The sequence below is a fragment of the Uloborus diversus genome, chromosome 3 (assembly GCF_026930045.1).
Source record: "Uloborus diversus isolate 005 chromosome 3, Udiv.v.3.1, whole genome shotgun sequence".
Taxonomy (NCBI): Eukaryota; Metazoa; Arthropoda; class Arachnida; order Araneae; family Uloboridae; genus Uloborus; species Uloborus diversus.
The window spans coordinates 34,723,370-34,795,458 of record NC_072733.1 but is presented as its reverse complement, the minus strand read 5'-3'; the positions used below and the strand labels follow the sequence as shown (position 1 = coordinate 34,795,458).

General features: G+C 31.4%; 1 protein-coding gene across 1 annotated transcript; it reads right to left on the bottom strand.

Moving 5' to 3' along the window:
• Positions 1–61,079: 61,079 nt before the first annotated feature.
• Positions 61,080–63,875, bottom strand: LOC129219370 (uncharacterized). The gene is made up of 5 exons (XM_054853747.1): positions 62,882–63,875; positions 62,358–62,666; positions 61,801–61,892; positions 61,322–61,443; positions 61,080–61,239 (listed from the first exon to the last, which is right to left on the bottom strand). The coding sequence occupies exons 1-3, from the start codon at positions 63,072–63,074 to the stop codon at positions 61,840–61,842; spliced, it is 555 nt and encodes a 184-aa protein (XP_054709722.1). The 5' UTR covers positions 63,075–63,875; the 3' UTR covers positions 61,080–61,239; positions 61,322–61,443; positions 61,801–61,839.
• Positions 63,876–72,089: the final 8,214 nt, after the last annotated feature.

Sequence of the window (72,089 nt, the reverse complement as noted above, 5' to 3'; positions counted from 1 at the left end):
CTGTAGACACGCCAAACACCTTAGAAAATGTTAAATAAAGCCAAAATCCGAAGTCAGGCTTGTTCTGTGATGGAATCTGCACAAGCAACAAAAAATCTCTAGTTTTTTGTGGATGAGGGCCGTAAAATGAATCAAAAAGTGAACCTGAAGGACATTTTAGAAGTTATTGTACTATGGGCCTAAGAGCACTTCAGGATTGTAGACTGGACATTTTCCTTAAACTCCACACCGTTTCATATGACCATAAAGACAAGAGTGGTGTAAAGCGCATTGCTTTTGACATGATATCATCTTTTGAGTGAACACTAGGGTGGGCCGAAAAAACTTTTTTTGGAAATCTGTTTTTGGATAGTGCGGAAAAGTTGCTATATGGGACCGTTATTACCCATAAAAAATTTCACTAAATTTGTTTAATATTTAGCCGGCGCTATTTGACCTTAAAAAACTGAAAAAAAGGGCAAACATGCTTTTTTTCAAAAAAAAAAAAAAAGAAAAATGGGGGGGGGGGAGGGTTAAAATAAAAGTTTGAAGCTAGTTTCAGCAAACATTAGAAGTATCTGTCAGTGAATTAGTGGAAATCCTCAAAGACTTTTATACATTTCGTAGAATATTTAGCTACGCTCCTTTAAGACTGACACATGGGAAAAATGAAAAAAAAAAAAAAATTAAAAGTAGTTTCAAAATAAGTAAATACTGAAATGTTACGCATTACGTTACTTAAAAACAGCGAAAATTCAATCAATTTTATGCGACATTTCTACGCCAATTTAAAAAAATGCACACACTCAAATAAAAAATAGTTACATAAGATGCTAGTTTTTTAATCTTCGGTTCCAATTGTTTCTCCTGGATAATAAACGGCGCTCATCTGCTTCTATTATTCCTAAGATTATGTTATAACTATTTTATATATCTTTGACAAATAGAGCCCTTGAGTATTGAAAAAATGTGAATCCTCTGAAGTCTTTTAAACGGGAGCCGGACATTTCGAATGTCATTGCATTATAATCTTTGTTTTGGTACACAACACGACTGTTATGTAGAAACGCGCGAAAAAGAAAATAACGCGAGCAAGCAAAAGTAGTCTTCTATTTGGACCTGGAAGAGATTTATCTTCTCCCGATGCTTTATTTCTTCCAACATATGAAGACATTATCAGATGTTATCAAATCACTAAGATACAAATAAAGGGAGAAGGAAATAAGCAACCATCTTCAGCAAGTGTGGCCGCTGTAGTTGCAAAAAAAGTTATTGATATTTGGGGGCGTGCTTCCCTTCCCCTTGTTTCGATAAGAAGAGTGATTGTCATGATTTTATCTTATTATTCTAAATATAATAGCTTAACAAAAAATGCTAAAAATATAAAGACGCAACTTTTACAATCCAAGCTAGGCAAATTTAAAGCAGAGGCTACGACTTTGACGTTTGTGCCTGCAAATGCGCAGATTTATATTCGTGTAATTGCAAAAAAAAAAAAAAAGCAAAAGTCCCTGATAGAGAAAAACAATTTCTAATTGATCAAAGGACAGTAAGAAAAATGGCTATTGGAAAAGTGGATAAGGTAACAAATAATTCATATTTCTCTCATCCTGAACAGCTACTGCTGACAATGTTATTTGACTCAAGAAAATACATTCGGGAATTAGCTTTTAGGTGCAGTCTGAACTCTAGAAATAAGAAGACGAAGAGCTCGGATGGTTAAGATTTTTTTAAGCGTCCTAAACTCAATTTTGAAGTCATTGATTATGTTGATTTAGTTCATTGGGCAAACTGTGTTGCAACAGAGACACCTATTACAATGCATCTAAAAGACCAACAATTAAAAGAAATGTGCAAAGAACAGCATATAGCTGTTTCGAGAAATTTCCCTGTCACACGGAAGCTGTGAAACGTTGTGTGAAACTAATAACCGAAGCTGCAATATAAGTTCGTGGTGAAACTGCACAAGATGGATACATTCGTGCCAAACTTCAAGCTAGGAAAGAACTTCCATCATTTGATAACAAGGGACAATATTATTCCAAAAAATAATATTCATTATGCATGAGATATTATAAATCAAATTTGAAGATTTCTTTTTCAAAATTTTATTATCTTTATATGTAATTCTAAAAAATGTATGATATTATTGCGTGATAATAATTACTATGATTAATAGTGCTATTTAATTAATTAGTCTATGATTTAATTTTGAAAAATAATTTTCACAATGCTTTTTAAAAAAATTCAATATTTTTTCATTTTTCTCCAATTTTTAGATGTCTGAAAGGAGCGGTTAAATGCTCATTAAAATCAATGAAACATTTTATAGGCTCGAACTGGCTCATTATATAACATTTTCGGTGCATTCCAGCAAAATATTTGGAATTTAGTTTTTTAAAAAAAATGTCAACAAAAATTCATTTTTCTCGGTTTTTTAGTGTCAAATAGCGCCGGCTAGATATTTTTTAATATCCAAGAAATTTTTTGTGAGTGCTAACTAGCTCATCACGCAACTTTTGCGCGCTATCCAAAAATTGATTTCGAAAAAAAAATTTTTCGGCTTATTTCGGCCCACCCTAGTGAACACTCTACTCGCGAGACCTCAATCTCATTTATTACACTGTATGGCCTATTTTAGAGTGAAAGGTCTACCCTAAACTACACAAAAGTTTGGACTCTCTAAACCAATTGCTTTATAGGGAATAGAATTGATTAAAGGACTTGCGGACCTTGAATGAAATTTTGAATAAGCAGTTGCATCTCTGTATTACTGCAAAATGCTGCTAGTTTGAAACCAATTAAATTTATTGATTGCTAAAGGTCTTCTCATATTATTATTTTTTGGGTTTTATTAATTAATTTATTTTTAATAAAGTTTCATCGAAAATTGCTTGCCTCCCCCCTTTTTTTGCCGTACCCTGTATATTTGGTTCGTACAGTCAGCAGAAACATAGTTTTGAGCTTAAAGTTATGCTTGTTTGTTTTATTAAGAAGAAAAATGAATTATTCATTAAGGATATTGGTTTACGCCTTTTTGCAAAAAGTATTATCAAACATTTTTTGATCTATATGTGAATTTTATTATCATATAACAACTTACATTAAAGTAAGACAGTATTTTAACATACAAGGGGGGGGGGGGGGGACTGCATCAGAATTTAAGTGTGAGAAATTTTTAATCACTTTTTGCTGAAAATTTCAATTAAAACTTCCTGCAAAGTTGAAAAAATTCATTTTTTCAATTTTTCCGGAGTAGAAATGAACCCCCTTCGGAAAAACTTTTTTTCCGTTTTTTTGCGAAAATTTTCCGGTTTTTTTCCGACTGTTTTCATCTTTAGTTAAAACAGACTCGTTATAAGCAAGTTCGACTGTATTCATTAGGCCACTTCATTTCACATTTTTTTTTTTTTTTTAGTCTTAACGATATTTTTAAGATACATGAACTTTTTTGATGTTGTTTTTCTCTAATATTACACAAAAGTAGACTAAAAATATCTTTTCCTAAAAGGGTGCTGTGTGACATATTTAAATGTTAATCATAACATTTCCATTGAAACCGAAACATTATATGAATATACATAACGGCAACTATGAAATAGCACTCTTTGTTCAAAACATTTTGAGTTTGATTTGAGATGAATTACATCCTGTTATTACGCAGACTTAAACGGGCAACAGTTGAAAATAAACTTTTCAATTGTGTTACTAATAATTGCCCGGCTTAACAACGTCACATTTCAAATGATTTCATTTGTTAAACAATTTTTCTACTGTGAAATTGCTTAAGGTGTAGTAAAATACAAATGAAACATTTCGCAGCATGTAGAAAACGTTTTGTGAAATTTCTTTTAACAACACAATCAAAATCATTTTCATGAAAGTCTTAACTGAGTTATTTTCTTCCATTTAAAATAGAACCTAGCCTTTGCTTACTTTCATTATTTTTCTCTGAAAAATAACTTATTTCATTTATTTTAAGGTAACTGTTATTTTTAAGCACATTTGAAACTGCCAAGCTGTGAGAATGAATTTGATCTTCTACCTCTCTTGTAGCATGGGTGAATAAATTTTGATTGGATTTACTTTTGAACAAATTTATCTCTTTTAAGATTATCCCGGCAGTTGATATATATATAGTTGTTAATAATATTTTAGTTTTAAAAACACCATTATATACACTGCAGTTGATTAAAATGGTTTTGATACCCTAAGATATTTTCAATTATCAGTTCCCCGATGAGATATTTTTGTTGCTCAGAAATTGTGGAGAAAAACACGTAAAAATAGATTTTTTTAAATGTATTTTGAATTAAAATTATCAAATCCTTTTTGATTAAAGTTCAAACTAACCATGTTTTTTCTTTTTTTTCTTTTTTTTTTTTGTATTTAGAAATTGAACCTGACTATGGTTGCTTTTGTTATCCTTTTTAAATTTAATATTTAATTTATTTAAAATTTGAAGTTCACTTTTTAATTGCAAAGTGTATTGTGAAATAATTTATTACTTAATTTTTTCAAAGTAGTTAATTTTCATGCACTAGTAGAATAGCAGACATTTGGAAAAGACTGATATTACCTCTTTCTTTTATTTAGCGAAGTAAATAAAATTTTATTACATTTATTCTTTTGAACAATTTATCTGTGTTATAGTACATCAGTAAACCTATTCAGCTGTTATTAACATTATTACTTTTTCAAAAACATCATTATGTACGTTGCAGTTGATTGAAATTGTTTTCCAGATACCCCAACATATTTTCAACAGTCAGATTCATGATGAAAGATTTTTTGATGCTCAAAATATGAAGAGAAAAATGTCCGTTACGAAAATCACCCATATTCTATTGAAAACCTCTCTTTTATTTTCAAGAATCTAAATTTTCCTATCTGGAAGAACTCATATCAACATTTTTGCCTGTTATTTTCGTATCGAAAACACATTAAGATATATTACATAAATAAATCAGGAACTCTCTAAGAGGGAGCAGAGAAAAGTAAACAGATGAGAAACTTGCAGTGTGTACCAAACAAATTAAGTACGGAGCTTACCCGATGAAATAAGAAATACTCACACAATAATAAAAAAATGGATAACTACTTTTGGCGCCGTAGGCAAACATGGAACGAAAAAAAATCTCGCCATTCAAATTTTTACAAAGTAATCAGATAGTTTTAGCTTCCGTTTATGCAAAGATTTTTCATTTCAAATCTTCATATCAAGGGAATTAGTTTTCTTTTGAAAACTAAAAATGTGCCGACGAAAAAAGTTTCTCCTTTCCGTCACGACGATTTGGGCACTTGAACTAAATTTAATATTTCTTTAGGGGGATTAAATTCTGTTTCACAAAAGAAAGACGAAACTATTGAATACAAATGAAGCAACGCTTTTTTTTTAAAGAAAAATTGTTGTTCTCAATCTTGTTGTTACGCACATTGTTTTCCTGAAAAAAATTTCAACAGTTCAATTTTCGGACACGGATTTTGCTCGGATGCTTTTGTCAAGGAATAGATTTTAATAGCTGCCCAGAGGCTATAGGGAATGAAATGGATATACTTGTTGTAACTTTTTCCGTTATTATTTTGTGTCTTATGTACTGATGTTGCTCAATACATAATTGAATTTTATAAGCAAACTGATGTAAAACTGCTTTGGGTAAAACTATTTCAGTGTAAGAAGTATGAAGTGGATTTAGAGTATACGCTTCAGGTTGTGTCGACATAGTTTCAATTGCTACTTGCAAGACAGGGGTGCCACAGAGGGGGATAATGGCGTAAGTTGTGCCATCAAAAAAAGGGGGGGGGGGGATTTTCAAATTTATTTATTTTTAGTTTAAATTTATTTATTTATTTTTAATTTAATTAATTTTTATTTGTTTATATTTCATTTCATTTATTTATTTAGTTTCTGTATGCGTGTATGTCATTGGCGTAGCACAGAACTTTTCCAATAAAATAATAATAAAAATTATTATTAAAAATAAATAAATAAAGAATAAAAAATTAATAAATATAATTAATGAGCTAAGAATAAAAAAGGGGAAGAATGTTGAGAGATATTTCGGGGGGGGGGAGGAGAGAGAGTTGGTGCCATTGAACTTGGGGGGGGGGGGACCCTGTTGCAAGATATAGGATTTTATTTTATGTATTTTAATTTATTTTATGTATATTTTTTAATTTACAAAATTCGAACATTGGCGCCTAAGTTCACGAACTCTCCAATATATTTTACCACGTCCTCATATTGAGACACTACAATACAACTTTCTAAATGTTCAAAAGTCATTGGTTGTTTGGATTCACGCAAGGAACATTCTGGGGAATCCACTTTGACTTTTGAAAATAAAATAAAAATTCTAGAAAACATAAAGTATAAATTCTAATAATAAATTGTAGTATTCTCGAACTATAAGGTCTTATAAATTCGAATGTTCTAATATTCTTCTAACTTGCATTTTTATTTTGTTAATAAATAATGAAATAAAAATTCTAAAAATGATGACTTTTGATGAAAGAATTTTTCCTATTACTATATGAGTTTTGCTCGCGATACACGTTGATGTTGTTTCTGATGCTAAATGGGAGAACTTATTGCATCTTGAACAGGAGTACCGAGATTTTAAGTGTAATTATATAACATCACTAGAGAAGATTCGAGAGCAATGGGAGAGACATATTTACTAAGCTGAAAATAAAATCAAAAATTATTTCAATCTTGTTCAGTAGATGTAGTAGATTTCTATTCTTGCTTATTTTAATCTGATACATTTTCGGAGAACAAGCTAGGTGCAATTTTGTAACATTTTATTTCGGAATAAACTCTTAGTGTCTCGTTCCTCACTGCTCTCCCTTATAATATATAAAATATTATATCCATATAGTTGTAGTTTAAGTAAATGCATTCTTTATTTACTTTGATTTTTAGAAGCATTTTAACGGCAGTCAAAGTAATTAGAAGTTTCAAACCGAAATTAAGATTTTTTAGTTTCATGTATTTTTATACAATAGATTTCTTTACAGAAGCTAATTATAAACGCTAAAACAATTGACTAAAAGTGAGCTTGTGGAATCGAACAAGACTTCTTTGACAAGTTGTTACAATTAATTTCTCTAGGAAAACATGGAAGATCTACAGGTTCCATGTGGACATTTTTTAAATTTAAAACTAGGGATCTTCTGTATCGAGTTTAATCCCATAAAGAGGTCTCAAAAGCGAGAAATATAATCTTTTATGACATTTGTGAGAGTTATAAACAGTTTGTTGAACAATCAGGTCTGAAAATTTTTGTTCCTTTATTTAAATAAAAAAAAAACGCCTACCATCTTATATTTTTCGAAAGTGAGGTTTTAATATTCTTTAAAAGTACGTTCTGCAATTGATGCTCGATTTGTTAGATTCTCCATAGAGTTTTATCTCGCTCCTAACTGACGTTCATATACATGTTCATATACATGTAACATGATTCGGCTTACATACCAATTCAGGTAAAAAACGAAAATTCAAAACACAAAACCATGAAAATCAGGAATCTATATTTCGTTTAAAAGAAACGAAATTTCATGAAGTAAATTAATGAGGGTTGTGATTAAGTGACCAAGATAATTACTGTCTGTTATATCGCTCATAGAAAGTTTGCTCAAACACGTGTTCAGTTATTTAGTTAATCTAGCTAACATTGTTTTTTTTTTCTTCTAATTTTGGAATTTTCTTATCGATAAAGTCAAAATCAAGCTCTAATTTAGGAAACAGGATTCAAAAAACTCTTTGTTTTCATGTAGATAAACTTTTATTATCGCATACTTAACAACTAAAAATTTGCTAAATGCTCTTGAAGAAGCAAGCTAATGAAGCCTTCACCCTGTGTTAGGATAAAAAATATAAAAAAATGCCTCGTCGAGAAACCAGGTCACGTTTTTATTTAGACCACCTAGATAAAAGACCAACACAATTTATGCTGGAGGTCTGTATTTAAAGTTGACTGTTAAATGGGAAGACATTTGTATTCATTATCTTTTAGCTCCCGTTTGTCACGAGGAATTGTTGCCGTAGCAATTACTATGCAGAAGTACCCGAAAATAGAGAGGTGCGTTGAATTTAAAACAGTTCGCTAAAGAAATCAAAAGTAACTTTTCACGTTGGAATGCGGAAGATTTTAGCATTGGAAACTTTTAAAAAATAAATATTTTTGCGTGATTCTCAATTCGGTTTCTTTTTTTCTAATCATTAAAAAGTGTGTACGTGCAATATATTGTAGGCTATGTGTTTTTTTTTTTTTTTTTTTTTTTTTTTTTTTTTGCAGTAATGCGCTGTTAAGTCATTTTGGTTTTTGAGAAATGCAATCCTTAATCATTTAAATTTTACCAAATTATGAAACAGAAAGCATATTTTATTTCTCTAAAGCATGTTTATGAACGTGAAACTTTTTGATTCTTTTTTTTTTTTTTTTTTTTGCATTTGATAAATAAGCTAAAATATTAGGGGGAATAGAGAATAATGTCAGATCAGTGGTTTAATGCTTGCGCTTTGCGTTTCCACGCCATAACCCGGGTTACCCACGGCCGACTCAGCCATTCATCCCTTTAGTGGGTCAATAAAAAGAATCAGGTGACCTTGGGAGCGAAACACTAGGGGTTCCGCGCTCGACTGAATACCTAGCTGGAACATCTGCTTTGCACCCCTGAGCCCTTGGTCACTAATATTGATATGGAAATAGTCGGCCTTGGCCCCTAATTGCTGTTTAGTAGAACACAACGAAATGTTTCTCAAAATATTTTTTCACTACATATTCAACTTTTCGATCTCAGATCAATCAAAATCAATTGATTTCGGGACAAAATATTTGGATATAGCATTTTTTATGTCAGCCATATATCCGTCTTGAGAAAAATGCTCTTGCATAAGCATGTTTCATCACCTCACTTTTTCTGTTGACAATCCCAGGAATATACTCACCCATCTGATTTTGCTTTGTTCCCATCGCTACAGCACTTTCTCAGTGACAAAAACTTGAAAATCCAAATATTTTGCTCCAAAACCAGTTGATTTTTATTGATCAGGGATAGGAAATTTACTGAGTGGGAAAAGGATATTGATAACAAAGAGATATTACATCATTGAACTTGTATCAGGATCTTGGTAACATATTTATTTGCTTGAAAAAAAAATCAACATTACTTTTCGTTCCCTTAGCAAACGTAATATGTTTTTTTTTTTATCAACACACATTTTTTACATTGTCTTGAAATGTTGTTTTCCTTAGTCCAGCCATACAATGCGAATTTTCTACCACTGATGAAAGGGTTTGAAATATTAATTCTCAACTTCCGAAACCACAAATCAAGCAAAATGTTTTAACACATTGCTTTTAATTCAATAAACAAAGTAATTTGTGTCCAAAATTTTCTTTTGGTTTGATAACGAAGCTTAATATTTAGCTCATCTTATTTCTTAAATGATTTACATGTCCAAAAATGATATTTTGCCGTTTTCTTTTATAAATTCAAGCCGAATTTTTGAACACTCATAAAACAAGTTCGTAGGTTAAAAAAATATCATTCTGCTACTAATATGCGCCATACTACTGATAATTATAACAGACTTAAAATTATTAAATAAAATTAAAGGAGGTATTTTTAAACATGTTACTCATATACATTTCAAGGTTACAAATATTTAATTACAAAAATAGCTGGTTGCTCTTGAAAGAAAAAAAATCACAAGTGATGTCCCCACAATTACAGCCAGAAGAAAACCAATAGTTGATATCAAAATCAAAGCTTGTGCCCAAGGGAGAAATTACAGAAATATCATTTTCCCATTTATCTTTTCTATGTATAAAAGCAAGTTTTATTTTCAAACAGTAATTATTGGACAACTTTTGATTAATGATCCATCAAAACGTATCCCAATTAAAAGAACTTGAACTTTTTTCTAGAAATAATCAAATGAATTAAATGAATGAGAGAATATGTAAAACATGTTTCCTTTTTCGTTTTCGAAAAATGCTGCATCAAGAGAAACGCTCTTCAGAAATTTTTTTAAACACTTTTTAGTTTGATGTTGCATCATCTCTGAGTTTAGAATTTTTGTTTGAGTGAAAGTTTTTTTTTAATAACTATGTTAACCAAGTTTTGTTTGCACTGCTTATTCTCGCTATAAATGCAAAAAGAATAAAGTTTTGATAAGTAGGCATTTGTCTTTCTCGTTCATTGAAACAAAAATCGCTTTCAGTGAAACAGAGATCCAGAAACCAGGATTATATACAGACGTTTAGCGCTTCATTACAGGCTACAGTTACTACAACAAATTTCTGCTGCAAGTGCAGCCATTTTTTTTTTTTTTTTTTTTGCTTTATTTTCACCTGGGTTCTTTTACCTGGTGCCTAAAACCCTATTAAACTGCTTCGTTTTTACAAAACGCTCCCTTTACCTTGTGTCTTACTTTATTATTCAGTACTGTTTTTCTCAATCAGGAGAAATTAGCATCAATAGCGATGGATTTTTTTTTTTTATACATATAGTCGCGCTTAGATGGACAAACGTATGCAGGTAAACGGCAGTATCTGCAGAAATGAGTTTTCGAGATATTTGAAGAAACCCATTTTGGATTCAATACTAACAGAGAAACATTGGATTTAGACGTTTTTATTTTATTTATTTATTTATTTTTCTTTTGCGCTTTTCTTCAGCGGAAGTCAAATAACAAATAGCTTGCACGATATTGTTAACGTACTACAGATGACAAAAATGCCAAAAGAGAAAAGAAAACTAAATGAATAAAACAAAAATTGCAGTAACTGCCCTTTACCTGCCCACGGCAGTATAATGACAATGTATGAATTATATTAAGAACAAAAGAAACAGCTATAAATGAAGTGACTTTGCTCCCTGTTGTACAAAACTTAAGAATGAACGAAGTTTACTCTCTGCAAATGGATTGAGAATATTGTAAATTAAGGTTATAATATTCTCAAATCCATTTGCAGAGATTTGAGTTTGACGCATATATTTGCACTTTATTTCAGGAATTATAAACTTAGAACAAAGAGAGCCATTATGTATCATGACAGAAACTTAAAAAAAAAAATAATAATGATTTTTACGTATTGCAAATGTGATTGTGCGGTCCTACTCACAACACGAACAAATCATTGTTTATGAAGTACAAAATATTTTTTAGAAAGTTGGTATTTTATGGCATGATAGATAATGATTCCTTACATTCAAATTAATAGGAATTAATAGATAAAACTAAAAATTCCCAGAATAAAGAGAATATATAAACGTGAAAATGTTACACCTATGCAAATGGAGTGGGAAAATAAATAGTGTTCCCTTATCATTGTTAATTTTTTAATCAGCTCTTTGGAAGCAGGGGAAGGTCATTTTTACTTAACTGCTATGCCGCAGAAGGTTAGTAAAACTATGTACTATATAGAGCAAAAGAGGAACATGTGAACACGGGGTACGTGTGAATATTGTATATTTTACTAAAACTTGAAGCAAAAACATTAAAGAAATCTCCATTGATGATAGTACAAGTCCTACAGCACTTAGCAAAATTTTTAGAACAATGGACCATTTTGTGTGTTGTGGTTGTTTTAGCAGCTCTTATGTGTAATTTTAACACCGTTTTCTTCACGTAAAAACGCATTTTAAACTAAAAAGCTAATCTATATTATTGCAAGTCATTGTATGAACATTCAAGTAAATTTGTGACGATTTTTAAATTTTTTATTGAATTAGAGTTTTTTTATTTTTTTTTTTAAGTTAGTCCTAAAGATGGGACACTTGTGAACGTAACATCTGGAGCATGTGTGAACAGCTCCCACATCCTCTCCAACCCATGAAGTCAAGTCATAAATTTACTGTTAATTATTTTTTATGAATTAATATATTTATTTTGCTTCTAAATAGTTGATCAAGAACTTAGTGCAATAGAATAGTTACAGGAAATACAAATGTGCAAGCTATTTCAATTTGATTAAAACTTAAATTTAAAATTATTTTAGATACGGTATCATACCTTTTATGACTCTCTAAATCATTTTATATAAAAGGAATAATCTTTACAATTTAACATGTATACTATGTGGTCTTATAAGTTTTTACTTCTCTATCCAGTGATCAGAATATGCTACGAACCTTTAAAATGTGTCAATGAGCTGGCTTACGTAATTGGGGAAAAGCATTTCATTGCCGACACATTACTGTACAATTTAAACTGACACGACATATGTTACAAACCCTTCAATGTAAAGTAAGAAATCCCAACATCAAAAAGCACAAAGTGCAGATTACTGCAGACACGTGTTTCGGCGTTACAAGGAACACCTTTTTCGATGCAAAAGAAATGATCATATGGATGATAAAACATCCGACAAAAGCCAAGAGCCAGATAAGCAAACAGCTTAAAAGATAAAAATAACGGATTAACTAAACACCAATGAGAAAATTATAAACTAATAATGAGAGAGCTCTTGTCCTATGTTTGCATTCCCATTGGTTCGTTATTGGCTTATAATTTTCTCATTGGTGTTTGGTTAATCCGCTGTTTTTATCTTTTAAGAAGTTTGCTTATCTGGCTCTAGGTTTTTGTTAGATGTCTTTTCATCTATAAGCTTTTTTTTTTTTTTTTTTTGAATTGAAAAAGGCGTTCCTTTAACGTCGTAACACGTGTCTGCAGTAATCTGCAATTTATGCTTTTTGTCGTTGTTATTTCTTATTTCACGTTTTAGAACAAAGGTATTTATTTATCTCCTTCAATGTAACTTGTATATGCGTATATGTTTCATACTAATGTTTCGTTCTTTGAAAAATGATGATATTCCTGGTTTTTGAAATCTTGTTCGTATGTGCCACAGGCTTGTTCACATGTATCCCTTTGTAGGGTTACATATCGTGGGGTTACAAATGAAACCCACTAAGTCAAATATAATTGATTTTCGGATTTTTAGCTTTTCTTGATCACAGAAATATTTTTTTTTTGACTGGTGAAATGTATTAAATCATAGCTTATTTATTTTCTTTTATATTTAAAGTTTTGTAATCACATAGTCATACAATTGATGATAATTAGTCCTAACCGTATCTATCGTTAGTTTAATAAAAAAAATTAAAAAAAAAACTTATGAGAATCAAGACTGTTCCATGATTTTGAAGAAAATGCCAGTGCTTTAACGTTTTTGTTAAAATAATAGCTGTACCAAAGTAGACAAAGCAAAAAAAATCTTTAATCGGCGTTTACTCCAAACCATGTTTTTTGTCTTATTGTGTTTCACTTGTAACCCCACGATATGAACTATTGAAGATTTTTTTTTTTTTTTGAAATGCCATAAAGTAAAGGAAGCATTTTCCTTAAAAATCTCAAAAAACTTCATGATACAAAGAAAATACTACTCAATCATGGGGCCACTTTTGCTCTGAGGTATTGATAGTATTTTTTGAAATAAAAGAAATGAGAAAAATTCTTCGCATGTACCCCCTTCATCCTATGTATGATATTCTGAATTTTAACGCGAAGAACATTAATCCAAAACAAACGTGCAAGCAATGTCTTGTTTACTTTCTCGTCGCATTTTTTTTTTCTGTAGTTTAAATATTTTTTTTTTCCCATTGCATGAGAAAATACTAAATCAAAAATAATCGCATCAAGTACGATGCAAATTAAAAGGTCCTTTCAAATTTCACCTTTCCTGGTTCCAATCCAGCTAAGCTGCGATAATTATTATGATTCCATGATCTTTCTTATTCTTCGCATCACCAATGAAATAAGGTTGATATGACATAGAGCGAGCTTTGAGTTGCTCTATTGTTCCAATCAATAATATTGCAAATCACTTAGAATTTCGCCTCACGACCGGTACTAAATCCTTCTTCTGTGGCTCGCAAGCGGTTTTCCATTCATAATACTTGCTAATCGAGCCCACTTCTATTCCTAGGGCGTGCGTTTAATTTATTAAGTAATTGTTTCGGTCGTCAAGAGAGATGATATATTTCGAGTTTCTCACTGCTCTATCATTATAGAGGAACAACTTTCCGATGCTCACTTTCGTTAATTCTTCACTTAATATCCTTCGAGATGGAAGCTAAACCGTTCGTTAATTTGGGACCTGGACGAACCACAAACTAAATGAATTCATTAAAATTGAAAAAGAACTTCCTGTACGCGAGACTGAAGTGGAAAAAATAATCACGATTAATAGGTCAAAGGATGTGGACAGAAGCTGAAAATATTGTGCTTCGTGATCTGACAATGATTATTTTCTTTGACTGATATAAATTAATTAACGAAAGCAATCTCTAAAACACCCAATGAGCGCAAACTATGCCGATTTCTTTATATTATTCGGTCTTCGCTAGATTTGGTTTTATAAGTTTGCTTTTGTGCTTTCAACAAATGAATCAATATAATTATGATTAATTTTGAAATCGAAATAGTATTCTGCCATGGACTGGTAAACGCAGTATCTGCAAAAATGAGTTTTCGAGACGTTTGAAGAAGTGCGTTTTGGATTCAATACAAACAATAGGGAAATGTTGGAATTAGACATTTTCTTTAGTGGAAACCAATTAAACAAGCTTTTACAATATAGCTAACATACAATAGATGGCAAAAATGCAAAAATAAATAAATAAATCAATAAATTAATAAAGAAAGAAAAATAAAATAAAATAAAATAAACAATAAAAAATAAAATGGAAAAAAAATAAAGTAACTGCGTTTTAACTTTGCACGGCCGAATGCTTTTGTCCAGGAGTGTATTTTAATGTCTGTCATTAATTTTGAAAAATGAAACATTTAACAATTACTAGTGGCAACATTTATTCATGCTAAGGCTTTAAATTGACCTATTCGAACAAAACGTTACCTTAATCTAGAATTTTTACATTTGAGTTTCTACTTTTGTCCAAGTTTTACGTAACAATGAAATATTAAAGTTGCATATTTTTAAATTATGTTATTAAGTACTTAAATTTATTATTTTTAGATATTTACTAATATTTTCTCTAAAGTTGCAGTTACTGCCATTTACCTGCCCACGGAAGTATTATACCTTTGTATAGCAATATTTATACTCTTTTAAATCGTTGTATTGTTTCTTTTGTAATGCAATAGATGCAAAATTATTGCAAGGGTGACGAATCTTTAAAGCGATAAAGGTACTGTAATCAGTAAATCACTTTTGCGATATTATTCAACCGCAATAATGGTACACTTATGAATCGTAATAGGGGAAATCTGATAAATAGGAATGGAACTGTAGATCGTCTTAGAAATATACTTAAATCGTAGTGGGGAACACGCATGATTGTGTATTAAAAAAGCACCGCAGTTGTGGATCACAATAATAGTGGTACATTTGTACGTGGAGTAGTGTATCACATTAATATCACTACTTGAAAGATGAGTTTTGACGCAGAGAATTTTAAAGACTGAATGGTTAATATAAATAACGATTCAGATAGCATTTCAGAAAATATAATGCAATATAAGAATTGACGACAGATTTAAAGAACTCTTGTTCAAAAATTTATCCTTTGAAAAACTTTTGAGCTTGCCATTTTCTTGAAGGAAGCTCTTAATCAAAGAGAATAAAAACCAAGACACAAAATTTCTTTCTTACTTAAATTTACAAAGTTGTTATTGTATGTTAATTTTATCACAATAAATTTTAATCAGATAATGAATGTTAATGTAGGTAATGGAGAAAAGTCTTTAGCATCCAATTTAATACTGCATTTTAGTTTTGTTGCTCGATGCAAATAGAAATTTTTTCCCATATGCATAACTTGAAGCAAATAAGATGTTTCACTGCTCTTTTGAGTTTCAGGAGAGTCTGATTAATGTCCATCCAAAAATGCAAAACATAAACTGGACTAAATTATAGTTTCAATTAAGTGTAGGTCGATAGATTAATTTCATTTTGGGGGGGGGAGGGGGGAGTTTGGAAGTGTCAGTCCAACAACGTACGTATTTTAAATCAAAGATAATACTACTTTTCTTAACAAGAAAATATTCGAGAAATGTGTTTTGCAGGTCATATTAGCTTTGTCCCAGGCTAATTTTTATGTCTTTATTCACAACTAGCGAATTTATGTCTCTCGTAAAAAGTTTCAAAGAAAATGCACCAAATAAATGGGCAATACTTCACTTGAACTGAAGAACGACCTTATTGATGCACCTACATCAAGCGAATACCTTTCATGAAATTTTAAGATTTATTTTATACATAAGATATTTATGATTATTTTTACTCCATCTCTAGTACTTACTCTCGTTTCATTTGCTACCGACACCAAGAGAGATTATATTAGTTAAGACTTTCAGTCAGATATCCCCATTTTCAAAGTTCGTAGCATTTTCAAATTTTATCATTCATAAAGATCAGCTAAGGCCCACCATTTATAAAACATTTGACAACTTATTTTCTGTAAAAATTGGAAGTCAAAATGAAATTATATGGTAAGTAATTGGACACAAAACTTTGTGCGAAAATATCTCTGCTTCTAATTTCACTGGAGTTATTTTAAATTGCATCAAGTTATACAAGATACGTGAAAACTGACCATGGAAATTGGGGTCCACTTTTGGGTGGTCCTAAAAATTTGATTTTGTACCATTTTTACGGTCAAAAATCTTACCAGATTAAGTGGGGTAGGGGAAGAATCCGTAAAACTATTAGTAATAAGAGATACATTTGCCACTTATTACTTCTCAAAGCATCTTCTGTAGTGCAAGGATTAATATTTTCTTAATCGCATGTAGTACTGCTGAAGTAAGATTCACATGTGTGAAGCAAATTTTTCTGTGTTCGAAATAAATGCAATATTCTATGCATTTTCCGCTACAAAACAAGTGGTGAGTTTTTCCCATTGGAAACAAATGAGTAAGTTTTATAAAACTAAACATAATCAATAAAAGAGATATTTACACTAAGATCGGCAACATTTAAACACTTTATGACTTATTAAATCAGTCAAATTTTAGTTTTTGATTCTATCGTTAATTCAATTCCGTCGTTAAATCAATTTGCTGAGCGAATCAATAAACTCCAAAAGCACTTCTAAATATGTATCATATCCGCAAAGTTAATCAATTAAAAATTTTTCGCCCACCCTTAGGTGCTGTTCTGAATGGCGCAATTTATTGCTCCTTCGAGACTACTACTCTGAAAATGACCTGTATGTGCCTCAAAGCAGTTAGCTTGACATTCCTCATCAAAATGTTTTTTTTTCTCTCTTTTTTAATTATTTTAATTTTATGTTTATGTTTTTCATTTTCTTCTCTTTTTTTATGAAGAAGTTTTAACGCTTTGACACCAAGCCAACGGGTAAGGAAATTGTAATTCGAAATGCAGTGTAATTAGCGACGGCCCTTTGGGGCTGAATTAGAGAAAGCTTTTTTTTTTTTTAACTTCTTCACAAAGTGCCAAAGCAGAGATCAAGTGAGCTATTTTTGAATCTTACTTGATGTTTAGAAAGCCTTTTTAAATGGAAATATTAATGCAATTTGTATAACAGATTTGACAAAGACTTTATTTCAATGAATTGACGTCGCATTTTAAGTTAGTCCTTTCATGCTAATGGCTGATGAAAATTCGGCATGTCTCTTTAATCAATCACTGAAACCCTCCAAAATAACATTTGATGCAAATAACAACATCGTGAAATCGTCTAAAGAGACATTTTTGAATAAACTTTTTTACTGAATTAAGCACTGTATATTTCCCGAACGAAAGCTTTGTAAAAAAAAGGGGGGGTAGGAAATACACAGATTTTTTAAAAATTAATTACATTCCCGTTGAAAAGTGAGCAGATCACCAGATAGTGATTGTGATTCGTGGTGCTCACGCTTCAAAAACTATGAAATATGCATGATGAATATTTCAATGGTATTTTTTATGATGAAATAGGAAATTTTAATCTTCCTTATATTACACTCTCGCTCTTGAGTAATATGCCTCTCCTCTACTAAAATTAATAATAAGTTCAACCAATAATATCAACAGCATGCTAAATTAAGAAAATGTTTGATGGTCTCTAAATAAAAATGCTTGCTGCACATTTACATAATAAAGTTATAATCCAATATAAGTCAATTATTAGGCTAGAAAGCAGGTTGAAAAAATCCTTAATACGTTAAATTTAGTTTTAACAAACATAAAGGTAAATGTTTTATCCTCATATAAATAGATCATATACTTAACAATTTATGTAAAACTACAAAAGAAAATTGCATGAACTATAATTCCGCCTCAATCACAAGATACCTCTTTCCTCTCAAAGAATATTACTAGTTCAAGCAACACTTTTCCTGTAATATTTGAGAGAAGGGATTTATCGCCCAGTAAAGAATTATCACACTAGAAGCTCGAGACAGTTGTAGCTTCATTTGCAGCCTCTTCTGAGGCACAAACGGACTGCTTAGCAGTAAAATATAGTATTTTTTACTTGTACATAAAAATACACATAATTTTAAACCATATATGCATACATTAACTTTTATGCACAAAGAATGTGTTGTAGGGGAAGCTGCTGTACCCACAGACGGTACCTACGGACATTGGTCGGGAAATTCCGGGTAGCGCGAGAGGGATCCTAATTGGGGTTCAACGTGTTTGTCACAGCCCTCCCCAATACCCCAGAAAGTTTCAACCCCGTCAAACGAACATTTAAGATTTTATCACATTTTTTCGGTTTTAGTAGGATCTAAGTAAAAATAACATGAGCGATTTCTTTTTTTTTTTTTTTTTCGTCCGTCGTGTATTGTATTATTCATTTTTGTTGTAAGTATCATGATTCCCTATATTTTGAAGGTTTTGTTTCTGATTTTTAATGTTGTAAAACTGTGGTCCTGTCGATGTGATAGCCTTGCAAAACCATAATGCCACCATGCAATGGCATACTTTTGTACCCAAGGACGCACAACCATGTCTACCCACGGACAGCAATTTTTAGTCTCCTTGGGTCACACTTGCGTCTTCTTACGATGTGACGTACCTCAAAATGGTGCCTTGACATCAACGTTCGAAATTTGCTTTAACAATAATGATGAATTTGAAGTAGGGCTTGAAGATATAGTGTTGAAGTAATCCCCACCTGTTGTAGGATCTTTAGACCGTCAATCTCACCTGTTTTCATTTGAAGTAGGTACATAGAGAGACATACTATCATGAATCTATTTTTTTTTGTTTAAAAATATATTAATTATTCATAACATCATTAAATCTCTTAAGACTAATAACTTTTTTAAAGAGTTCACTGATGTTAATGATTAAGGAAAATTAAAAAAAGGGAAAAAAACTTCGATTAATTTTCAAAGTTTAATTTCTGTCACAGATTTTATTTAAGGTTATTTTCAATGGTTGTTTGAAGTATTTCAACATAAAATGACTTATGAGAATGTAATGGGTATAATTGGAGTTCCTCAGACCTAGTTATATATTATTTTTTATATGTACATAGGTACAAAGGCACCTGTCCGTGGGGTGAACGGGTTGTTGTACCCACGGACAAAAAAGATGGTTGTTAAGAAAAAAATTTTGAGGTTGAAAGCTTTGAGATTTTCACCTGACAAAAATTGCCAAATTGGATGATAAGCTGTAGATTCTGCCAGAAAATTTTTCCGATCGATTATCCATTCCCAGAGACCAGCAAAAATTGAAAAGTAAATTTTTTCCGTGGGTAGAGCAGCTTCCTCTACAACTGCGGCTTTATCATGTTGTTTCTCAAAGCAGAATCTGCAAAGCGGGATTGCAAGCCTCTGAGTTTAGTGCTTCTGGAGGAGTATACTGCTGTGTGCAGGTAAAAGGCAGTAACTGTAAATTATTTTACTTTTTTTTTTTTGCATTTTTGGCATCTATTGTTCGTCATCTTTATTGTACAAGATCGCTTATTTTATTTCCGCAGAAAAAAAGGCGCAAAAAATACGTCTACTTTCAAGATTTTCTTATTGTTAGTATTGAATCCACCACACATTTCTTCAAATGTCTCGAAAACTCATTTCTGCGGATACTGCCGTTTGCACTACATGAGTTGGGAAAAAATAACTTTCATGAGTCGGGAAAAAATAACTTTCATGAGTCGGGAAAAAATAATTTTCAAAGTAAGCAAACGTGAGCATGTCAAGGCATCTAAGATGTGAGTGAATTCTCTTTCATAGTGTAAAAAACAAGGCAAATAAAAGGAATAAACAAATAGTCAGAAAGAAATGTTCACCATTTCAACAAAAAACTCAGAAGGCTTTCAACGAGAAATCAAAACTAATAAAAAATGACAAGTAAACGTATGTGGGAAATTATTTAAACTAGCAACTAAAGTCGATCAACAGTGTTTTCGTTGACTAATGCAAGCCATATTTCCCTTTAAAGATTTAGAAGCAATTACATAAATATGGCATGAAAATTACTACCTTACATAACTTAAGAACATAATTAAGATTTACATAATTATGATAAACTATCTAATTACATAATTAACAACATAGTAATAATAGAATTAAGACCCTTTTTCTTGCATTAAATATAGAGTTATAATTATTTGTTTACGTTCTTTAATTGATTCGACAGCAGTAATTTTCAGTGACACTTTTTCATAAAAAAGACAGAAAATTTTAATTGGAAAATTGTACTCCGAAAATATATTTTGTTTTTGAGAACACTTTCAGAAAGCTTAATCAATAGATACAGGGGGTGGCCAAATCATTATACCCAAAAAAAAAAGAAAAAAAAAAACTTTTCTGTATTTTTATTGTTTCTTATTGTTGTTACATGGTTTTATTATTTGAACACATAATTTATTAGTTTATTTAAAAGTGTAATGTGTACTCAGGCAACACTTTACTTTTTTCTTCTTTTAAATATTTTAATTGTGATAGACGTCAGTGTCAGTGTCCATTAAAATTCAAAATACAAGCGTCTTTTTGCGAGTGTTATTTTTGGAAATAAATAACGGTTTTATATATAATACTAGGCAACTCAAGTAGCCATATCATGCATTGAAAGCATACCATGCCGCATCCAAGCCGTGATAGCACCAAAAGCCGGAGTTAATATAAATTCAATAATCTAATTTTTACCTATTTAGAGTATCGATCCGAAGGTACTTTACGTTTAATAATTTTAATACACATTTAAAATATACTTTAAAACGTATTCAAATAATAAAACTGTATAACAACAATAAAACACAAAAAATACAGTAAAGTTAGTTTGAGTATATTAATTTGGCAACCCTCTGTAATGTCTTCTAAGTTGAAGCTCTATTCTAATGTGAAAGTCATTCCCGAATTCCTTTTGTTTGCCAAATCTCGACAGGCATATTGTTACAGTTTCATAGACATCATTCATATTAATAAAGTCTTACGTTCATAATAAACTGCAGAGCTTTAATTGATTATGCAGATAAACAGAAAAGCCAAACCACAGTGTGAAGATCTGTTACAGCAAATTTACATTGCGAGTGGAATAATTTATGAGTCCCAACTGAAATGAGTATCTTCCATTCAGATTTCCGTATTCAAGAGGATTGCAAAACTGATCATTTAAAGGAGTTGGCCTGCAACCACTTTCATACTGTAATCTAGAATTCAGGTTCTGTTTAATGATCAGGAAATTCAATTCAGATGAAGTTGATCCTATGGAACATCATTTTGACCACTTCATCTTCTGAATTAATTGAGCAAAGCATTGAAACAATATTAAAATGTACGGTATTTCAAAGAAATTTTGCATCAGTTATATTTGTCAAACTAGTCATTCGCTTTACTTGGAAAATATAATGTACTTTATGTGTGTGAAGATTTTTGATCTTCAAAATTTCTTTTTGCTTCAGGCTATGCTGTAAAATAGCTTTTTTTGAAAAGTCATTTAATGTATTAATTTTTCTTTTACAGGGTGTTTAGATTGTTTGTTTAATATTAGAAAGAATGAAAGAGGAATAAAGCGGAATATTATACAACACATATAAATCAACAGCAATAGAAAAATAAAATATAGGTGAAGCAGTCAAGAAATCTGATAAGAGAAAGGTCGCAATCATGCAATCCAGAAATGACCAATGGTGTTCACGAATAATAAAATATGTAAATAAACGTTTCACCTCGGTTATTTTCTTGACATCTGCATCTTTATACGCAGTATATTTGTATGTTTTGACTAGACACACTACTGAAGATCTGAATAAAGCTGGCAAATGTTACCGAAATTTAAAAGTTTTTAATAGCCTCCTGGTTACGGATGAGGTTTTTAAGGCTGTTATTAACGTAAAGACGAAATGAAAAATATTATGGCCCAGTATGTTATTTAAAGGATATTTACCACATTGAAAGATGCATGATCTTTCTTGAGGCACATCAAAAAAGTTGCATAAAGTCCTCCTTAGTCAGCAATTTTAAACCTTTCTAAACGTCATTCTAAGTGCATTGATAAAAAACAACAGGTGTATGAGTGAATTTGTTGAAAATAAATTGATTGCTGAAGAGACATGCAACAAATTGCGAAGTTGCAAAGAAAGAGAAAAAATTGTATATTTAAAACAACATTTTGAAAACTGACCGTTTCTGCTGAGTTGTTGTTCATTTTTTAAAATAAAATAGTTTCGGAAAAACAATTTTTTAAATTTGAAATTGAAACTACCCTCTTCGAGTAGTCTTATTGAAAATGATACCGCGTGAAACTATTCGTTAAAATTACTAATGTTATTGACATCACAGTAAATCTAAATTCTTTCACTACCGTAGTTTTTCTTTATGCTACACTGAGTTCCGCTGGGGTCAAATTTGACCCCCGATGCATTCAGAGTCTTTACATTTGCTTGAAATACATTCTTATATAACTATTATAAATTTAAGATTTTAACTTTGAAAAATTATTCCAACATAAATTCAACTGATATTTATGAAGGACCGCTGGGTATTCTTACTTTGAAAGAGTGGACTTTAAACCATCAGACATCAACACATAAAAAAAGGAGCTTGTCAAGTATTTTTGTTCAGTATACGACAAAACATGCATTTTATTTACTTATTTTATTTTGAATAGATGAGAAATATCTATTGAGTGTAAGAAATATTTTTCTGCGTTCGATGTTCTAAATAACACAGACTAAAAAGAAAAACAATGTAATTAAAGAAAATAATTTTCAATTGGCAATTACAATTTATATTCAGTGTAAGAGATAAAAATCAACATGAGCATTTCAATAGCATCCTAGATGCTACCGTACCGCGTTGGAATGATAACTTTTACATCGATTACAACAAAGTCGATTTTTTATGACGATTTTTAAATACATCTCGGGTGGTAAACAACTTTTTAAAGTTATGTATCGCACTTAAAACATCTTTTTTTTCCTTTTATTAGTTTCACAGTTTTCTAATAGCTCTGGACAGGTAAAGTTGTCTGTGACAGCAAACTTAACATTATTTAGATAAATAATGCTTCACCTTACGACCAGTCATCATTGAAACTTCTTTTACTCATATATCTCAACCATATTTACTCTGATTGCAGACAGAATTCAGACTCAGAAACTGTTTTATCGTAAACGCGGCATGAAATCGATGTCTAGACATGTAATTGACGTACATTCAAAAGGGATATTTCAACTAGCTTTGTATTCGTCCAGCCAGTTTGTTGCACAATGTCTGAAAGAATAGTATTTTGACTAAATATAATTGTTAATGGTAAAGCATATTTTTTTACATTCAAGCTCAATTAATTTTACAGGTTATAACTTAAATCATTCCAATTTTGTTACAAAAAAAAAACGCATTCAAATAGTTACATTTGATTAATATTAATATTTATTTTATACAATGAAAAATTATTTATATACATTGCATTTTAGATAATATGCTTTCCCGACTTCGAAAATTTGTATTTTTAACACTATTTACTCAGTTTGTTGCAACAAATCGGATTATTCTACGCTTAGAACATTTTTTATATGATTTTTTTTTAGTTATTTATTTAAGTTTTGAACATTTCGAAATTTCTTCAAAAGAAGTCACAGTTTGAGAAAAATGAAGCTTTTTCTTTGAGTTACTAGTTTAACACATACTCTTACATGTTAAACAGCAAACTCTACTACTCGTCAGACAGCAATTGCTCCCTCTCTAAGAAGGGAGTGCAGAATGTTAAACGCAATATTTTTTTAGCAAGAGTAAGACTAAAGTTTTAGACATTCCCATTTTTTTAGTTATTTCTCGAGATTTCAAACTACGCACTACTTTAAAACGAAGGCTAGTACATTATTGAATTAGAGAGATTATTCATTCAATAAGATTCAACGTTTTGCTCTTTACATTGAAAATAAAAACTTTCCCTTGCCCTCGCTCGCATGGACTGATGGAGCAACTTGGCAGTCAAGTGTAAGATTTTTGTTCAAAATACGTATATAAAATGTGAATACCAAATCAACTGAGCTAGACGCCTATATTGTTTCAATTTTGTCCAACGATGTAAAAATATTGTTTGTGTGTAAAAATTTATTTATTTATTTATTTATTTTTCTTTTGTGTGTGTGTTTATAAAAAACTAACTCATCGTATTTCATCTCTTAAAAATGTTTCGTAATATTTTCATGCGTAAAATTAAAGCTGTCATGTTATGTAATGTGTTTCAATTTGTGTAATATTCAAAAAAGCAGTTGAGCAAATAATTAGGTTTTTCACTACTTTGGAGCAATTTCTATAACACACTATATCATCAAAAGTTTTAGGACACTTTCAAAAATTCACATTTTTATGGATTTCTCGATAAATAAGAGATCAATTGTTCTATAACTTTTGTCACATAAAAAGCATGCAGCTGTCATTTTACAATGAAAATTAATTCACCTATGCATTTAAGGGATCAGCAACAAATTGAGAAAATTAAAAACATTTTTTAATAAATCTTCATCGTAAATAGCTGGGAAAAAAAGCTGAAAATTTTGGACATTAGTTAATACGCTACGTACAAATATTTTCTTCATTTTCGAGAAAGTATCACCGATATTCATGAAGATATAAGCATTTCTTTCATAACTACGAATTATTATTATTATTATTATTATTATTATTATTATTATTATACACTGTTTTCCATCAAAACTTACTAAAATTTCAGAAAACTTGAATCACATACAAGAAAAAAATAATCCTAAAATTTAAGACTAAAAAGTTGAAAATTTTATGAAATATGGACGTTCAAAGAAATTTATTTTTCCCAGAGAGCACTTCATTACTTTTATATTCTAAAACCCAACTAGATTCCCCAACTTATAATGAAATTCCAGTTGAATATCTTAAAAATTCAGAAAGATATCAGCGATTTAATGAGCCGAATTCGAATAACTCTTGGATCGGCGACGAATCGTGAGGGATCGTTCGCAAATAATCGGGATTTGTCTTGAAGCACACTAAATAATTGCAAGCAATTGTTACAAACTCGCGAACGACTCCTTACGATTTGTCACCTATCCAATAATTATTTACATTTGGCTCACTAGATCGCTGATATTATTCTGAACTTTTAAGATATTGAACTGGAATTTTATTCTGAGTTGGGGAACCTAGTTGGATTTTAAATCATGAAAGTTATAAATTGCTATCTTTCGTGCATGCAGAGTGAAAAATTAGTTGCTTTAAACGATTATATTTCAACAAATCTTAAACATTTTAACTTCAAATTGTAGTATTATACTTCTCTTGTATGCGATCAAGTTTTCTGAAAGTTTAGTAAGTTTTGATATAAAACTTTGTGTGTTGTGAGACAAAAACCTTTAAAGAAAAAAAACGTAGTTTTGAAAGCTATGCGTGTTATGAGACAAAAATCTTGGAAGGAAAAAAAACAAAAACGCAGTCATAAAAGAAATTCTTATATCTTCATGAGCATTAGTGATACAGTCGGATCCCGCTACAACGCGATCCGACTTACGCGAAATGGCTATAACGCGAGTTTTTCATGAGTAATGAATTTTTTATTATGCTGACGCAACAAACTGCTCGTGTGCAACATGAAATTTTTTGGAAAGGAACGGCGGAGCATTAGTATGGGCTTCGGTGACACTAAATATTGGTTTCGTGAATGGACCTTCATCCCTTTAGCATCACTGAGAGCGGAAGTACCCAAACCGTACTAGTCTGAACATCTCTTATACAAATAACTACTTCACATTTTCCACTTTCTTTTTTCCATTCTAAATGCGAAAGTTAGCGAAATATAATGTCACCTAAGAGCGCCGTTTCATCTAAAGTTGGTGAAGATAGAAAAAAAAAGAGAGAGTTTCTGACAATTAAAGAAAAGGTTGAAGCTTCTCGAAATGCTGAAGCTCAACTAAAAATGCGTTGAAGGGTAGCGCAACAATTAGGTATAAATGAAATCTTCCATACGTACAATTAAAAGTCAAGAAAATTTAATCCATAAAAGTTCTCCGAGTAATAGTATGCAAGCAAAATGCAAAAAATATGACAATGGAAGCTGCGCTTTATTGTAAATTAAAGAAACCAGGAAGAGGGGTACAGAATAGGGAACCCCGCTCTGCTATGCCATCTAGGGCTTCCAGAGAACGGACCTTTCGCTCTTTTTTAGTTACAAATATCATTACTGGATCTACTGTAGTACAACTACATGGCATTTGTTTTTCTTACTACATACTGTACTGGTTTATTTTTTGTCTTTCTTTCCCATTGATCATTGATTATTTGCATCATACCAGTATTTCATGTTGAATAAAACTTTTTTTTTTTTTTAATACAAATAAAAATTCAGTTCTTTATGTAAGAAACAGTAATGTATAGTTAAGTGGTTTTTAACTGTTTAAGGTGGTGTTTACAAGTGTCTACAATGATTGGTTAAGTTCATAAAAGTTTTTACACATACCTTTTTCCACAGCGCGAAATTTCGACTTACGCGAGGGGGTCTTGGAACGCATCCCTCGCGTAAGTCGGGAGTCGACTGTACTTTCTCGAAAGTATGTAATATAATTGTACATATTCTACTTACTAATATCTAAAATTTACTGCTTATTCCCAGCTATTTCCCAGACAGCACAACTTTGTCCTTTGGACGTCCTACTGACGTCATTTCAGGACTAACTCAAAACATTAGGTTATCCTCCGGACGTTTGAATTTCATCCCGTTCTCATCGAGGGACATCCCAGGGACCGTTCAATGTCCGCGAAGTGTTTCTCCCCAGTTCGTCCCTATGATGTCCGGCCTGGTCCCGAGGACTTAAGCCTTTAGTGATCCTCAGGACGTAAAAAAAACATTATCCCCAGGTTGTCCAAATGATGTCAGTCGATCATTTTTCGGCGATGTCTGGGACCATGCCTTTTGTGGTCGATCTTCTGGACGTTAATCGGACTAATTCAAATGTCCGAAAGATGTCCTACGAACTATAGCCGTTCATATATTGGCCATCTTCAGGACGTTAAATGGGCTAAATCAAATGTCCGAAAGATGTCCTACGAACTATAGCCGTTCATATATTGGCCTTCTTCAGGACGTTAAATGGGCTAAATCAAATGTCCGAAATATGTCCTACGAACTATAGCCGTTCATATATTGACCTTTTTCAGGATGTTAATTGGACTATATCAAGTGTTTCACGTACTATATATATAAAAAACTTTAAATGAGCAAGATTTTCTTAATTTTTGTTGAATATATACCAGATTATAATTTAATGAACAGTAAAACATTCTAGTTTGAAATTGCTCTAACATCATATTTTTAAACCATTCTCATTCAAAAAAAAAAAAAAAACATACCAAAAGTTTTTTTTTTTTGAAACTTTAATTTGAAAGAAAAAATCGAAAATTTAAAAAGAATTTTTTTTTTTTTTTGTTCTTTAGAACCAATTCTGGTTCTGCCATCCCGCTAAGTGTATGACTTTCAAGCATGCATTCAATTTAAGCTGCACTTTAAGATGCAGCAGTCTTCATGCAGTTCTAATATTTTAAAATCTTTTGCAATCACACTTAAAGCAATTTATTATTCTAAAATCAATCTTCATTGTATTTTTAGATCATTACCTTGAAGCTTAGTAAGTAGCAATCCCTGTAAAAAAAGCTTACATGTAAAACAATTACTTACCTTTTTTTTGTGTGTGTGTATATTTTATATTGTTTGATTAGTTTTCTAATTTTCTCTTAATTTTTAATTCTTTACAAAGTTCACTAAGTTAAAATACACAGATTTTTTGCTCCTTTTGAAAATACCTGAAAGTAATTATCATATATGATACCATTTTTAGTATACACTATCAATAATGACTTATTGTTGCATACAGCAATTTTTAAAAATAAAATGGTTTACATAAAAATATTGTTTAAATAATAACTGCTAGCTATTTTCTACTTCCAAACTTCACGTATTCTCAATCATTTTGAAGCTTAATAAACAAATCCCAATTATTCATTATCACAAAAACTAATTTATCAAATGCTAACTTATTTACTAATTAATTATTATTCATCCTCAATATCAGGATTTGACAATGCACATCAATTCAAGTTAATAATTTGCATTGATTTCTTTTTCTTTGTTCTGAAAACACCTGAAGATTTTTTTTTATTATATAACAAACTATCAATTATGAATTTATTTTCACGCTGCATTAAGCTGGCAAAATATAAAAAAATAATATTTGAATATATTATATAAATATAATTCCTATTTAAAGCTTTTGTTTCAAGTTTTGCATTCTTGTACACACATGGATTTTAATTTGCAAGCTTAAATGAAACATGTTAAACACATAGGAAAAAGAAACAAAGTAAACACACCAATTTATGTGAGAACAAATTTATTACTAAAACATATATTACAATAGAAAAATTTGATATTCATGAAGATCCGGAAGTTGCATCACTTAACTTTTCTGCGCCTTTCACCAATCCTGGATAGATAAAAGAAATATATGTAAACAACTAATTATTTGAATGCCTTGATAAAATATAAAGGGGTGGAGAGGGAAAATAAAATAAACTTTTTGAAACTTTCTTTTTCTCAAGTTTTTTTTTTCTTCTTTGAGAACTTGTTTATTATTAACATGTATTACATCCTGAACAACATTTGTCTATCTTAAAAAGGAATAAATTTTTGCATTTGCAAAAAATATTTCAAAAACTTAGTCAGCGCCCATAGTATTATTACACAATTATTGAAAACTTGGGATGAAGAGACTTCGGTTTCATAAATTTTATTTCAAAATTCTACTTCTATAACTGCTAAATTTAAATGAGAAATTAAATGTTTCAGTATTTTGATTTTTCAACAGTAAAATATTATCCAAAAAGATTCTAGACAGAGATGACCAAGTCCAGCACTGCGTCAGCTGCTGCATGAGAAAGGTTATCCCTGAAATTTAATTTGTCAGGGGGAACACCCTGATATCTAAAACTCATGAACTGTGCAAACGGTATAAGTGCGCAGGACTTCAAGGTGCCAAGCCATGCATTGAGAACAGAGATTAGATGTTTTGTGATAACTGAACAGACTATTTTAGTGTGATAATTGCCCCAGTTTTCTCCCACTCGAAAGACTACTATGAAGTACTTCGTGAAGGCACTTTATACTGGTTTAGTAATTCAATATGCAGGGCTTGCTGTGCTACATTATTGAGCAGAAAATACAACAATAATTGTACTACCATTATGTTGATATTTTATAGACTCACTTTTGAGATACACAAGGTTTTTAGCAGACTTAGATAAAATGGAAAGCTTTATTTGAACACAAATCCTAACTGAAAAATTTTCTGCAAATAATTATTTTGCCTTACTCACCCTTGCACAAAGGCGCCCATATAAGGGGGCAAGGGAGGCAGAAGCCCCCCCCCTAGAGATTAGAACTTCCTTGCTTTTAGTACTTTTTCTTTGCAAAAATATAATAACATTTCTTTTCCAGCCATTAACGAATAATTTATCAAAAATGTCAAACTTTTATAACTCTAATTTGTACTGAAATCGGAGTCTATGGGGAAAATATCCTGCTAAACCATGCAGAAAATATCTAAGCCCCCCTCCCTCTTACAATTTTGCATATGGCGCCCATGTCTTTGAATAAAGAATTAAATCTATATTCAAATAATGAAAGAGGCCAAAAAAAAGGGGGCAAGCTTTAAATCTTTATTTTTATTTTTATTTATTTTTTTTTTTTTGCAATAATAAAGTTTGTGCTTATTTTTCACCAACTGAAGAAAACTGCCAAAACCATTATTTTTTTCACACATGAACTTTAAAAGGCTTTTGGAAAAAGACTTTCAGAAATAAACTAGGATTTTTTTTAAAAAATCCCTTAAAAAAAAATATATATGTATTAATGCTAGCAATTTGAAAAAAAATTCTGCAGAGCCAAACATTTTCTGCGAACGCCGTTCATACGTTTGTCTGTACTATGCAAGACCGGGTTTTAGATTAAGATAATAGCACAAAATTTAAATATCGTTAAAGAAAAAAAAAATACTGAAATTACAGCTTTTCAATAATAAGTATTGTTATACAAGAAATTAATATGAAATGGAAAATAATACAGTAACTGGGAATATGGTTCAAAGGTTACAAGCGCAAGGAAATAAACAAAAAAGGGTTAAGATACAAAATTCTAGAATCTACAGAAGTAGATTAAGATGCAATCTATATTTTTATGACACAAAATTCTACTCAAATTTGGATAGCAGAGATGATTAAAATGATTATCAGTTTTTTTTCTATGTTTTCTAAGGAAAATTCAAACACAATAACTGAAAAAAAAAACTTCAATATATATATTGCGATTCAAATAAGGAGAAAATAACTGCTAAATTTCGAAAAATATATTTATTAAATTCTCCATATCAAAATTAAATTTTATCTAGTAGAAATTGTCCTTGATTTCTGATAATGAGCATGTAAATACAGTCAAGCACTGCTTATACTTTTTTGAAGGGACTGTATGAAAAAGTGTACAAATGAAAAAAAACGTATAACAGGTTAGGCTAATGTGTATTCGACTTTGCAGGGACCAATTTCAAAAATGTATACTAAAAGAGATATGTATAAACAGTGCTTCACTATAGTAAAAAGTTACTATGATAATAGCTTTTCTTTATAAATTGACAGGCAGGAAATTATTGTTGATTTCAAAAGTTACCTAACTTGAAAGTAAAAAGAGATAAACATAAAAATATTGTATTAAGAAATAGAATTTTTTTAAAAATACTAAGCACTTTTCATAATGCACTCAAAACGACAAAATAACTTTTCTTGGTCAGAAAGGGCAATTTTAGTATTCTTGTATTTTGCAATTATTCTAAGAAAATAAAACCAAACGAAGAAAAGTGCGACTCAAGTCATTTCAAACCAATCTTTCCTATTAAGAGTAATATGCATGTTTCAACATTTAAATTTATGATTGAAAGTTAGATAATGATAAAGACATTCTCTGTATGACATGAACCACACTTTTCTTTAAAGTGTTTTTCTTGGAATACTTGAAAATTACAGGAATACTTAAATTGTCCTTTCTGGCCCAGAAAAGTTATTTTGCCCTTTTGAGTGCATTATGAAAAGTGCTTAGTATTTTTTAAAGAATTCTATTATTTTATTCTTTTTAGTGTAAATGTATTTCAGAAATAGCATGATGTTAGTATCAAGAAACTTCACCTTATTTTTTCGCATAAGTGTTCCATACTAAAAGGAAAAAAAACCCCTATATACTAGGGTGGGTCGATTTTAACTTTTTTCAAAATCAAAAACGCCTGTGGTAGGGAAAAGTTGTGTACTAGCATCAAATACTGGTGTAATTTTTTTTTTTGAAATCAAAATATATTTAGATCCCACGCCAGTCCCTTGAAAGTTCCCCAAATATGCAAAAATTATTATGCAATATTTTAAAAATTGCTTGTGGTGGGAAAAGTTGTGTATTGACATCTAATGTTTGTTAAAAAATCTTTTGGCTAATTAAATACAATGAGACCTCTGCCAGGTCCCTGAAGTTCCACCAAACATGTAAAAATGAAATGCAACACCAAGAAAGAGTGGTCAGAAAGTGATGAAGTTTGAAAAAAAGACGGAGACAGCAAGGAATAATAAATTATCTTAGTTTCAAAATGATAGAATACAGAGTGAGAACAACGTCGGCTCAGTATTATGTAGGACCACCCGGGACAGTGATACACGAAGAAACACCTCTACACATAGAGTCAATAAGGGTGTCCAGAGGGATGGCTCTCCATTCCCTTTCAACCATTTGCCAAAGTTCGTCTTCTGAACGAGGCAGGGACAGAGTCTGCAAATGGCGTTCAATCACATCCCACACATGTTCGATTGGCGACAGGTCAGGAGAGTATGGTGGCTAGAGAAGCATTTGTGTGTTTCGGAGAGCATGTTGGCAGATGCGAGCACTATGTAGTCGGGCGTTATTCTGCTGAAATATTGCATTAGGTAGCCCTTAAAAGTAAGGGATTGCCACAGGCTGCAGCACATTATCCAAGTATCGTTGGACCATCATAGTGCCCTGAATACGAACTAGAGGTGATATGGAATTGTACACAATTTCGCCCCAAACCATTATGCCACGTTGTTGTGCGGTGGGAGGTTCCAGTTACTGCCAGATTAGATCTGTCACTGGATAAACGGAAGCGGAATTCATCTGAGAACACGACATTTCACCATTCTGTCATCTACGTCGCTCTAGTCCGGCACCATACTAAACGCTGCCGTCTATGTTGTGGGGTCAATGGCAGTCTTCTTAGCGGACACTGATTGCAGACCACATGCGACCAAACGACGGGAAATTGGTCTGGTTGGCACGGAACATTCAGGGTATCTTGCACCTGCTGCAGAATTGAGGAACAAGTGACTTGTGGGTCTGCTACAGCTTGTCGGTGGATGCATCGATCCACGCGATCTGACGTCACTATGGCTGCCCCTGCACCCCTCAATCTTGCCACATTTCGTTGTTTCAACCATCTTCGGCACGGCCGATGCACCGTGCTTGCATCCATGTTGGTATCGGCTGCGATTTGACGTTCGGACCAACCTCCCCTCCTCAGTCCGATCACCTTACCCCTCGCAAAATCGTCTATCTCCTTGAAGTGCCTTCGTTGATAGCAGCCTGGCATTCTCTCGTGTTACACGTATCCTCCAAGACAAAAACAAAATTTCTTCGATAATACTGCAGTCAGTAATAACGACACGAATATTGCCCATTCTGCAAGTTCCTTCCCTTATATCTTACTTCACGTGCGTCGGAGAGCTGCGCATTTCACATCATTTACATAAATCAGTGATATACGTCTAACCTAAAATTTACATAAATTTCTGAACATTCCTTCTTGCTGTTGCATTTTCAATGTCGAGCAGTGTAAAATATTTTTAAAACCTCAAGCCCCCACTTACCCCCCACGAAATTAGAGCTTTCCTTCTGTTTTTAGTACTTTTTCATTTCAAAAAATATATAAAAGAATTCTGATTCAGCCATTAATGAATAAGTTATTAAAAATGTCAAATTTTAATAACTCTAACCTGAAATCAGTTTTCATGGGAAAAATAACTTGCTAAACCATGGGGGAAATATTGCCCCTCTCAAAGTTTTTCATATGGGGCGTCCATGATATGCACAGCTCAATAAGTATTTTAACAGTCAAGAGTCAATAGACATTCATGACATCATGGTGCTTGACACTCTCTTCAGCCGTTTTTATCACCCCACTAAAACTTAACTGTAGCCCCTCAGAAGAATCAACACGAGCACATTAGAAAAAATAATGAACATATTTTTTTAAAAACCGCGATAGAGTGAAGCCTAGAACTTGAAGCGGTAAGGTATGACTATTTCTTTAGTTTATAGCAGTGGTACCCAGCCTACGGCCAGAGAAGTTGATACATGTGGCCTGTTGTTTAGTTTAAAAGCAACAATGCGAAAAGCAAATTCATGACACTATAAAGTTTGGAGTTAAATATTCAGAAATTGATTCCTGAAAAACAGTGCAATAAATAAAAGGAGTATAGAGCATCTCCAACTATGAGTTTAATTTACATATAATTTCCTATATTTTTTTATGTTAATAGGAAAAATTTTAAATACTCAAAATTTTCATATGTATTTTTATGAGAGAATGGAAAGCATTTTAAAAGGAGGTGCAGCCTTTGGGTATGAAACGGTTGGGTACTACTGGTTTATCGTTATTGTTAGGTTCTGCTTGTATAGGAAAAATACAACAACGGCCTTAAAAAAAAGGTATATAAAAAATATTGGAAAAGTTAATACTGAAATAATATCAAATTAAGGCATTGATAAACATATAAAATTTTAAACTTGCCTGATAGACGTTGTCTTAAGTGTTCAACTTCTTTTAGGGCATCTTATGCTATGCAGCATGATCAGTCTCTTGAGCCATTCAACACATAGAAAAAGCAAATTGAAATGAATTAATTTATGATAAAAAAAAAAACTATTAGATATTTCACAAGGCAAAATAATTAATTTTGATATTGATACTAAGACTAAAAATTAGTATAAAATAGTTTAACCTGGTTACATTAAGAGCCAGTTAGTTCCTTAACACCAGGTGTTCTTCATAACTTGAGTTATTAAAATTTTTTTAAGCAAAAATGATTTTAACAAAAGATAATTTAAAGAAAGTCTAAATATTCTTTCAAGTTACAAATTTAAAAAAAAATAATAATAAAAAAAAAACAAGTATAACTTGGAAAATTTTTAATTACAGGAACAGTAGGAGAAAACTATCTGAAAATTTCAACATTTTTTAAGCTACCATTCACCATCCAATTATTAGAAACAAATTATCAATTAATTATTTTCATGAAAATATGGATGGCACTTCAAGCAATATGTTTCTGAAGAGAAACATATTATAAAAATATCATGAAAAAAAAAGCGTACAATATTGCAATTTATGTTAAAAATATAACCGAGTTTTAAATATTTAGTAAATCAACCACAATTCAAGTTCCCTTATTTAACCAGGGTTCTTGCTAAAATCCAAGCTTGCATTTAAATAGAATTTACAGGCAGTAAGCAATTAGCCCCTAATGATGCAACACAAAATTTATTTGGAGTTGAAAATAATGACAGAACCTTGAAATATTAATAAAAAATAACAAGTTTAATGCAGATCATAATATTCAGAAAGAAACCATATAGTAGATAAACATGTACATGTATCTTAACCGACAGATTTGTTTTACATAATAAAAAGATATAATACTTACATAATCTGAGAAAATTTAAATGTAATAAATACTACGTAACATTCAAGGAAATTCAAACATAACTCTAAAAATAAACTTGAGTAAAAAAAATTGCTCACACATAGGAATTTTTAAGACCCCCCCACCCCGCTATTGCATTTAATTAAATATTTGTAATATGATAGAAATACAATGCCTGATACAAATATTTTTATACGTTAACAATGTGCATATCACATGACATGCACATTATTGTACTTAATTGTAATACTCTAGTTAAAAAGATGACGAGCGAATATAGCGGAACAGTATAATTTCTGATTGGTAAAAGTATTAAACCAATTAATAATTTTCCCTCAGAATTAAAATCTCTTTTGATTCTTTTCATACCATCCAAGACATAATAAATAAAACTATCTTTTAGTGTACACAGAAAAATCAGGTTGAAATGAAATTCAATAGCGCATGTGTTATGAGAGACTTAAGTTTTTTTTTTTTTAAATCATTGCGAAAATTTAACTAATTTTCTTTCATTTAGTAAAAGTTCAACACAAGCAATATTAATAAATAAAATTAAAGTAATTAAACTTACCTAATTCAAGCGGCACGGCCACGGCAGCAAGTGCGTTCACTCTCGTAGCGTAGACAAAGCATCACGGTGACAGTTAACTGCAGACATTCAGAGAGAGGGAAAAAGATGATGGTGAAATGCCTCCAGTTTTTTTTTTTTTTTTTTTTCAATTGCCTCGTGTTACTTTCTTTTCTGGATTCATTCGAATGCTTCATTTTTCAAATAGAAATCAAATTCGATTCATTTTTTTTCCTTTTTAGTTAAGGTGATCGTATTTCTGAACGCCAGTTTTCAGATGTGTCCTAAAATCCAGGAACGATATGGGGACTCTTATAAATATTTTTGGGGACTTAATTGGGACAATTTCTGGTAATTTGCACGAAATGTAAAAACATTTTTTTTCCCTTTAACGATTTTGATTTCAATACTTTTTACTGTTGTAAAGTCAAACTACATAATTTTTCTTAAACATTTTCGTTTTTTTTAAATGATTCGTAATAAAAATAAGCGATCATTTCTTATACCTTTGCAGTTACAATTTTTTATTGGGGCCGTGGTAGCCTGATCGGTAGGGCATTGGACTCGGGGCCGGAGGGGCTCGGGTTCGATCCCCGCTGGTCGAAGACCCACCGTCGTCATTAAAGGGGACTGGGCGACGTTAAATATGCTCGTGGTCTCAATGTCCTCCAAGTGAAACGATACCTCTGGGGGTGCTAGTACCAGGTAGCTATTAGCTCTTGGACTAGTTCTAAATTCTCATTAACTGTTCGATCCGGTGATGGTGCTGCCATCTATCGGTATATAAAATAATGGAGGCAAGGCACTAGTATGCAGACCTCGACATAAATACAGTTGTAGTCAGTTGTGACTCTTAAATAGAAATAGAATAGAATTTTTTATTGGTTTTCAGGGATGCCCACCTAGGGGAAGTAAGGCGCAGACTGCACCATTCAAATTTTTAGGGGGTGTTTTGGGGGGTATTTTTCTCATTTTGGGGGCCTCTGCTTTCGGAGGGGGTCTCCACGATATAGAGGGAGGTGCACCTTTGCCCTTAGGGGGTTGGGCATCCCTGTTGGTTTTTGACAAAATTCTAAAATGACTAAGAACAATATTTAGTAATCTTTATAACAGTTCTGAAATATGTCATACAGTTTATAATAACACAGTGAAACCCGAATTTTACGTTTCTTAAGAGACTGGGTTAAAAAAACGCAAAATACGGGAAATACATGGCCCGATAATGGGACCCGATTTTAATGCGGGGAAAACGAGGATCCAGAGAACGTGAAATCGGAGTTTCACTGTATACATATGATATGAGCAAGGATTGCTTATGAACTAATTTTTGGACATTGACAAAAATTTGACACAAAAGGAATTTCTTCAACAAATATGTTTTCATTCTCCGCCCCCCTCCCCCCCGCCTTTTTTTTTCTTTCGACATGTTATTAAAAAATAGTAAGTAATTATAGATCCAAAGAGTCCTCATAGCTTAGCTATGCATATATAACCCAGTCTTGTGGCAGGTGTGCCCACCTAGGGGGGAAGGGAGGGGGTCATGGCGCAGACTTCGCCATTAAAATTGGGGGGGGGGGGTTGAGGGGTATTTTTTTTTCTTTTTTAAGGGGGTCTTCGTGATTTTTAGAGGGTGCGCCTTTACTCGAAGGGGGGGGGGGGCACCATTATTGGCTATGGATTTGTATTGCTAATCGATCACATGTTCTCGAATTTTGGGGACAACCTGTATAGAGGTTTTTGGCCTCATATTCTCAAAAATAGTCTCAATACTTAGGCGTATTAAAAGTCCCCTAATTTTGAAATGCTACCGAATTTATAATTAGAAGCGGTTTTGTTTTGTTTTTTGAGCACAGACACACCTACACACACATACACACACTCATGCCTGCGCACAGACACAAACACACACTCCTACGCACACACATACACATACATACTCATGCCTGCACACAAACACATATGCCTATACATACACACACACGAACACCTACACACACGCGCGTACACACATGCATACATGCATACACACACGCACCCACACACATGCGCCTACCCAAAGACACACGCGCATTGATACACACACACACTCGTGATTGCGAAAAACATAATTTGAATTCAAGATGCCAAAAATTCAAATTAATATATATATATATATATATATATATATATATATATATATATATATATATATATATATATATATATATATATATATATATATATATATATATATCGGGAGGATTTCATATAAGTCTACAAGAATTATCTTTTATGCAACTATTGTAAACTGATGACTGTTCTGGGCACTGCACCTTCAAAAAGAAAATATGTATTTAAAATGTATGAAATTAGTATAATGCAGGGCATTTGTATCTCGCCTATTTTTCTTTATGAATTAGCTTATGATTTGAAAAAAACAGAGCCAAAGCTCCGAGTCAACTTGCTCGTTATCTCCGGGTGAATAACTTGAGTAATTATAAGTTCAAAATTTATTCAATAAAAATGATTTTAGTAAGAGATAATTTTAAGAAAGTCTGATTATATTACACATGCTTGTTCCACGCCAATTAAGCCCAATAGTCCCGTTTTTCTTACTTTCAAGTCCCTAAATGACCGTTGTTTTCAAAATCTGGTCATTCTCTTTAAATTTTCAGTTTTATCGATCCCCCCCCCCCCCCCAACATAAATTATAAATGTGTTTTTCAATGCAAAAAATCTTGAACAAAAAATAATATTGTAGCTGAATTTTCAGATTTCTCAGTAAGAATTCAAGTCCCTTTTCTCCCTAAGGACAAATTTAAAATCTGTTGGGAATAATTTATCACACTACTTGTATTTTTAAAAATCTCTACCTTTTCCAGCTTTCTTCTCGGGGTTTCCTGGCCGCCATTGAAGTTCGCACGTGCAAAGTACAGAATAACAGAAGCCAGAAAAAAGTGTAATAAGTGTCAAAACGATGAAAAAAATACAATTTGCGGATCGAATGCACAATTAATCGCTTATTGCTTCGTTTTTGTAGGTCCTGTGGTCGGATAGTCGATATTGGATTAAATTTGGGATCTTTAGTAACTTTTATTTCAAATTCCAACTAACTTAAGCCTACAAAACTGCAATATTGAAACTTTGATCATTGTACATAATTGAAAAACCAACTAAAGCTATATATCAGCAAAACAATATTTATTTAAAGTAAATCTCAGAAGCAATTTTGGATCCCCATTGAATGGAATTAAGCGCATCAGATATGAGTGTTGAACAGCGAAATTCACCGATGAGCAAACGCCATCTTTCGCGCTAACTTAAAAAAGAAATACTGAAAGTGTGCGTGATTTAAAACATTGTACGTCATAAATTTTATTTTTACGCGCGCGATCAGAATTAGAACAAAATTCCCAAAAGAACTTTCAGAAACCTTCTATGTTAAACGCCATTTATCATTTTAAGTTACTACGTTCTGTCGAGCCAGACTGGCGTACACCGTAACGTTTCAGTCCAGTAACCATGTGGGTGCAGGTTGAAACCCCGCGTAGGTTTACGCGATTTTCTAAGGGATTACAAAATCTCGCTTACGGAGTTGAAATATTTGAAAGAAAAGTGAAAGTTTCGTAGGTTGTTTTTTTTTAAATTATTTATCTAGCGGGGAAAAAATGAAAATACAAAATTTTTTTTTTTTTTTGGAAATAATCAGGAAATATGTTCAAAACAATAAAAAAAATTTCACATCAGTGATAGATTTAAAAATAATGATAGTACAATTCAAATGTATATTTTGGTTTAAAATTATGACACAAGCCTGACATTTTTGCCCTGAAGTCTGTCCATTGTTTAAAATTTCGTTAAAGAAAGTTGAGGGTTCATCCGTTCTGTTTGCAATTATGATAATTAGAACAGCAATTTAAATTTTTACATTTCGTTCTCAAAGAGATATAAAATGCATTTGATTGAAGAATTTTAGAAGAAACAAAGTTTGAAGAATTTTTTTTTTAACCTTGAAAAAATTGCTTTTTTTTTTTTTGTAAAAAATGAAAAAGAATTCGGTGAATGATTTAAAAATGGTAAATTCAAATGTTTATGCTTAAAACAGAAAACTCTTTTTAAAACCCTGAAATATAACACTTTGAAGGAGAAAAAAAGTTAGGGAAATTTGGGGGTTCTGTTCGTTTTTATAATAATTTCTAACTACAATTTGAATTTGTGATGTATAAAGGTAAAAAAGCGCGAATAAAATTATATTTTACTTTTTTAAAAATTAATTACCAAAAATAAAAAGAAAAACCGTCATAAACAACCATTACTTGAAAAAGAAATGAATTAGAGGAATATTATTGTATAATAATATCAAGTTTAATGTAATAAATTTATAACAAAATCCAGTTCAAATTTTGATGTTTTAAATTTTAAAGAAGAAAGTAACGTTTTTGGCAATATTTTGTTTTACTATCGCCAAAATGCAGGATTTTTGAGTATCATAAACCGATTTAAAAATATTATGTCCATTTTATTACCTTTCCACATAAAAATTTGCATTTTTACATTTCCACATTTTTTACTGTAAAAATATTCATTTTTTCTTTTGATTAATATGTTTTGAGAAGTGAAATACTTATATGACTTCATTTTTTGACAACAAAGAAGTAAAATTAAAACTAATATGTAAATGTAAAAGTACTTACTTTTCCCCTTTAAATAAAGTATATTAGAAGTCAACAAATTTCTGAGATCAATAATACTTTTTTTAAACGCAGCATATAACATTTACTTTCACTCAAGATGCGAAAAATAAGAATTTTCAAAGTTTGACAAGAAAGTCCTACGAACGACTGATTTTTCTCATACGCAGGACATCCGAAGGCAAAAACCGCAGGATGTCAGAAAAGAAAATCCTTGGTACGTCCTGAAAGGACTAAAGTTAATCCCTGGAACTACTTTGTGTGATACTCCCGAGGATGTCCTCATGTCATCGAATTTCGCACCGCGCTTTAACCTTTATTTGAAAGTATTATGGATAAACAAGCGTGTTTTGTATTTATTTGATTTTTTAAAATGAGTTCTTTCGCTAATTTGAGCTTCCTATTTCATAATTAATTGTGATTTAAAAAAAAACTAATTTTTCAAAGAACTTTTTTTCCTCAAAAAAAAAAAAAATTAATAATAATAAATATTATAAAAATAATAAACTAAAAAAATAATAATTTTTTACGCTTATTTAATTTAAATGTTATTTTCGTAACTCGTTTAAGTTTTGTAGATCATAGTTCATTAGGGTTTTTAGAAAATTTCAGTGAGAAAACTAATAAAATAAAATTTTCCGTTCAACTTGAGATGAATGTCCTAAAAATGATTGATTTTGTTGAGACTCGGGATATCCTTAGAGATAAGTCCCCAGGATATCTAAAAAAAAAGTCCATGGTACGTCCTGAAAAGATAAGGATCACTTTAGGTCATCCTTAGGCCTAAAAAAAAGTTTGTCCTTGGGACGTCCTGCGAGACATGTCTAAGGATCGCCAAATTTCGTCGATTTTTTACAACGGACTAGATTTGGACGTTCAGGACATAAAATGGACGTCCGAAGGACTTTTCGTGCTGTCTGGGTTACGATGAGGAATTCTCAAAAACCGTTTCTATTTTTCTCAAGTTGTTTCTTATCCCCTAAAAGCATCAGTGAATTCATTTTTATTGGAAAATGACAGATGGAATATACCTTTTATGCGACAAAAGTGACAGAACAATTGGTCTCTAATTTCTTGAAAAATCCATAAAAATGTGAATTTTTGAAATTGTGCCAATACTTTTGGTGATATAATGTATATCATTTAGGGACAATTCAATGGATCCAAGGGCAATATGGACAGTCCTGAAAATATCTCTGAGGACTTATTTGAGGATCATACCAAGCAATAGGTATACCCATAAGGGAAAAAAATCTCATTAACACTAAACTGAATTTATAGAAGGGGAATGTGGGGAAAAGTGAAATGGTGCAATATTTACTTGGTTTTTTGAGTCACATATATGGTAATATTTTAACTATGTAGTAGGGCTGGGCGATATACTGATATATCGTAATGTATCGATACAGATTTATTACCGCGGTAACGATATTCAGATTTCAATCTGTTTGATATTTCGAAGAACCGGACTTAATTAAGAACTAATTGAAATAATGACTTAAAAATACAAATGGACAAGGAGGTCTATACTACTATTCCAATAAGTTCAAAATTCATCACATGTGTGTCGGTGGTTCTTCTTAAAACATAATTGGTACTTGGTAACTTGGCCGAGTAGTGAAAGGCCGAGTAATCGGTAACTCGGTACTCGGCCAAGTAGTGAAAGGCCGAGTACTCGGTACTCGGCTACTCGGTACGTCTCTACCAACTACAAATTAAAAAAAAATTAACCCTATTTTTGAGATTATGTCAGTGTGTTACTATAAGAATTTAAGCTAAGGCGTATTACATTTAAATTGATTTTTCTCAAAAAGTAGTTTTTACATATGTCGCAGTGTTGTACTAGGTATGCGATATGATAATTCTTGAACACCTTTCACGCAAAAATATACCATTCAGTGGTGTTCTCTATATAAGCCATATACTCTCAAACATTTTTTAGACATAATGTGTATACCCTCAAGCGTAATAAATTTTCATATTATAACATACTATGTATATGATCACATACACATATTGTGCTTAGTGGATTACGAAAAATTGACGAGAACATCACTGATATCATTTGACTACCAAATCATCCAAAAGAATTGCTTGATAACTAAGCACTTAACAGCATATATTCTACTACAAAACTATACAACTAAAAATTGAAGAAGCAATCATTTGATTATAAGACCATTCAGATCACATGGTGTCCATTCTTTTAAGAGTGACTGAGCACCCCTTAAAAAACTATTGATCTGTGTTCCCAATAGGATTCTTGTTATAAGGACTAACACCACTAACAAATTTCAATAGCGCAGTTTGCATCATGACCCTCTGTGGGCATCCCTGCAACTGAATTTCTTAAGAAGTTAACCATTTGAGAGGTCCATTCAGTTCTGAAATTGATCAAGAAACAACATCCTTGAACGGTTGACGTTTAGAGAATTGCGAAATCCATTGCGGAAAACTCGGGGAAGTGATAAACGAGAACTGAGATGTGGTACGTGAGAAGTTCATTGCTTAGGAATTCATAATCGAGTGCTCGAATGATCTGCGAAAATCGAGTGATTTGATTATTAAAACTGGTTATGCTCATTTCATCTTCCCAAGGTAAGTAAAACACATGATCGGTTGATTAACTTGAGAATTATATATGTCAAAGCTTGTAGGTTCATCTAACAGTAATTGCACAGCCTAATTATTGAATAAGGCATGGCCTAGGGAGGATCCCCTGCTTTTTAGGTGCCTCAGGTGGCTAAAATTGTTTGGTTTGACTACAAGAGGGGGGGGGGGCACAAAAAGTGTTTGATCTAGGATCCCCCCAACATTTTAATGGGGGCCCTGGTTAATTTTTAGAATGAAAAAGACAAAAAAAATTGTCCATGAGTGTGGCGGGGTTAACTGTCAATAGATGATTTTAACAAAGATTTTTTGCTAAGTAAAAACAATACGATACTGGAATACATTCAAGAAATTTTCAATCAAGGACTCATATCCCAACTCGCACCTATGGATATACAGTGAAAAAAGTTGATCGTAAATAAGCTTATCATGAAATATGGGTTAATGTGAAATGATATACAGTAAAACTTATAAAGTTGAACACTAAAGTACTGCACCGAAAGTGGTCAATTTACACAGAATTCACTGTAGTAGTACCTATAGTGGGGTAATTCAATTCTTCAAACATGAAAAAATATTTCAGTCCCTTCGGTCTTGTGTTAAACTCTTTTCACCGTATTTCAATTTTTTCATGCGTGAAATCTTTATAATCTAGCTCATCTAATTTAGCAATTGAATTTAAGAGTATTTTGCTATACAGCTAGAACTATCCTGTTATCACTGTATAAATTCAGTTACTTTACTAAAAAGAAAGAATTTTTTCAGTTGAAGCTTAGAAATTGGAAGTATTTTGTATTATTTGATAAAATTTTGTTCCAAAAAACCCCACCAAAAAAGGTTTCTGTGAGATGTAAAAGGAATAGAGTTCAAAAAGAAATAATCGACAAATGAAATTTCCATTAAGCTTGAAGCAAATAAAAATGAATAATATTATAAAACCAACACTGTAATTATTATTTTAGCAGAATCTTAAATAAAAACCTGAAGTTGCAAAATTTTGAATTTTCGACTAACAAAAATATCAATTAGAATTAGATTAAGGAAAAAAATTATGCATAAAATGTGATGATTATGAAGCTTTCAGCCAGCTTCAAGCTAAATCAAAAATTTACTTGTCTTTCACCTTTAAATTCTACCTTTTCATCTGTGTGATTGCAGTGTTCAAATTTATTTTGTATTCAAAATGTATACAGTTTTTTTCCGCTAAAACAAGCAAGGAAAAAAAGATGACAGGGTCAAACATTCTGTGTCATGCTGCAATAGTTCAAAAAATTAAAATGCAAGAATGTTTAGATTTAATTCGCTTTTCCCATATTTCTCCAGCGTTTTTATAAAGAGCGTACCATCGTTGCATAATGTAAACATAACAACTTCTGTGAGTCTGACGTCACAGGATGCCCCCATTGGCTGAAAGTTGTTTCTTATCGGTTGCAGTTGCCGAGGAAGATAGAGAACTTGTGAGTTGCGGAAAAGTTACACTTGCATCGGGAACTGGCCGCAGTTTGCTCGTAACCCACTCGTAAACCGCAAATTGCAACTGCGGAGAGCGTTTCACTTGCATTCCCCTGTTAAAACGGAAAATGTTCGTGATAAAAACGGAAAGTGTCAGTATGAAAAAAATGGAAAGCATCCGTGATAAAAACGGAAAACACCACTTCTGTAAAAAAAAAAAAAAACTGAAAATTGTCGACAACTCTGCTGCCAGTACATTTTCCGTTTTTTGAGGGAATTTTAAAATACAGTGTAGCGGTAGTTAACTACATTTGTACTAAAGTAGTTGTCGTTGTAGTTCGCTAAAAAAATGTAGTTTTTCCAACTACTGGACTGAGTCAATATCTTTGAGCAAGAGCTGTAATTATGCTCTACGTGGTATAGTTTTAGACTCATGTCAAAAAACCATGAGATCTAATCATTTTACTTAATTAAACGGTCTTAAAAATGATGATTTCAGTATAAAAAAGCGTTTTTTCACGAGTTTATATGCGGGCTACTCAATCTTATGAGCTCAAACTCACATAAATACTAGAACAGGGGTGCTCACAGGGGGGTGGGGGGATTATGGCACAAGTTGTGCCATAAAAATTTGAGGGGGGGGATTTAATTTTTTTTTTAAATTTATTTATTTAAATTCATTTATTGATTTATTTTTAAATCGAATTATTTATTTTACTTTATTTTATTCTGCTCACATTTTATTTCATTTATTTATTAGTTGCTGTGTGTGTATGTTATTGGTGTAGTACAGAACTTTCTAATAAAATAATAATCAAAAATAAATAAATAAATAAATTTTTAAAAAAATTAAAAATAAATTAATAAATTTCTTTTTTAAAAATAAATCAAATAAAAAAGAAAGATAAAAATAAAAAATAAGAAGAGAAAGAGGGTTGAGAAAAATTTGGGGGGAGGGGGGGAACAAAATTTTCAGATCCTCAAGTAATCAAACTGCTTTTGGGGACCTAAGATTAAAGATACAAATTAAATGATTTTTCAATAATTTTAAGGACGCATTGCCGGTGTTCAAGCTATATAGTAACTAATTCCGAAATGTATGATCTGAGACAGCTGAAAACAAAATCGTTAAAAAAATCAATATAACTAAATACTATTTTACGAAGGCTTAACTATTACAAAAAAATTACATTAAATAATTTTTCCGTGCTATAAAATGAATAATTGGAAGTTCTAATTAGCAGTGAGAATGCGTCAGAAAGCTTATTTGTGCCCCTAATGTGTTCTAAGCTGTAGAGACGAATTCATCGATGTTCAAGCGGAAGTCACTAAGCCCAAAAGTTTTGCTTGGAGAAATAGTCAATGACAGGTTTTGTGTCGATTAGAAAATATTAAACTGTACTAATGTTACAGTTACTGTAAGTTTCAGTTTCATGCAGTGAAACAATAAATCTAAGTTCTAATTAGTTGCACTAGATAGCTAAAAAGTCAAACTTTTGTGACTGATTTTCAATCGATAAAATTAGTAGGGTTCAATAGTTTGTTACCTCCACTTAATTTATTTTATTCACTACGAAATAAAGAGTAGAAATATAAATACAAAAAATAAATAAATATAACTATAATTTCATTCTTTTTAAACATTATTTGCTTCATTTCATCTTTGTTTCTTTTAAAATCAAATCAAATTCATGTCTTTCAGTCTTCTTTCATATCTACTTCATTTATGAATAAAAGCCACGAATAATTTTCTTGGCTTGATTCTAGATTTAGCATCCAGTGTTCTATAATATCGGCAAGGATTTAAGTGAAGGGTAAAACTTTTAAAGATATCCACAATACTGAATCTTATCATTTTCTGAGTTTTATTGAAAAGATGAGAGAGCTGCGAAAGGTTTTCTTTCCTTTCTAAACGTAGGAGTTGTTAAAAGTCTAGTAAAGCCCTAAGAATTAATGTTGAAATAATCTTCTAAATAGCTATGTCCAAAAAGCATCATTACAGGGCAGTTAATTTTTTAAATCGGAAACAAGATATTGTTAATCAGTTGAATTTATTTCCTGTGTTGCATATTGTTTTTGACCACAGAAAATTCCGAAAATTGTTTAAGAGATCAAGGATTTCATTGTTAGAGAGTGTAGAAAAGCATTTATCCTTTACATATTTAACTGCATTGATTACTTCCAGCGCTATTGCTGATTGATAAGTGTCCAGTGGCAGCAACAACAAAATTTTTATCAATGACTATCAGTGCATATCAGTGGATCCACATCTGCTTCTTTTGTCATTTTGTCAAATACTTTCACCCATAAGACTGGTTTTTTGATTGCGTTATGATGTGAAACAAAAGGGGCAAAACCTTCTTTTTAAATAATGTACACACTGTATTTTAAAATTCCCTCAAAAAACGGAAAATGTACTGGCAGCAGAGTTGCCGACCATTTTCCGTTTCTTTACAGAAGTGGTGTTTTCCGTTTTTATTACGGATGCTTTCCGTTTTTTCATACTGACACTTTCCGTTTTTATCACGCACATTTTCCGTTCTCAATCGGAATATTTTCCGTTTCATGAACTGATGTTTTCAGTTTATTATATAAATATTTTCCGTTTTATGAACTGATGTTCTCAGTTTTTAATATAGATATTTTCCGTTTCATGAACTGATGTTCTCAGTTTATTATATAAATATTTTCCGTTTTATGAACTGATGTTCTCAGTTTTTAATATAGATATTTTCCGTTTCATGAACTGATGTTTTCAGTTTATAATATAAATATTTCCCGTTTTATGCACGTATATTTTCAGTTTAATAAAACTATTATATTGAAAATATAGCTGGGCAATTAAAGCATAATGAATTAACATTTGCAGATTTTAAATGCCCATATATATATATATATATATATATATATATATATATATATATATATATATATAAATATATATATATATATATATATATATATATTTAAACAGCAAAAAAAAAAAAAAAAAAAGAAAGAAAGAAAGAAAGAAAAGCAGTTTTATTAGAGCATTTACACGAATTTCTTCATTACCTTCCAAAAATTTGTGAAACATCCTAAAAGTGAGGAAACACATTTTTACTATGCAGAAACTATCTTTCTCTTTCGAAGGTATAGAGGGAAGATATAACAGCATCTGGGAATTTATTTGTTTCGCATTTTATTATATTGAAATCTTTTATCAAGAAACAATTGCAAAACATATGAAATAAACGCAAATCATACCAACTGTTTTTTTCTTTTTTAAATCAGTCCTTCACAAAAAATACCCTCCTCCCCCCCCCCCCGCCAAAAAAAAGAAAACAGTTCCTGTAGTTAATTGTGCGATGTTTTATTTAACAATAACTGTCATAAAATTTAACTTTATCAAAATTATTGAAACTTATCAATTGTGAATATTTAACATTGTTTTCAATAAGACAAAAACATTTATTACAAGTACAAAATCATTTATTGCAGATCTTGTGCTACCAATTTTTAACATTATTTGCTTGCACCAATTTCAAATTAACAGTTTCCTTTGCTGTCATCATCAATACCATTGTTATTTCTGCACTCATATATAGAGATCAAATCATAAGTACAACTGGGCCATCTTTCGACGATTCCAATTTTTCACAATTAATGTCACAAACCTAAAATACAAGAATAAGAGTATCAACGCATTATATCAAAAATATTTAACACATGGACTTTTTATTGAGTAAATTACCAAGTGTCATGTCATTAACATGCAGATGAAAAACATCACAATTACCTACGGTAGAATATTCGACTACAATTTTTCTTGACAACGAGGTAATACGCTGACGGTAAGCTAAAAAAGTAGTCAACAGCACTGTGTCGAAATTTGAACAGAAATTAAGCATCTTACTTTAGAAACAGTTAACATATATATATATATATATATATATATATATATATATATATATATATATATATATATATATTTGCAATATTTTTTTTTTAAATTAATACTTTCAATTTTACAAGTGGCAGTGTGGAGTAGTAGATATGTTAGAATTGAACGTGCCAGCCAATAGCTCAAAAACAATTCTCGATCTCTTCTAATTCTCGGCTAGCTATAGTTGGGGCGAACCTCACCTGGCAGCCAAGTAATACTGAGCTTCGGATGTGCTTAGCTTTCACAATGCTTCCAGGTTAAGTTTGCCCCAACTATAGTAAGTGTAACATTTTATTTGCTAACTCAATTTTTGTACTGAACCTCCTTACTTGACTCTCAAGAAACAAAACAAAACTTATCCATGAAAAAATAATATTTTTGCAGGTTATAAGAATTGTTTCGAGCATATTAATTAATAACTTCTAAAGAACTGTCATGAAAGGAATCATGAATTTGTGAATCACAATAAATATAATGGAGTTGTACCTGGATGTTTTTCTACTATATTCTATCCCCCCCCCCACAAAAAAAAATTCATTATTTTTTTATGTTTATAATTTGTCCTTGTACTGTGCTTTCAATCTCCTTTTGCATTTATGTGGAAGAATACAATAATGCACAATTCCACAAAATCGTATAAAATTGCAGCTAGTGCGGAAATAATTTCAACTACGAGAAGACAACTTTTTCAATGTATATGTTATAGTTGAACTCAGGTCAACGAGAGCCAAGGTTAGCCCTTCTTAGTTTGGTCGCCTTAACCCCTCCCCACATAAAACTGTAAAAATTATATTATTCCGATTCTGACTGATCAGGTTGACATGGCCTCTCATTGGTGCACTGATAAATTGAGTCAAATTTCAACTCGCATATTATACACCTGGGAAAAGTGAAAGTTGTTTGTTCGTTTATGATACTTCTTTACAGACAACCCCGCTTTTAAATGTTTGGGACGGGATGATTTTTTAATTTGCTGAATGATACTCTGAATTTTACCGAATGATAAAATGCGAGCATGAACACAAACGTGCATCTAATGAGAAGAGACATTAAACATCACTATTTAAAATTTTCAAAGTTTTGCAGTGAAGTGTCCAAATTTACAGAATCATCAGAAAAAAATTGTCGACTTAGAGCATTTATGGTAGGTCACAGTGACCTCCCTTCAGGGTGCCGCTTCCAGTGGCGTTTTGAAACAATGAAGATATTACAACGGCAATGATCTTAGACCGGTGTCCATACATTGGCGCTTCGATTTGTAGTTGGTGCTTAACCAATGCATTGGTTAAGAGAAAAATTTGAAACCGATTTAACAATGCAGAATTTACACTGGTGTTTGACGATGTATCGATCCAACGTCCAGCTCTAATGCATATGTAACAAAACATGTTTTATACTTACAATTCGCATCGGACTTCCCTTTTCTGTTCAAGGAGTTCCGTTCACTCAGTTGCACGTTTGAATCCACGTTCCATCAATAATTCTCCGGCTCACTTTGGAAGGTTCCAGCGCTGAGAGGGTGCAAAGTGGACAGCATCTGGAATGTTAAATAAAGTGCTTAGAATAATATGATTCAAAGTTTTCAAAATAATGTTTTTTTAATGATTGATACACTTTTTTTATATTCATTTCCTTAAAAAATTATGTATAATATTCATTAATATAGATAACAAGCATTTTAAAATTTGAAAGAGGGGGGGGGGGGCAGAATCAATGTTTAAAAGTTTTCTTGAAAACCCAAGTAGTTAACTAAAACTAGATGCTTCAACTTTTTAATTGAAATCTAATCAATAGCAAGAAGCAAGTTTATTCAGACATAGTTGTTATTCATATAAACTCAAATAAATTAATAATAATAAAAAAAACAGTAGTATTTTAAGTAATAAGCAATATCTTTACATTAACCTTACATGTAGGCAGAAAATGTTCTTCAATAACAGTAAAACAATCAAGACAAAATGGTGTCCTATCTAACAATTACTTAGTTATGCGAAACAATTTTGTAAAATATCCTCTTAGCAAACAAAAGTTTTTTATATTATTGGAAGTTTTGTAATTTTAAAAACTTGTCACGATGTTTTAAAGTTTAAACAAAGGTCTGCGAGAAATTGAATGTTCAAACTAGATAAAAACTTGTTTTTAAGCAGCAATCATCGTTACAGAATTCAAAAAGTATTTATTTGTAGTAAAAATGCAAACACTCACCAGCAATCAATCCCGGATGAGAAGATACCAAAAAATTCCTCCTCGGCGAGAGCGATTTCTGACCGCTACGGCATCCGCCATTGCTGCAAGATAAACAAACCGTAGCCTACGAACAAACACTCGAAGCATTTCAGTTAATGCCGTATTTGATCGAAACAATTTAATGTTGATGGAGAAGAGGAAAACGATCGAAAAATGTTCAGTATTTCAGTCATGGAGACTCCATGATTTCAGTATACATACATTTCCATGCACGAAATAAACAACGTGCTTCACCGCCATCACTCATTTGTTGCCATTTCTCTGTACTAAAAAAAAAATCTTCTACGCTGGAGATATTCCGTTTTTTCACGGATTAAGGCTCCCTCTAACGATCGCATACGGACATGTTCTGTTAGTGCGCAAAAGTAAAAGAAAATTTCCAGTAATTCCATGAAAAGTTCCGTTTTCAATCCAGAACGGAACGTTTCTATTTATAAGGGGAAATTTTACAGTAAATTTACGGAAAAGCATTAGTAAATTAAATGAAGCAATTTTACAATGCATAGAAAGAGTTTTTGATCGAGATTTCCAAGTATGTCTACCACCCATGAACAAGCAGACAACATAAACAGTTTCTATTGCAATAGAGATAATTCGTTACTTTCACAAAAGCTGGAATCAGCAACAAAATTACTTTAAAACCACAACAACCGGAGAGCATTCCCTGTCCAGTGGTTACTCGTGAGCTCTTTTAATAGAAGTTTAGAGAGTACAAAATTCAAAAATCAAATATACAGATAAGACACTATAGAAGTTATTTTTTAAATATTTTAAAAATTTGCAAATAAAACAGAAGACACTACACAAGTAACTTTTAAAGTTTTTTCTTAATTTTTAATTTTATTTAATTATTTATTTTTGAGGCAAAGAACTTCTGTTTTTCATTGAAATTAGGTATGGAGTTTATCGCGTTTCTTTTTCAACTGAGAGAATGGTCAGAATGCTTAGTCTTTGATTCGATCAACCCTCCTCCCCCCTCTAGTTACTCTTAAAAATAATGTTTTCATGACATCATAGGAACAATGATTAAAACTGGAAAAGGATATGCATCCTAAAATGTGTAAATGCATCCTAAACTTATGTACCAATTGAGTTCGTTTACCGTGCATTAAGTTAATTCTGTTAACACGCACACATGACAGCAAAACGTAGTCGCGAGCTAAGCATCGAAATATTTTAATAAGTAACTAAATATGGCAACATTTCGTAATATAAATGACAAAAAGTTTGTAGGATTTGAATGTCATACCAGTGGTGCTTTTCTCCTCCCACTTCTCGCACGTTTTTGCAACCCTAAGCTGAAACAATATCTGCTAGTGTATTTTAATCATCTTTTATTGCAATTTATAATGAGATAATTTTCCCGTTTTCCTTGAGGATGCTCTAACTCATGAGAACATATAAGAGGAGCCGCCACAGGGCCACGTCAATGATTTTGAAGTGCCCTTCTCAATCAAAATTATTACCACGTAATGATAATTCTCTAGTATTATATTTTCATCCATATTTTTAATGTCTTTTAATTCTTAAATTTAATTATTTTATTTCTATTTAACACAAACTGCCGAATGGCAACACGTAATTAAAAAAAGTGAAAAAGACGCACGAGATCGTGTTCCACGAATTTGGTCTTGAGAAAATAAAAATGACGACTTCTTGAAGTATATGTGATGTAAATAAAGTTTTGTCGATTTTTATAAAATAATGGAGTCAAATTCTTATACAAAATTAGGGTGTTGTTATAAACCTTCACAACACTCTCAATTTCAATGCGTCATTTTTGTCCTTAGTTAACTGTGCAGGCACAAAACCTGCATGAAGGAAGAGTTGCTGCGATTGTTTTCTGTATGTTTCAGCATTTAGTTTTATGACTGAAGCAATAAAGCACCTGCAGGATGATTCCAGGAAAAGTTGTCCCGGTACTTTGAAATATTTTATTTATAATGTAAGATGGCTACAAATCTTACTTTGAGACTAAAAACGTGTGTCCCTTTTAATTTCAACATCAGTTTTAAGATAAAAGCATTTTTCTATCAGATTTTGGCCATATTTGACAGCGCACAGACAGCGACAAGAAAAAATAATTATTAAATAAAAATAAAAATCCCGACTGCTTAAAAATTAAAAAAAAAATAAATAAATAAATAAAAAAATAAGCCTAGTAGTTTAGAATGTTATTAAGTCCTTCTGAATAATTACACCATTGGAACAGTTTTATAACCGATACACTCATAAGACAAATAATAAATTCAAAAGCAGAATAGAAGGATCAACAGTCGGGGTAATTCCTTTATGACCAATCAAGGAACTACGTAAAATTTGAATGGACCCCGACTGTTGATCCTTCTATTCTGCTTTTGAATTTATAATTTGTCTTTAGTGTGTGTCGATTATAAAACTCTTACAATGTTGTAGTTATTAGGTAGTACTTAATAACATTCTAAACTACTCTGCTTTTTTTTTTTTTACGTTTTTTACGTATACTTATAATACGTTATTAATTACAGAAAATACTCAGATCATTCGCTTTTAGTCACACGGGTTACGCAAAAAGTTGTTTAGTTTTTCTTCAAAGCTAAATTGGAGTGCTAACAGAAAAATATCTCACATTAGAAACAAACCTGATACATGAATAATATAACTTATCTTTATCCTTATTTATACTTATCGTTTGGAAGGAAAATATTTAGGTTTTTTTTTTTAAAGATGTCACACGCGTAACGTATGGGATGGTTTTCATTACGTGTTGCATCATCACGATTAAGTAAAAGGAGGGTGGCAGTTTTAAATAATTAATGAGAAAATATCGTATGCTTGCACTAAAATTATGTTTTTCGCGTCCCCCCCCCCCCCCGAAGACTTGATCAACGTAAACATTTTGTTTTTTAATGACATTCTACCAAAATTTTAAACTTTAAGATTTAACTCAATTTTTTAGTAAAGAATATCACAATTTTGAGATATTTGAATTAAAATATTACACACTGTAGGGTCTGGTGGGGTAAAGTGGTCATAAAATCGTAGGTTTTCAACTTAAGTGGATATTAAATAAAATAAATTCTTTTAACACTTAAACTTTTTTTGTTGTTATTTTACATTGCATTATTAAAGAACACAATACATAGAATTTCAGGGAAAAAAATATTGATTTAAGTAGTTTTATAACAGTTTCATTTCCCTATGTATTTATGACCACTTTACCCCATGGGGTGGGGTAAAGTGGTCATAGCGTGGGGTAAAGTGGTCATAGTTAAAAATAGATGCAAAACCGTTACAAATAACCGTAATATTTGTACATTTCTATTATTTTTATAGTTACAAGTATATGCACGAGTATATGCGAGTATACATAAGAATGTATACGTGATTACCTACAGTATACGTGTCTACAAGAGTATATACGCGTATAAACGAACATCATGTGCGTGTATGCACTTGTATCTCGAGTATATACATGCATATCTGAGTATATGCGTGTATAGTAGACATATATACGCATATATAGGTATACATGCATACATATACGGGTATACACGAGTTATTTCGAGGACACACAGTGCGTGTTTGTACACGCCTACTCACGTACGTACATATGGAAGCAACGAGTGTTACACGTATGTTTACGTGTAAACACGATTATGTACCAGTATAGACGTGTATGCGTACATTTACGTGTATATCAGTACATGTATGTATACACGAGTATATCCCCTAATACACATGTATGCTTACAGAGTGAATCCAAGCTCTGGAGCAAAGATCAAAGGGGTGTGAGAAGGGAGGATACGAAGGAAAGAATAATAATGAACTTATGATCGCTGACGCGCTACATGCACACTAAGCCAGAAACTGATGGATGCAAAACAGGTCACAAATTTGTTACACAAAGATGATTTTACCTGACCAGATGGTGACGTGATGGTTAGGCGCTGGCCTTGTACGTCTGTGGAATCGGGTTCTGACCTGGTGATGCCGGTCGGTGGATTTTCGAGATGCAGAAACTCATCAGCGGCCATGTCGTATAATTATGCGGCATGTAAAAGATCTCTATGGTATTCGTTTTGATTAGAATTTCTTAGGTAAAAATCAAATTCCTACTGCAATTTCGCATCAAAGAGAGCCCAGATGCCTCCACCTGGTGGAAACTGGGCGTCAAAAAAACTGTGTCATACATCAGCGCCTTAATGGTGACACATGAAAGACTGATGTATTGTAGGGGAGCGCACTAGGTCTGGTTATGGCCCAGACGCCTCTTCAGGTAGGACTCTTATACAGCCCCATTGGGGAAAAAAAGATGATTTTAACCAACATTTTAGTTTTTAAGAATTATTTAGAGCAGATGTTAAAGTTACGGCCTGTAGTAGCTCTAATACACGCATCGCAACAAAGGCACAGCGACTGTTGAAAGTTTTTCAAAAGTCTCATTATTGCAACAGAGAGTGCTTTGTGATTGCGACGCATGTATTACAGCAGCCGGCCATAAATTTCATCAATCACTTTAACACTTTCTTAAGACCTAAAATGATGCGTAAAATTGTCTTTGTGTAATAAATTTGTGACCTGTTTTGCATCCTTTAGGTTCTGATTTTGCGTGCAAGTAGCGCGTCAGCGTTGTGTTTGTGAATATATGTTTCTTATGATTCTTGCTTCTTCTACTCCCCTCTTACATCTTTTAAGAATTTGCCCAAGAGTTTAAACTCACCCTATATACATGTATATCATGTGCTTGTGTGTAAGTGTCTGCTCGAGTTTCGAGTACGTACGCGTATATACGTGTCTACCTGAGTATATAAGTGTTCGCATATGTACGAGTATAAGCGGGTATATACGTGTATCGATAGTCGAATGTAAATCTTTATAGACAAAAAATACTTGCAGTTACCCATATACTACGCGTTTATTGGTGCATTTATGTTAATACATATATATACGTGCCTACACGAGTATATGAGTATGCATACGCATATACTCGTATATTTAACCCTGTTTATTGTAAAAACAATACATATTAAGTGAAATTAATATTTCATTTATGTCTGCCTCATACTTAAAGTTTAAGTGACGTTAAAAGGACAATATTCGTTAAGCCTAATATTATGACCACTTTACCCCATCTTACTTAAATTGTTCTAAAAAATTAACCAAAATAGATTCAGCTAACTGCTAATGAGTAAGAGTTCTTGAGACATGTAGGAAGCTTCCTGTGCAGTCAATCTGTTCATAATTCTAACAAACAAAATTTTCCAAGAAAGTTAAAAGAGGTGTTTACATTTTGAAATTTTTCATATTCACACAAAATATTTTATTTTACCAAATAAAATTTTGCCAGTTGTGAAATTTTGTATTCAAAATGTAGTTTTTAACTGCTCTATCGTAAAATAAAATTTTCACATTCATTCGAACATTTATTTCCAAGCTATAGCCATTTATTGGACGTATGACCACTTTACCCCATTGACCACTTTCCCCCACTAGACCCTATTTATAAACTACTTGTATTATCTAAAACACGTACGAAACTAGAAAAACTTAAAATATAATCCTTTGAGGTACTAACAGGTACAACAAAATTCAACTTATGTTTCATATTTCTAACTCAAAACCTGGAGAAATATTTTGCAGCTATAAAATTATTTTTTTTTTACTTCCTTAGAGTCAAATATGAACTTAATTTCAAATTTTCTGAAATATAGTAAGCTCCCAATTATCCACGGAATAGGGTGGCACGGTAACCGCGGATACGTGAAATCCGCGAATAATCTGATAATAGATTAAAAACGATACTACTGTATACAATAGCTAAAAAATATGAATAACACTCACACATACATTTAAATTACAGATTTAAACATTGCATTTACTAATATTGAATGTAAAAAATATATGTAAAAGTTAAAAATGAACAATATCAATTGTGATATGCAGAATGCAATCACATTTTAATTTCTATTTTTATCGTTCCCACTGTAGAATGTGAGTCATGGGAATCGAACCGTTACCCCCCCCCCCCCCCCTATGAAACCTGTAATGCTCCCCGTCTTTTGAAAGCTCTAGTGCCGAATATTAAATTTGGGCACATAGTTTATTTGGTATAGCAAAATGAGAAAAATGAATACCTTTGTCATTTATGTCAGTTACTAGCTTGATACTGTTACTCAATTTGTACATATGTGAGCATGTCAATAATTCTGTTGTAGCTATCTTGTAGTCGTATAGTCATAATTATTCAGTCATATTAAAATTCTAAGGATTTCCAAATGTTGTGTGTTTATGCTTCTAGTTTAGTTTTAACTTGGAACATTAGCTCAGCAAAGAATGCGCGAAATTAGATCTTATCTTTTGTAGGATCTCTCGGGCTGAATTAAAAAAAAATTTGAACTTTAAATGCTTTACTGCATACTCTGTAGGAATGACGAAATTTTAATTTTTTTGGTTTGATGTAACTGTAATGTGTGTGTTTTTTTTTATTGCATGAACTCTGCAACCACTTATAGCAATATTATGAGTACTGGTACCATGTATGAAGGGATGGTATGCGTGAAATGCAATTGACCTGTACACCTAGAAGTAAATCAGAATGGTTCATCAGTGTGGTGAGATAAAACTGATTTATCAATTTATATGAATGCAGCATCAACGAGCCAAACATATAGGTGCTATCTACTTGCTTCGATTGGGGTTTTTTTATTTCGTGCAATGACACGGCGCTTGCCTGGGGATTTTATTGTGGCTCGCAAATGTACTAGATACGTCACTTCGGCCATAACAGAAAAGTGTTACCTTTCCCCCGGACCATTGTTCCGCCTGTCAACAAGGGGTTTTTTTGCGGCTTGCAACATCCCACCCCACATCAATCATAAGTTTAAAAAACATTTAATGGCAGTTAAGAAAGATAATAATGTGAAAAGACCAGTGGAAAATCCGAACCGCGGATAATCGGGAGTTTACTGTAGTAATCTTAGTAACATTGAACTAGCGAAGGTTACAAAAACAATCTTCATATGTAACAGGAAATAACCAACATTTTATTGCCCAAATATACAGATTAGTGCATACATATGTGTCGAGGAGCCCCGAAACATATGTATGCCCTGTATTCAATGCAAAATTGTGAGATTTTGAATGTATGTCTTTACAGCCAAAAACTCACAATTTTGCTTTGAAAAAGTGGTTCCTTGAAACATATGAATACAGTAATCTATATTTGTGCTATAAAACGTTGGTTATTTCCTTAGAGAAGGAATAAGTAAATGAAGAGAGCAAGTCCAATGATTTGCTTAGCAAATCATTGGATACCAATCTGGCATTCCCAGACAACCAACCAAATCCAAAAGCCATCTATAAGATATCCATTGGATAAAGCAAGCAGACATCACCAAATCCACTAGACATCCATGCGTGGTGTACATATCCAAGTCAATATCCACCAGAAGGCAGAAAGGTTGCACTTAAAAGACATCCCAGGGAGGTCTGGATATTCAGATCTCTATTGGATATGATATGATCTCCAATGGTTGTTATGGATTTGCGATAGATATCCACGAGAAATGCATTTTTTGTCGATTACGTGGATTAGATAGCCATGGGAGATAGCTATTTAGATAGTTTATAGATATCTAGAATATCCATGTTGTTTACTTTGTGTACTAAGCCTATAAGCAAAATAAATCTGGACATAAAATGCATCCTTAAAATTTTAAATACTTAGTGACTGATAAGAAACATATTATTAAAAAATTTAAATATTTACGCTAATTTATTTAAAATATTTACTTAAGAAAAATTTTGGTTGCATTGTTAACATTTTTAATATTAAAAATGTAACCTATATTTACTCAGATATTAAATGCTATAGGTTTAGTACACTTTATAGTAGTTAAAAAAAATCTTTCTTGACCATTGTCAAATTTAAAATGCACTTCTATTTTACTTAATTTTGATAAAATCATAATTGCTAACTCTAAGCAATAACCTCCTTAATGCAATTTTATAAACCTTATGTCATAAATTGTATTTGATTAATCTTTTAAATTATACTTGGTAATTTGAAGTAGATTTACTAATGAATATGCAAATCTCCCCCCTCCCACACACATAGAAAAATGGTTTTCCAGATAGCAATTCCCTTTCTTGCCTCCTATTTGAAATTTTACATCACTCATTTTATTATTGGAAACTAGTGGCTCAAATATAAATTATAAGTAAAAGAATTTAACACAGGGCATAATACTATAAAAATTAAATTTTTTTTTAATACTTAACAAACTATCAAACTAAAATATAATGATGTGTTGTCGCTAACACGAAACAGATTAAAATTTAAATATTCACTATTACAGATTTAAAATATTTACTTTAAGAAAAATTGTGACTGCATGATTAACATTTAAATAAAAAATCAAATTCTGCATTATATTTTGTAGAAATCATTATTACCAACTCTAAGCAATAACCTCCTTGCTGCAATTTTGTATATTTCATGAACTATATGTAACAAATTTTATTTGATTAAAATTATACTTGTTAATTTGAAGTAACTTTACTAATAATATGCAAATATCCCCGCCCCCCATCAAAAAAGTATTTATCCAGCTATTAATTCACTTTATTCGCAAACACAATAAAATTCTACACAACCGTAATCTTAATAACCTCCATAAAGTTAAAGCCAATTAATCCTATAACTCTATTAAAAGACTTATTTCACCAATGAATAATCTGTTATCTACATTATTGTAAAATCACTCCATAGTTGGCATGTGCATAATTTCATTAAGTGGACTAAAAATTTTACTCCACTACAGCGTATATGAAATTTAAAACATTAGAAAATTTATCTCATCTGTAAAATGCATTAACACATTTTTCATGTTTAAGGACAATATCCCCCAGGTGTTTGCTTTCAAAAAATGCGCCAAAACTCCTCTCTAGTGTTTCGGAGTACTTGGAACAACACTAATGAATACTACATTGAAAAATTGCTCTACAAGGAAACAATTATCAGCCTGTCTTCTGCATCAATTTGCGCATCCTACAAATCTGCATCTCAAAGCCAGACTGACATACATGGAAAGGTTGGGACTATACTCTTATAACACAAGTAACAAAATTACGAATGAATCTCCTTCAATAGAATTACATTGCTGCTATACATTAATAACTTCAAAATTAGTTTATATTATCCTAGTTCTGAGGTACAGATTTGCATTTAACTTAATGTAAGTGGCACTGCTTTTACACATAATGTAAACTAATAAATCCATAAAATCCCACACTCTACACATTTTCTTTCACACTTGTTTTCCAGAAAGCGTCTTGAAAGTAATCTAGATTCAACTTTGCCAAATATAACTTAGGAAAAAAGAACTATACAGCCTCAATTGTCAAGGGACTGGAAAAAATTATTAAGTTGTAACTCAATTATAAATTTCTTTGAATACTCAGCAAGACGTTAAGTCCACTTCTTTCTCTTCCCTCCAGGAAATATTTTAAATCTATGTATTGACAAAAGCAAAAAGAAGACCTACCTTTTTATGCAGCTTCTTTGAAAAATTCTATACAGTGAAGCACCGTTTATACGTTTTTGAAGGGACTGTATGAAAAAAGCGTACAAATGAAAAAATGTATATTAGGTATAGGTTAATGTGTATTAGACTCTACAGGGACCAATTTTAAAAACGTATAATTGATAAAACGTATAAAAGAGACGTATAAACGGTGCTTCACCGTAATTGCACATAACATATTTTTAAAAAAAAACTCCATAAAAAATACAATGAAAACATAATTTACTTTAGAATTTTTTTATTTAGTATTAATGAACATAATTCAATTATCAAAATAATCTAACAGTCAATAGGAACATTATTATTGTCCATTCTCTAAAAGTGATGGGGAGGCATTGTTATCAATTTAATCTTCTTAGAATGTCTGTAACTGGCATGCCTCAGCCAATCTTTGATCGAGGCTTCAATCTCCGAGTCGGTCGCTATACCAAGCACAGGATTATTTCTGGTCGCCACTAAATGAAGAAAAATATATCTTAAAACACATAATAGCACTAAGGCTATATGTAATAGTTGGTAATTTCACCTATTTCAGAGAGAGAGAGAAAAAAAAAAAGTTCTGTTGCAAGAATTATAACTTTTACTTGCACCAAGTCAAATAATTATGAGAATGTTGAAATAAACAATGTGCTATGTATATTAAAATCTGGAAATTACCAATACTAGTCAAAACCAACTCCTCATTTAATGTGAATGGTTTTGGTAAAGAACAGTTTATTGACACAACTTAAATTGAACATCTCTATTCTCTGTATATCATTTTTAAGAATGTAAGTTTTTATAAGACGAAAAAAAAAAAAAAAAGAAATTGCTATATTTAAAAAAAAATGAATGAGTTTGAAAACAAAAATTATACCAAAAACTACTTTCGCTATCTGCAACTCGCAGAACTTAGCTTTGCCTTTAGCCCACAGCCAACTGTAGTGCTGTGCCACAGAATCTGTCAATATTTTCCTTACTATCCGTTTCACAGTTGCCTTGATGGTTGGGCCACCGCAATTCGAAGTCGAATTAATCTGAAAGAATTTAACGATCATACAGAAAAACTTTTTAAACAACAACCACACATAAAACATAAAGCAAAAGTAAGGGCTATACCATAAAACTCATTGCATCGGGATCCAGCAGCGCATTGTCTAAAAGAAACATGTCATCCATCGTCTGTACAGGCAAGTATACTGGTATTATATTTTCTACTACTGCTTTCTCTTGCACTGAAGCTTTTTTTTAAAAAAAGAGAGAAATATAAAAAATAAGCATCATGTCTCATTTAAGTGCTCAAATAAATGTGGTTAAAACACTATGAAGTACAATGTAAAATAACTTCCCAGCACATAGTGATAAAAAAAAAAACTTCATTCATAAAAGCACAAACCAGTGAACCAAAACCAATTGGCTTGTTAGGGTTGAAGAAACAACTGCTTCGGACCTTTATACTGCTCACACTTAGTATATTATATGTATGTAGCAGGCACTTGCAATCCAGTTTTATAAATGAATCAAATTATTGAAATGAACATAAAAACTTCTGTTCAATTTGACTGTCAGGAATAGTTTTGAGATGCCAAAAAACTTACCACTTTGTTGATTTAAGATAGTTTCTTGATTCGCTAGTATTAACTTTTGGTTCTCCTGAACCTTTGCCATTGTTTTGTCAGGTTGAGTAATACTAGAATAATGAGAATAAATACAGAAATGTTCCTTTTTTTTAAATTTGGTATGAACAAGTAACTAATATTTTTGAATTTACATTCAAAGGAAAATCTTATTAAAATCAAATATTCTGTTATACCACATTAATTTCTAGAAAAGTCTACATTAAGAAAGAAACCGATTTACATGGGATATAATATATATAGTTTAGATATAATTTCATAGTTACTAACGAAACATTTGTTATATTACTATCAATGTCATTCAAACAAAAGTTACACATGGCAGGATAAAGTATTCACAGCAAGGACAAAGGGGGTGGCGTAGAAGAGTAATGATATTATTTATTCATTAAGGGTTATTTTAAAACCATTAAGTTTTCATAAAAAAATAGAATGAATTGTAGCACTCAATATACATTAGCTCAATGTTTCGAAAGATAATTTTGAGATATTTGAACACGAAAATGAATAGTACTCACCTGACATGACCTCTGCATTGTTCCCACAGCTCTCGAGTGTAACACTACACTGGGTAGAGTCATCTACACTTTTGCCGGCTTCAGGGGTTACCCTGCAGGCATTGGGCACACTCCTTATCAAATTAGCATTAAATTCGGGAATCCTTATCCCAGTTGTCTCGGTAAACGAGAGGCTTTCTTCTTCCGAGGAGGATGTGCTTAGACGTTGAGGAAACTTTTTCCTCTTCCCCTTCCCCAACTCCTTCTCGGAAGATAAATCTGTATCTTCTTCCGCCTTGTTTAAGTATTTTCGAGCAGTATCATAAGTTGCTTTTCAAAAAAAATGTCACATTATTAGTAAAAATGGCAATACATACACAAAATTGAATGAACTACATGAAAACCAAAATATACAGTGGCAAATTAGAAGTACTAAAATATAAGCAGAATGCCACTTCTAAATATCAACAAATTTTCAACTGATAATCTAAAATATCCAAAAGAAAAGCAAAAATAGAGACATTTTAATCAAAAATGCAACTTACAATACTGTCCCAACACCCGAGCTTCATGGCAGATCCATCCTTTTGACGGTTTTATGAGTTTTTTAACCATCTTTTGCACATCTGTAGTTTTGAACGGTGGCCAAACACACCCGTTCTCAGACAGCCATGTGACAGGAACCACTTCGACTTCATTCGTTTGTGTAAAATTTACTATGGCATAGGTAGCAGGCATAATTTACTCTGAAAACATGATTAAATAATACAAGCAAGAACTATAAGAAACATTCAAGGGTTACTAGTAGAATGGCAAAATTCTGTATCTGCAATACTATGCATTCAAATAACTTTTAATGATTTAATATTAGTTCAATGAAATAAATGTTAAGTCAAATATAAACAAAACAATGGCAGGAATATTAAATCAATAATTAATTGAAATTCGATCAAACAAAAAACCACTCAGTCTTGAAAATGAAGGATGGAAAGCATGTAAAAGACAAATAATGAAAGATTAATTTTCATATTATATAATACAGATGTCAAACCTGTGAGTAATTTGTGATCAACATTCAGAAAATTTATTAAAATATTTGTTCAGTGTAATTAAAGCTATGAATTACAGAAAACTAACCAGGGCAATCACCTTAAATTTTATCAGCGGCAAAATGCATTTATATATATTTTTTTAAATATACCTTATAAAAGAAGTTTTAAATGAATATGGCAAGAACTATGCCCTATATAAAGTAGTCTTTCCTGAAACAAAACAGATCAGCATAAAGAAGAAATCATTAGCAATTTATGGTAAGAAAAAAAACTTACATATAAAATTATGCATTAATGACAATAATTTACAACCAATAGGTTAAACCAAAAAAGAAAATTTTGATCAGAATTTCATTAAGTGGAGAAGCTTTGGAAAATAACAATTAGGAAAAGCATAAATATCAATTCCAATTTACATCTAAAAGCAAAATAGTGTGACAATGGCTTTCATTGAAGTCAATCAAGTTTGAAAAATCTGTGAAACAAAAAGAATGAGCACAATAACATTTCATGAAATAAAAAATTGAATGATTAACGTTGATTATACATAGATGGCAAATTAAAGCAAAAACTAGTTAACAAATAAAAAATGAATTAAAAATTTACAGAAATCATGAGCCTATAATATTACATGCTAAGTCTATTTGTTAGAAATATTCAATCAATGAACAAAATAACTGTTCAATATAATTAAAATATGAGAAAAATTGAAAGTTTTCCCCCCAACAAAACTCTTTTTAAAGAAAAATGCATTATTCTTTTCAAAAAACATGAAAAATGGGTTGGAAAAAAGCGCTCAAGTGCCAATTTTAACTCGGGCATCTTGCAAAAATAATAATACACCTACCAGCAACACTTGAGTTCTAAAAATCGAAAATAGCAAAGTTTTAAAATAACACAAGATTATCACACACACACACAAAAAAAAAAAAAAAAATAAGACACATGGATTCTAGAACAAAAAATTGCAATGTCTTTAGGAAAACACTTGGATTTGAGGAGAGAAAAAAATAGCTCTTAATTTACAAGATCTCTGTAATCAATATTTAAACAATTAATAACGATTCTATCAACTGAAAATATTTGAAAAAAGACAAGCAATTTTTCCTGCCTATTAAATTTTTACTAAAATAAAAATGCAATCAGTTTTAAAATAAAACTTCAAAAAAAAAAAGCAACCAGGAGCAATAATTTCAACAATGCTTGCTGTTCTATTATAAAATCAATAATACAGAGGAAACACATTGAAACCATCACCATGTTTCAGTGCAAGACATTTGCACAATAACAATTGTAATTGATAATAATGTAAGGAAGATACATTCCGGACAAAAACAATATTAAACATAGATGATTTAGCAGGAAAAATATAAATGTCTTTACACTCCCGAAATTTGGATGCTATAATAAAAGTTTCACCATTGGAATTTTTAATGAAATTTTTAATTTCACACACCATACCATCTTTCAATAAACAAAAATTGTTGGGACGAGATATTTTTAAGGAAAATGATTGAAACACTGCTTCTTTAAATTGTGAACCTTGACACTCTGCCAATGTAATATCACTGACAGATGAATTTACTTTGGGGATGGAATTGTTAAGCAAAGACAACCTTCTCTTTGTCATTCTATTCACAATTTGCTGCAATGGTTTTTCAGGTTTTCTCAACGCACGTTTAAACACCTTCATATAATTTTCAAATTGAAATGCGCTGAACTCATCCAAAGCACCAAAATTTTCAACATCTCTATGAATATGCAATAAGCCATGAACATTACGAGATATATGTTGTTTGCCATAAAGTGATATAAAACCCTGGACAAAACATCTTAACAAAGACTTAGCATAAGCCAACATAGATAAATATGATTTTGATACTAATATTTTAATTGCACAATGTAACAGTAGAAAATGTTCATACCGGTCTTTCCGCAAAACCTTCGATAAAACCACGGGACCAGTGAACAACAAAAACTGTCGAAACTCTGTAGCTTTCCACCGTTCGAACTCTTTCAAAGATCGAGGTTTTCTGGAGAAGTCATCAGTAAAACAGTTTTTAAGTTTCAACAAATGTATTGAAATACTTTCTACCTGCTTATTACTAAGTCTAAATTTTAAATCATCTTTCAACCACAGTCTTATTAATTTTTTCATGACCCCTAAACATATCAAATGCATGTACTCAAAAGGAACATGCGAAACAGGACAAAAATTATCAATGTCTGAAAGTATGGAGTCACCTTTATGGTGTTTATCATCCGGATCTGGATTTCTGAAATTACCATCGGTTCTCTCAATAAAGTCAACATTAGGGAAACAAACTCTTTTTTGATAAAATTCACCAACTTCAAAACACTTGTTACAACTGGAACGGCCAGTATGGCCTATGATGCACAATATAAAAGCTCTAGCAGGTGCATCGTAAATTAATCCCTTTAGACAGACATCATATGTTTTATCATCAATTAATATAGCATTAGCAATTAGATATTTCATTTCTTTCACAAAATCACTCAAATATTCATTAGCATCTTCTGGTTTGTTATACGAATGATATATACCAATCGGAAACACAGATGAAAAATTTAACGAATAACTCAATGACCCTAAAATTGGCCATAACTGACTGTTAGAACTTTTGGCTATAGGAAGGCCATCAACATTAACAAGTAATTCAATTTTTGAACATTTTAAAAAGGTACTACCAACAGTTTCTACACTACTCCTTATACCATTTTCAATTCCAAAATGATGATAAATGCCAGAAGATACATTTTTAATTGCAACGGACCTAGGAGTTTGCAACAACCCTCTTGCATCATTTGGTAAATCAGACCCAAGTGGATATTTTCTTAATATTTTTAACAACTTATTAACCGAAGTATGAGTTATGTTATCGGAGATTGACCAGTTAACCAATTCGTCTTGTAAATCAAGAGATTTTTCATTATTTCGAGAACAATTAGATAGTTTAACTACACAAGATTCACTGGCAGAACTATCGGGCAAATTTGCAGAACATAAATTTGACTGAACACTAGAATCAGAAGAAACGCAGTTAGAACCATCAGATAAATTAGAAGAAAATAAATTTGACTCAACACTAGAATTGGAATCAACACAGTTAGAATTATAAGATAAATTAGCAGAATACAAATCAAACTCAATACTAGAACTGATATCAATACAATTCTGCTCCGATAAATTTCTAGAAGTTGATGGTTGGTCAAGCGTAACTGGATATTTAACAGATTGCTGTATTCTTTTGTAACTTCTCCAATGCAATCGTTTTTTATTTTAGGCATGTTTATTAAACGAAGTTTAAAATATATAAGGGCTGTATGCTAAAAAAGACCAGTACTAAATCTAGAAATATAAAAACCCATTATTCTTGCAATCATTATTATACAATCTAGTTATGCTAAAGAAGATTAGTATTAAAACCATAAAAACTCATTTCTTACAGAAAAAATCACCTTCAAAAAATTAATCAAGAGTATCCGTATACACCAAGTTATTTTAAAACACAACAGTAGTGGTTGAAGCTACATTGTTCTGCATTGTTTATACCATCATATATGGAAAAATAACGCCATAACATGAAATTATGGGCAAATTTAAAAAAGGTAATGCTAGAAATGAGCAGTACTTAAAACAAGGGGAAAAAACACCGTTCGCATTATTCTTACAATAGTTTTAATAAGCTTGACAAGAACACTATTGACCTAAATTCATGATTCATGAATAGAATAAATTACGTTGAGTTAGAAAAGAGTAGTATTAACAAATAAATGCAGCTGAAAAAAATAAGTAATGGTGTGGAAAAGATCAATCAACAAATAATCACGGCTAGAAAAAATTACATTATGCCATAAAAGAACATCGTTAACACTAATCTATCTAGAAAAAAAAAGTCTACATTAAACAAAATAACATAATTTATAAAGAATCATTCTAAATAATTTACCAACTGAAAATTGTACAAATTCAGAGATCGTGCAAATGGTTGAAGTGACCAGTGCAACTGAACTACAAGCTACAAGCCACGTTTTTCCAAAAAAAAAAAAAAAAAAAACCACGAGTAGGAAAGTTGATTAAAGTTGCAGTTTATTCCCAGTTTGGAGCACATATTAAAAGAGAAGAAAAAACACTTATCATTTTTCAAATATTTAAAATATGACAATTTTTCCGCAAAGGTCTGATGAGTATAAACAATCTAGCAATATCCAAAATTTAAACATCTCAGACGCATCCTAAAAGTAGATATACATGGGCATTTACATGACCAAATATGGGATATCGAAGAGTCATCCATATGCTATCCGAATATCCACATCCAAAACATGTAACCGTTTGGATATCTTTTAGATGTACGAGAAATCCATATCCATAGATATAACCAGATCTAGATATCCATCAGCTGTGTGTCAAATCCAATGGATATTTGGATATGTCATGGACCTTTTTAGATGTCTAAGAGATAATTGTGATTGTCTGGGTTAATTCCAAGTCAAGCGACTCAACCACGAATGGTGTACGTGAAACTTGCGAAAGAAATCTGATTTTTTTCCAGTGCTTTGCTTTAAAATCTATCACGTGACTTGGTATCTGTGCTTCACGAATGTAAGTCTTCACTCCCTCCATTTTGTCTCTTCTCAATGGTTATTTCTTTTTACCTCTCCTTTCGCAGGTATTTATTTATTTCTTAATATATCATATGTATTCAAGCACCAATCCATATTTTGATGACCTAAGCATTTACTATGAAAATGAAGTTATTCATTTATCCTTCAAAAGATTAAATAACAACGAACGGTTGAAACGCTTTCAAAAGAGAACCGAGCTAGCAGTCTGAACATTTCAAAGGTTTTAAATATGTAAATATCTCCTTTTGACACCTGAATACATAACTTATAATAACAATGGCGAATAAATAAGTAACATAATATTGAGCTTATTGTCCATTTATCGAATTCCAGGCGTAAAAGAAAAAGTTAGTTAAGCAATTAAATCGAGGCAGAGATTATTTGTGTTATTTATTTGAAACAATATGTTAAATCATGAAGTAAATAGCCTTTTGTTGTCTGAATGCTTATGATACAGTTGTATTCAATGAATTCAAAACTTAAGAATTTGGGAAAATATACACAGAAAAATAAATTAAGTGATCAAGTAAGACTCTAAATTCAATAAACGATCTTTTTCAGCATCAATAAATGCATTTTAATAGCATTCACTAGTTCAAACATTCTTTACAATTTATCTTTTATGCTTATCTTTTGAATCTCTAATATCAATGGATTTGTAACATGAATATTAAAAATGTCCAACACTAAATTTTCAAACACTTAGAAACTAATTCGAACTGTTCTGTCTTCACTGTTCACTGTCTTCACAAGAAATATTTTAAATTCAAATACATGGTAAATAATAGCCATTTGACTAGCTCAAATAGGGGGCTGTCCAAAATTGATACCACGCTTTGAGGATTGAGGATTGAGGGAGGAGTCGTGAAAATGTGACAGTTTGTGACAAGGGGGAGGAAGCGGGTTATCAGGAAATGTGTCATCACAATGCTTTATAACAATATGTTTTTGAAAAATAACGTGACACGAGACAAAGAAAGGGGAGGAGTAAAATGCAGTGTGAAATTTTTTGAAAAAAAGCGGAGGAACAAAATGTTGAAAAAAAATGTGACACCATATATATATATATATATATATATATATATATATATATATATATATATATATATATATATATATATATATATATATATATATATATATATATATATATATATATATATATATATATATATATATATATATATATATATATATATATATATATATATATATGCACAGCCCCTATATTTTTTAGAAACTTCAAGAAAATCAAATTTAAAGAAAAAAATATATGCTTCATTTTCATTTCAATTGAAGGGAGAAAAACCATCTATATTGTGTACTCGATCGCAATTTTGCTGACATATTTTCAGATACTTAAATAGTGTTGAACAATTTTCAACTGTGAACAAATTTCTACCCAATGTGAAAGGAGGAAAACGATATAATAGACGATATGTATTGCAGAAATAAGTGATACAAAAATGTAGGAATATGAAAAGACAGTATCGAAATATAAAGGAAAAAGTTTCAATTCGTATATTCGTAGTTACAGCTATTGATGAACTACGGATATTGATATTTCTTATGAATAAGTATCAATCTTTTTCCTTTTGATCATAGCTTAGGGCAGTAGTATCCTAAGATAACTGGAGGTAAAGGTGATATTACATTTCATATGAAATATTTCAAAGACTACATAAAACCAAAATGAAATGTCTAGGCAACAAAATCGAAAGAACAAATATGACTTCAATACGTACACAAAAATAAGACCAAGAAAAAAATATATGACTTGTGTAACATAAACAAAGACTCAGTTTCGATTCTAATCGAGAAATCTATGTTCTTCAATTTCGTTTCCCCGCCCTTTCGGGGTCTTAGTACAGAATGAAGCTTGGATTACTTTAATGGAAAAAAACGGCAAGCGAAAGCAATAAAAGTTCTCATTTTACTTTCGGATGGCGAAAATCAGACGATTCAATTCGCAAGCGAGATAAAGATGTTATAAAAAATGTCTGCATCTAAATGATAAAGTGCGTAATCCGTGGAAACAACAATCCTTTGCTGAAGCAAGTTCTGCGCATTCATCGCTTGAGGGCTCTAATACCTTAGTGGACACTTGCGAATACAGTACAATACAGCGAAAAAAAGATAAAAAATAAATTCAAATATTTCAATGACTCTATTTCGTAGCCGATAGTTATCAAACTTATTTTTAAAAAAGAATAGCACTCATCGCCAGCATTTTCTTACAGAAAGCACTTTAAAAAACTAATTGTTTCAAAATATTATCTGGGTTGCTTTTTTAAAAAATAGAGTAATTAATAAACGTGAAACAATTTAGATAAAATCAATTTAAAAATAGCAACAGAATTTCCACAGTAGTTTGCTAATGGGAGTTTCATCCAAGAAGCAGTGGGTGGGGGGGGGGAGGGCTGTAAAGTCGCAGCTCCTTCTGTCCACCTGTCGAATAGAATTTTGAGGTAATTTTCTTTTAATGATTGATACTTTCTTTTTTATTGTAAAACGTATTTAAAACTTTGTTTCGAAAAAAGTGTTCAACTGTTAGAATTAAAAAAAAATAATAATAAATGAAGAACTGTCTAAAAATGTTTATTTAATGTTTGTATTTAAAAATATGAATCAATTGCTAACAAATTGATTGTAAAATTTTACTTATGATAGCGGTGTATATAGATAAGTAGAAGCAGCTTTTGCTTAAAAAAAAAACTGAAGATTTCCATTTAGTAACATTCTAGTTTGCACGTTAAAAGTTTAAAACCTACCTTACTAAATAGCTTTATATGAAACATTAACATTCTTCTGAGGGGATAGGGAGGTGCAAAATTCAAAAGTATTATTTTGGAAACTCATCGGAGCACCCCCCCCCCCCCCCCCCCCAAGAAATTTAAAAGATCCTCAAAACCAGTAGTTGGAAAAACTGCATTTTTCTTTTGTAGCGAACTACACACAACTACAGCTCCTTTTTTTTTTTAAATGTAGCTACTGCAAACTACTTTTGAAAAGTAGTCGCTACTTCGCTTCTTTAAAATATTAAACAAGGTAAAAAGCATATATACGCTGACCGTTTGAGTATTGAAGGGAAAAATGGTTTAGTGGAGGTGGAATCGAAAAGTAGTTTAGATTAATGAATTAGATTACTTGAGCGTGGAGTATTACTTAGAATTATCTACACGCTTTCTTTCTCTCTCTCTCTCTCTCTCTTTTTTTTTTTTTTTGTTAATTTTTCCTTTTGCGATTTTTATCGCCTTCTTCGTCCTTAAAAGGCAAAATAATTCAACGTCCAAATTTTTAGTCATTTCTTTTCAACGAAGATTTAATTCAAGAAGTGTAACTCGACTGCACTTGAAAGTGTAAATAGAATCACTCATAATTTTATTCAAATTTAACGTAAACGTAAATATACATAAAATTAAATAGGTGATGAAAAACAGAAGACTTTAATAAACTTGTTTTTAATTACTTCATCTGTTTAATATAACTCTTAAGATTTTTAAAAAATGATCATGGAGAATTCAAATTTACTTTGACTGTTCTCCTTGCTTTTAATAAAGCAATTACATTTTATTAAATCATGAAGTAAACTTAAAAGTCAATAAACTTGTGATATCTTTTAAAATTTTCAGTAGATTTGATTAAGTGTAGGACTTTTTCCTTCTTCAAAAAACCGTTTTACTAAGAATATTTATTCTGCAGATAATTTGAACATTCAGTCTTCATAATCTTCACCGATATTAAGTTTAATTAGATGATCTTGTTGTTCCGAATAATGCTCAGAGAAAATGATGTGAAATACAATAAATCCATGTTGCTTTTATAAACTTAAATGATGCATTCTATTATTTCATTGTTCGAAAATAAAGGGTTATTTTTGATTTACTCACACCGAAACTCATACATACACACGCACACACACACGCACACACACACACGTATCATAGCATCATGCTATATGTATGGAAAGTAGTAATAAAATGAAATTTGTTTACTGAAAAAACATTTATAACGTTATACTTCTTTTAACAAGAAGCAGGTAAAATTTATC

What these genes read in the sequence shown, in the direction of transcription:
- LOC129219370 (XM_054853747.1), bottom strand. Translation starts at nt 63,074, where the DNA reads ATGCCTGCTACCTATGCCATAGTAAATTTTACACAAACGAATGAAGTC. An exon ending in TCGGGTGTTGGGACAGTATT is followed by an intron (nt 62,667 to 62,881) that starts GTAAGTTGCATT and finishes TTTTTTGAAAAG; the next exon opens with CAACTTATGATACTGCTCGA. An exon ending in CAATGCAGAGGTCATGTCAG is followed by an intron (nt 61,893 to 62,357) that starts GTGAGTACTATT and finishes TCATTATTCTAG; the next exon opens with TATTACTCAACCTGACAAAA.